At 60.7% G+C, this 68,611-nt stretch overlaps 1 protein-coding gene across 1 annotated transcript; it reads left to right on the top strand.

Moving 5' to 3' along the window:
* Nucleotides 1–22,310: 22,310 nt before the first annotated feature.
* SDK2 (sidekick cell adhesion molecule 2) lies at nucleotides 22,311–67,201 on the top strand. The gene is made up of 45 exons (XM_079323278.1): nucleotides 22,311–22,967; nucleotides 39,816–39,975; nucleotides 47,806–47,912; nucleotides 48,789–48,936; nucleotides 49,623–49,756; nucleotides 50,614–50,725; nucleotides 50,918–51,108; nucleotides 51,378–51,461; nucleotides 51,530–51,724; nucleotides 51,813–51,929; nucleotides 52,016–52,183; nucleotides 52,342–52,444; nucleotides 52,642–52,818; nucleotides 52,892–53,028; nucleotides 53,187–53,334; nucleotides 53,402–53,542; nucleotides 53,626–53,807; nucleotides 54,565–54,680; nucleotides 55,667–55,862; nucleotides 55,943–56,041; nucleotides 56,548–56,739; nucleotides 56,821–56,942; nucleotides 57,021–57,130; nucleotides 57,301–57,451; nucleotides 57,533–57,770; nucleotides 57,846–57,961; nucleotides 58,077–58,266; nucleotides 58,419–58,517; nucleotides 59,070–59,264; nucleotides 59,342–59,543; nucleotides 59,681–59,784; nucleotides 59,872–59,942; nucleotides 60,072–60,201; nucleotides 60,778–60,834; nucleotides 61,116–61,217; nucleotides 61,319–61,434; nucleotides 62,078–62,264; nucleotides 62,696–62,833; nucleotides 62,900–63,061; nucleotides 63,786–63,911; nucleotides 64,078–64,242; nucleotides 64,485–64,625; nucleotides 65,148–65,286; nucleotides 65,539–65,665; nucleotides 66,817–67,201. Exons 1-45 carry the CDS (start codon nucleotides 22,889–22,891, stop codon nucleotides 67,171–67,173), a joined length of 6,531 nt encoding a protein of 2,176 aa, XP_079179404.1. The 5' UTR covers nucleotides 22,311–22,888; the 3' UTR covers nucleotides 67,174–67,201.
* Nucleotides 67,202–68,611: the final 1,410 nt, after the last annotated feature.

Here is a 68,611-nt window from a genome sequence, read left to right as displayed (position 1 = left end):
TTTGGCACCTTCAGGGAACAGCGGGGCCAGAGCCAGAGCGGGCAGCGTGGAAAATGGAGAGGGAAAGTCAACAAGGCTTAAAGATGGGAATAATTCCCTCAGCGCCACTCTGTGCAGCTCTGGTGGAGCGCAGGGGTTGGTGGCAGGGGTGGCACATCCCCCCCAGGCCGTCCTGGTGCCTCGCGGGGCAGGAAGATGGGAAGGGGAGGGAAATTTCTTTTTATTTTTATTTAAATTTTTCCAGCACTGCCCAGATCCCAGCTCGGAGCAGGAGCACTGAGGAGGGGCTGGGATGGGGACAGGAGCACGAGTGGCACAAGGGTGGCGAGGGGGTGGCAGTGGCAGGGTGTGATTGTGCCCTGGCCACATCCGGATGAGCTCCAGGGAACTTCTACGGAGGAAAACGTGAATTTCGGGAATGCGGGGGTTTTCCTTCCTGCAGCAGGAGCAGTGATGGAGCACAGCCGCTGCCGGGGGGTTTATTCCATTATTCCTCAGAGTGTTCAGAGTGTCACACCAGGCCTGTGTCCCCCCAGGCTTGTCGGGGACCCTCGGCATTCAGGGATCCGCAGCTGCTGCCAGGGGTGGCTGAACCCGCTCTGTCCCCGCGGCTCCTGCACTAAAAATGGATCAGATGTGCGAAATTAAACAAACCTTTGCACAGCTGAGCGGGGCTCTGCGGAGCTCTGCAATGGATGTGAACCCTCAGACTTTGGGGGCTGTGGGAGGACGCGCACCCCACTTTGGGGCTGAACATCCCCAGTTTGGGGCTCAGCATCCCGTCCTGGTTTGGAGAGGGACTCAGAGCCCTGTAGCAGCCCCAGCAGAGCCCCCAAAGGATTCCTCCAGATCCAGAGGCAGATTCCTGGAGCAGGGGATCTGAGATTTGCGTGCCCGTGGGGAGCGAAGTGACTCGCTGCAGGTTTTGGGGTGCTGGGGTGCCCGGCAGAGCCTCGAACGCTCCCCATCAATAATCCCCAGCTCCGGAGCACTGTCGGGGGCTGCAGTTACAGCGAGCCCCGGGGCTGGAGGCACCGCCTCGCTCGGCTGGGCCCGCCGAGCCCCGGTGTCACCCGGTGTCGCCCGGAGCGGGGACAGGAGCGCACGCACCCGGCCTCTGCGGGGACCTCGGCTTAATTAATCTTCTGTCGAGCAGAGAAGTGGGAATGGTCCCGGAGGAAGCCGGGGAGATGATTGTGCTGGAGTGAGACAAAAGAGAACAGTTAGACTGTGACAGCTGATATTAAAATGACTACAACTCACTTCACCCCCCCAGTCAATGCATTATATTCCTTATAAATAATGGGATACTCCAGGTTAACTGTCTGTTGCCGCATTCCAATTGTTGATATTTAATTAGCTCTAAAATTAAAGTGTTCTTTTATTGCCCTGTCGTTAAGGCTGCCTTATTTCTAATTGATTGAGATTAAAGTGCCTCCTCTCTTTCCCTCGGGGGCGCGGCGCTGGGGGCAGGTGCGGTGACAGCGTGTGACACCGGGAGGTGACAGCAGCAGAGCCCAGGGACACGTCCCCAGGGAGGGAGGGGGACACTCTTGTCCCCAGCCCCTTCCGTGGGGACTTGGGGACATTCCCAGGGCTGGATTCTGCCCCTGCAGATCCCAATTCTCACTGGGATAATCCCAAATTAACCAGCATCCCTTTAGCCCTGGCTCCTGGTGTAAATCCATCCTGAGAGTGGACCAGGGATCTTCCACACCTCACCCTCATTTCTTTAATTGAAAATCACCCCAAAAACTAATCCTGGAGCAATCCAAGGAGGAATGAGGCACCAGAGCCGCAGCCTGCTCTGCCGGGCAGTGCCCAGGTGCCCAGGCAGGAATTCCCATCTGATCACCCTGGGATGAAATTTCAGAGCCCGAACTGGGCACCAGGCGCTGCTACCAAACCTCACCAGCTCCCTCTGAGCCCAAACTTCCCTTTAAAACCCTGATGCATAATTTAACTGGAGTTATTTCAAGCAGGAATGGAGGAAACCCTCGCTCCCACGGGCTGGGAGGACGTTTCCTGCTCCCCAGAACCCCAAATTCCCCTCCGGAGCGGGGACCGCTTGTTGCTGGATCACGGCTAAGGGAGGTGAGGGATTTTTGGCAGGGCCGTGCTCCAAACTCAAGGAAAAAGCAGAGCAATGCTGCCTGCCGGTGCTCCTGGTCCCTCTCCCGCCTCATCCCGGTGCGGGGACCGCGGGATGAGGAATTTCTCGGTGCCTCTTTCATGTCAGAGCAGCGCCGGAGCGCTTGGGAGAGTTAATAATAGAATAGCAGCGGATTAAACAATGAATAATGGAGGAGGGTAATAGAGAGAATAAATAATATATTTACAGACTTGCAGTCCTGCTCCCCGGCGCGGGGCTGGCAGCGATGTCCCCGTGGCACAGCAGGTGCCACGTCGGGGCTCGGCGCAGTTTGGCAAAGCCAAACTTTGCCGGAGGGTGCCAGTCCCCACGCTGGGTGACACGGGCACGTAAGAGGGCAGCGGCTCCCAAAGTGATGCTCCCGACCGGCGCTTGCAGGCAGAAATCCTCTCGCTGAGCCGTCTTTTCATGCTCCCTGGCTCCTGACGAGCTCGATCTTGCTTGGCTGTAATCCCCAAACGCTTTCACGGGGGTTTGTTTTCCAAGCAAAGCACGCAGCGACAAGGACGGCTGCTCCTCGTCCTGAGCGGCTGGCAGGGGCACAGCGGGGTGGCACGGGGGTCCCTGGGCTGGCAGAGGGCTGGGGCAGGTGTGGGGTGCCAGGGGATGGCGATTGCCGGGATCTGCTCCTGGCTCCGCTCCCCAGCTGCTCCTGTGTGCCGGCCACCAGCTGCCGCTGCTTGTGGCCCTCGCTGTGGCCCAGGGCTGCTGTGGGGGGCTCTAATGAGCAGCCGGGGCTGTGCCGGGGGCTGGGGTCCCCCGGAGCAGCCCCGGTGAGGGTCGCGGTCCCCGCGCGGGGCGCAGGTGGCAGGCGGCGGCGGGACGGGGATGATGGATGGGGCTCGGCCGGTGGCAGCGCCGGTGACACCGAGGGCTCCGGCTGATTTATGGCTCGCCGCGGTGGGCCTGGAGCTCGGGAGGCTGAAAGGGAGACAGAGGGAACGAGAGATTTTCTCGGGAGAGGGGGCGACTGCAGGGAGCCACACGCGCTGCGCTGGGCACCCCAAAATATCGGCGGGACCCCTTGTGCCCAGGGCTGAAATCACTCTGAGTCCGGGGTCTGGCTTTGCCCACCAAATACCCCCGGGCTGGGCTCTGCCTGCCCTCAGCCCATCCTGTGTGTCCCCGCGTGTCCCTCCCCGGCTCCGTGTCATTAATTCACCTGTCACAGGCTAACGTGGAGTCGAGATAATATTGATGTGGCCATTAGAGCGCGGGGACAACAAGGCACCCGAGTGGGATCGTCCCCACCCCTCCTCCGGGTGCCACAGGCGTGTCCTCCCCTCGTCACCTCCCGGGACAGGTGTCCCCATCTCCCACCCACCTCTGCCGCCGGTCTCGGTACCTGCGAGAGGAGGAAAAAACACTGGGAGCCCTTAAAATAACACCCAACTGTTTAAGGATGTGAGATCCGTACTAAATCTCAGGGAAAAGGAGCAATTATCCTGTCAGAGAAGGTGATATAATTTTGGAGAGCTGGTTCCGCAGCTGTAATTTTTTTTCCCCAACCGTTTCTCCCCCAGAGGGATTTAGTGGCCAATTATCCATCAGGGAGCGGGAGGGTGCTGGTGCCAGCTCCGGGTGCCATGTGCCATGTCCTGTGTGCCATGTGTGCCATGTGTGCCATGTCCTGTGTGCCATGTGCTGCTCTGGAGACGCTGCTCAGTGCCAGGGAGCAGCGTGCTGGCACTGCTGTGCCTGCTGGCATTGCTTTGGGGACTGGTCCTGCTGTGGGTGCTGGCACTGGTTTGGGCACTCCCACTGGTTCTGTCACTGGTGTGGGTACTGTTTTGGCACTGGCACTGGTTCTGGCACTGCTGTGGGTGCTGGTTTGGCACTGGTGGGCACTGGTTCTGGCTGTGGGTGCAGGTTTGGCACTGTCCCTGGCTCTGGCAGTGCTGTGGGTGCTGGTTTGGCACTGGTTCGGCGCTGTCCCGGTTCTGGCACTGCTGTGGTTGCTGGTTTGGCACTGGTTTGGCACTGGTTCGGCACTGTCCCGGTTCTGGCACTGCTGTAGTTACTGGTTTGGCACTGGTTCGGCACTGTTTCGGGGCTGTCCCGGTTCTGGCACTGCTGTAGTTGCTGGTTTGGCACTGGTTCGGCACTGGTTTGGCACTGGTTCGGCACTGTCCCGGTTCTGGCACTGCTGTAGTTACTGGTTTGGCACTGGTTCGGCACTGGTTTGGCACTGGTTCGGCACTGGTTCGGCACTGGTTCGGCGCTGTCCCGGTTCTGGCACTGCTCTGGTGCCGGCTCTGGCACGGGCAGGGTCAGGAGGGCGAGCGCTCCCGCCCGTTGCGCTGCTGGGGAAGGTAATTAAGTGCGAAGTTGTCATTATTTTAATGAAGTGCCAGCGCTGGAGTTTATAATTGCTAATGAGCCCGAATAATAATTAGCAGGGTTTTAATGAGGGCGATGATCACTGGGAGGGAGAGAGCGGCCGCGCTTTGGCCTCGTTCCCTGCCGCGCCCCTGAGCCGTGTCCAGCCGCCGGGTCACCCCTCCCCAGCGCTGGCCGCGGCTCTGTCACCTCGGGGCCACCCCTCAGGGCACGGCCACCAGGTCACGGTGCCACGCTGGGGGTCACAGCCCCAGGAAGTGCTGAGGGAATCCGTGGATGTCTCTGCACGGTCTGGTGTCACTCGGGAGGACGGGGACACCTCCAGGATGAGTCTGTGTGTCCCCACAGGCCTGGCACATGTCCCCACGCCATGAGCAGATGTGGCACGTGTGGCTCTCCAGGACTCCTGTCCTTCTGCAGGGACACTGGGGTGAGGTCTGTGAGATTTGAGTGCAAAGGGGACGTGGAGGTTTGGCCACACAACCCAGGGGACACCTGGGTGCTGTGTGACCCCAAAGTGTGGCTGCAGGTGCTCCAAACTCATCCAGTCCTGAGTATGGGATCAGGGGGCAAAAATTAGCCAACTAATTAGGCAATTGCAGATGATTATCGTTAATTAGAGAGAGAGTTGTGTGAGGACGGGGATGAGGAGGTTGCCGGGGAGATGCTGAGCTGGTTATCCCAAATGTGGAGTCTGGGATTGCCGAGCCTCCGACCACCAGGGCTCCCGCCGAGCACCTGATCCTCGCTTTGGAAAATCTCTAATTGCAGCAGAAACCTTGAGAGCCGCCGATGATTTGCATCCACAAGCTCATAAAGCAGCAAGCAAATTTGGGAGACGGCTGTGATGTTGCTTCAAAGAAAATTAAAAAGAAAAAAAAATAGAGGAAAAAAGAGCAGGGATGGAAACGCATAAAGGTGCAGCTCCACGGGCAGCTCCATGCTCCGTGTTTTTTATGGAGATAAATAATTGAGGTGTGCTAGGGGACCTCCAGCACCCCCAGCACGGTGCCAGTGGTGCTGTTTGCTCTGGATGCTGCTGGATTCCCAGGAAAAGTGCCCGGGATGGGCCCTGGGTAGGGTTTGGTGGTGGAGGATGTCCCCATGTTCCTCAGCCCCACAGCTGCCATCGCCCCCGGCAAACGGTGTCACTACGTCGTGGATGTCACCCCTGCTCCACCTCGCAGAGTGGGAGGAACCCGCCCCAGCTCCAGACAGCCCCATTAACCCAGCGCACGCTGTTATTTCTCAAAGGTGTAATTAATTTTAATTGTCAATTACTCCGTGACAATGTGGGATCGGCACAACCCCGCCCATCCCCTGCAGGAGGGAGCGGATCCAGCGCCGGGACCCGCCCGTGCCCCCAGTCCCTGATCCCCCAAGAAGCAGGAGCTGCGGCTCTTCACGCTGCTCTGCCTTTTGCTTCCTCACAAGAGCTGAAATCTGACCTTTTCTAATATACAGGCTGCGATTCCGGAGCCGGGAGCTGCTCTGGGAGGGAAAGGTGGGAGAGTGAGATGGAAATGGGGGAAGCATCGGAATCTCCAGGCAGATGGGTGGTGTTGAGGTGCCCACCAAGGTCTGGGATGTTCAGGGAGCATCGGGGGAATTCAGGAGCTTGTCCTGGTGCCCGTGGGATGAAGGACAAGAGGCAGAGATGGAAAAGTGCCCGTTTGAAAATCAATGGAAGTGTCACGCGCTGGGAGCGGGGCTGTGCCTGGAAATTGCAGCCGTGCGCGGCGCCGTCGCCGAGGCCCCGATAATTGTGCTTTTCTTCTCTTCCTTTCTTTCCCTTTCTCCCGCTGCGCTGCAATAATTGGGAGCTGTCGCCCGGCTCATCCGCTCGGCTCCGGGCGGCAGCGCTGCAATTATCCAGCGGCTCTGGAACGACGCCTTCAATAGCCAGACACACGGCACACGCTGCCCCAGAGCCACCCCTGTCCCCTCTGTCCCTATGCCCATCCCCAGGGCAACCATCCTCATCCTCACTGCCATCCCATCCCAAACCCATTCTCATCCCCACAATCTCTTCACCCCACCTCCATTTCCTTTCCCTGTTCCCTTCCCCATCACCATCTCATCTTGGTGCCAATCCCATCACCACCTCATCCTAACCTTATCCCAATCCATCCCCACCCCGTCCCATTCCCATCTCCATCTCCATCCCATTCCCATTCCAGTTCCCATTCCCATCCCAGGACATGCTGGGGTGAATCCCAGCTCCTGGCTGCACTCCTGAGGCCACAGGTCCCATCCTGACCTACTTTTCCCGAACAAATCCCTCTCTGTCAGCGTTCCAGAGCCAGCTCCTGCCTGGGAGCCCCGTGTGGGGCCGTGACTCCCGGGGAGCTTCCTGACAAACGCTCACAATCACTTAATTATGGGAGAAATCAGAAAGGTGTCAGTCCCGCAGGCAGGAATTCCCCGGGAGCAGGAGCTGCGCTGCCGTGGCCGCGGGCACTCCCCGTGCATGGAATTAACTGGGAAAAGCCCTCCCCACAACGAGTTTGTGCATTATTGATGAGCCTCTCAGGGCAGCCGCGACTTGTGAGCTCTCCAGCCTCGCTTTTCCACTGGATTCCTCCCTTGGATTGGAGGGATCCATGGTGGGATGGAGGAGAGATGCCTTTCCGTGGTGGAATGCAGAGAGCAGCCGGATCTCCGGCCTGCAGGGCGGGTCCCCAAGCTGTGGGCATGGGGACAGGGGTGGCCTCCCAATGACACCCCCGTCCCCAAAGCCCTTGGCTCGGCTGTGCTCCCACACAGCCCCAGAGCCGAGGGATCTGCGTTCCCCGAAGGATTTCCTTAATTAGGAGACTTGAAAACGCCGCACCCACTTCAAAGCTCTGCCCACCCCCTGTCAGGGCGCTGTGGGGACACCGTGGTGGCACCAGCACCGCGCTGAGTGGGGCACAGGGACCCTGTCCCCACCCCCAGGGTGGGGCTGAGCTGTGAGAAGGGGCTGGAGCTGGATTCATTTCCCTCTTGAGGTTGGTGCTGAGCAGATTAGAACTTCGGTGTGGGTTTGGGATCCTCCTCAGAGGGGAACGTGCTGTCACCTTCCACCTCATGCCTCATGTCAGCGTCCTCCCAGGCACCTCTGGAAGGGTTTAATTTGATCCTGGGGCTCTCCATGGGGTCGGGGCTGGATGTAATGGCCATATCTGTGCCAGGTCTGTGCCAAATCTGTGCCATGGCCACCCTACCTGTGCCATAGCCACCCTACCTGTGCCAGAGCCACCCTACCTGTGCCAGAGCCATCCTACCTGTGCCAGAGTCACCCTACCTGTGCCATAGCCACCCTGCCTGTGCCAGAGCCACCCTACCTGTGCCAGAGCCATCCTACCTGTGCCATAGCCACCCTACCTGTGCCAGAGCCACCCTGCCTGTGCCATAGCCCCCCTACCTGTGCCAGAACCACCCTACCTGTGCCAGAACCACCCTACCTGTGCCATAGCCACCCTGCCTGTGCCATAGCCACCCTACCTGTGCCATAGCCACTCTACCTGTGCCATAGCCACTCTACCTGTGCCATATCCACCCTGCCTGTGCCATAGCCACTCTACCTGTGCCAGAGTCACCCTACCTGTGCCATAGCCCCCTTACCTGTGCCAGAACCACCCTACCTGTGCCCAGGTGCCGTCCCCACCCCCCTGAGGCAGCAGCACGTAGGCACAGGCGCATTCCCACGGCGAGGAATTGATCCCCGCTGTTCCGTTTATGAGGTGTCGTAATCCCACGGAATCGTCTCCGTAATATCCCAAACGAAATCATTCATTCTTGCCAAAAATCCAATAAAGAGCTCAGGCCTCTTCCTTAGGCAGATAAAGCCCAGATTAACGGGGCTGCAGAGATCAAAAAAAAAAAAAAAAAAAAAAAAAGGAAAAAAGAAAGAAACAAGAAGGAAACTCTGGGAAAATCAGTGCGGGATGGAGAGGAGACTCCTGCCACCTTCTCCTTTCCCAAGGCTGCTGCAGCTCAGGGTTTTATTACAAAAAGCCACCTAAGTATTACAGACTAATCCCTAAATCCCAGCCTAGTAAAATATGGAATGGATTTTGTAAATTGTGCCCTTTACAAAGCTGATTGAACTTTTTTTTTCTCTTTTCTTCTCATTCCCCCTCCTCTCCCAGGGGAATATTTTTTACTTCTTGGGGACCATGATGGCTTTTGGTGTCCATGTCCTGGCTCTGCTCCTTCTTCATCCTGATCCACTTGGTCCCAGTTTGGAGCTGCTGGGTGGTGGCAGCAATGTGATAGTGAACCTGGATTATGGTGGGGATGATCCATTGGGATGGGATGGAGATGAGGATGGGATGGAATAGGATGGGAAAAGAGGTGTGAAAAGACATGGGGAAGAGAAAAGGGAAAGGGAAGGGGATGGGGAACAGCACGAGAGAATGGGGATGGCAATGGAGATAAGGATGGGAAAAGGAGAAGGGATTTGGAATCCTGGGTCTGGATCTATTCATGACCTGTGTTGAGAGTTTCTCTGTTCCCATCCCATCCCCTCTGCTCGGCTGCACCGAGGCAGGAATGCAGCTGGGAGCACCAAGCCCTGAGGAAAGGCCCTCCTCCCCTCCTTGGTTTGATTTTAGGGCTTTCTGCCTTCCCTGGAGCTCCCCGAGAGGAGAGGTGGGGGACACAGTGGGGGTTTGGTGTCCCCTGGGGGCTGCCGGCTGCTGGACTGGACAAGGACAGCGGGGCTGGAGCGGGGACCGGGGGAGGTGCTGGGGTCGCACGGGGACCGGGGGAGGTGCTGGGGTCACACGGGGACCGGAGGAGGTGCTGGGGTCTCACGGGGACCGGGGGAGGTGCTGGGGTCTCACGGGGACCGGGGGAGGTGCTGGGGTCGCACGGGGACCGGGGGAGGTGCGGGGGTCGCACGGGGACCGGGGGAGGTGCTGGGGTCGCACGGGGACCGCGCTGTCCTTGGCTCCTCCTCCGCGGAGCCTTGGCTGCCTGTCCAGGCCGTAAATCCGCCTGTGAACCGCGGTGGGCCAGTCTGTCACCTCTGCACGGCTGTGACCGCAGTGTCCCCAGCCACACAGCGCCTGGCCGGGCGCCCTCGGGCTCCTCAGGGTGCTGGGATGCCCTTGGGACTGTGGAACCTGGAACTGGGATGCCCTTGGGGTGAGCCCAGCATCACAGACCCTGTTTGTGCACGGGATGGGGATAAATTTGGGAACTGCTTTCCTTCCTCCAACATGATTTCCTGCTTCATTTTTTTTTCCTTTAATATTAAAGCAAGATGTTGCTGGAAAACTCCCCTTCTCCCTTCCCTGTTTTTCCATCGAATTATTTTGCAGAGGAACATCTGGCCGCAGCTCACAAATGGGCTCCTCCCGCCCGTGGTGGCGGCGGTGCCGGGGCAGCTGGCAAATGCCACCTGCCACCACAGTGCCCGCGGGGTGACACAGGGGGCAGCAGGGCTGGGGACCCGTCAGCCCCGTGTTCCACGTAGCAATCGGGGAGCAGGGGAGAGGAGAAACATCTGCCACGTCTTTCATTTGACTCCGTTCCACCCCGAGCTGCTGTTTGCTTTGGTGTGGGGGTAACGCGGATGCTGACGGAGACCTGGGATCACATCCCAGCTCTGAGCTGCAGCTGGAGCCAGGCCGGGATCCCAGCGTGGGCTCAGAGATTTGGGAACCTTTGGGGGCTGATTGTGCATCGAACTTTCTCCCCCCCCAGGCTGAGCTGAGCTCTCAGTGCTTCTCGCCGAGGGGCAGCCGCAGTTTTCCCCAAAACCAAACGGCACAACCGGGAGCCATCCATCCCTGCCTTCCCTGCCACAGCCCATCCCGGCGATGCAGCACCGGAATTACCGCTCGGAGCCCGTGCTGGAGGATGTTAGGTGGTAACCATGGCAACGGCCAGGTTTCTCTTTCCTTGCCCTTGCCAATCACCTTGAGATGCCACCGCGTCCTGCCACCAGCCGGGCACCTCATGTCGCCGCACGCAGCGCTCCCCGAGCTGTCCTGGTGTGCGTGGCAGCAGGACACGGTGCTGGGGATCCCCACCGTGCTCCAAGGGCTGGATCCCGGCACCCACAGCACCCCTGGCTGTGGAGGTGGGAGGAGGAGGGACCCGCGCCCGTCCCGCCGCCGTGTCCCCGCGCTGGCAGCGTCCCTTCCCCTCGGAAGGAGCCCGGCCAGGCGCTCCGAGCAACATCTGCAAGTGCTTATCCCCACAGCCGGCCTGGCCCTTCCCGAAATAGCTCTCCGGGATGCCTGCCCATGCCAGCACTGATGTAATTTGCTTTTATTTCCCTCCCGTCTGCTCCTTCCCCGCCGAGCCGCGGTTCCTGTCAGGCACGCTCCGCGCCGGGGGCTCTGCTGCCGCAAGCCCGGCACAGCCGGGACACGCCTGGAAGATGCTCCCGGTGCCATGGAGGGGCTGGAGGGGGGGTCCCGGTGCTCCAGTGGATGTGATGCCATCGGAGGCTCCTCATTTTTCTCACCAGAGCTGGGAAGAGCCTTATTTCTCTAGTGCGTGGGTGAAATTAGGGAAATCCGGGCTGTCAGTGTGGGTTGGTGTCAATAGGGAGGGGTTTGGGGACAGCAGGCCCCGACGAGATATTCCCCTGATGTTCCCACACCTCCAGCTGTGCCTCCGCTGCTCCAGGAACCCTGCAGAAGAATCATTCCCTGCTTTACATCTCTGGGACTGGGATGGGCACCCCGGCCGTGGGCAGCATCCCAGGGCTGGAGATGCCTTTGCTCCGTGGCTCCCGGCCCCTCTCCATGAGCGGGGGTTTAACTTGGCCACTTCCCTGCAAGCAGAGACAGCCGGGCGCTGCTCCAGAGTGCAGCCGGCCAGCTGGCCGCCTCCCCTCGCCTGGCTCGGCACTGCTGGCTCCGGCTCCGGCACAGACCTCGGGAGCGACGTGTCCGTGCAGCTCCCTCCATCCCATCCCATCCCATCCCATCCCATCCCATCCCATCCCATCCCATCCCATCCCATCCCATCCCATCCCATCCCATCCCATCCCATCCCATCCCATCCCATCCCATCCCATCCCATCCCATCCCACCCTGGGGTCCAGCCTCTCCCTTTCACCAGACTCATGGAGGAACAGGAATCCCAGGCAAAAATCCACGGAGGAAATGAGAAAATTCTGTGTCCCCAGGTCCCCTCGGGGGATGTGTCCTTGTCCCCTCGGCTCCCCCTCCTGTCCCCGCTGCCACCGCGCCGCTCTGAGGCTGCGTCCCCCATCCTCCCCCCCTGCAGGAACACATGGAACTGCGTCCTCAAATAATTGCTTCATTACGGGCTAATTACTGCAATTAGCTGAGCTCCTGCGAGGCTTGGCTTGTCCCTCCAGCCCCCGGCCCGTGGAGGTGGCACCAGGCATGGCACGGAGGGACCTGTGGGTGCTCCACCTGCATCAGGGGGTTCCAGCCTGGCACCCTCGGGGGGTGTCAGTGCCCTGGCGACTCTGTGGCTCTGCTGAGCAGGAGCAATTCCAGGCTCACCTTTAATCCCTCCCCTGAACCTTCTGGACACACCAGAGATGGGGACAGAGGCAGCTCCAGCTCTGGGCACTGCTGGGGTGGTTCTTGCACCACTCAGCTCTGCCACCACACAAAGCCACAGCAGGAGATGGGGAGCAGCGGGCACAGAGCTGATTGTCCCCCAAAACGGGGAAGGTGTGACAAGCAGGATGCACAGAGCCCTCATCCTCCGCTGTGACCCTGGTGTTGTCACCGCTCTGGTGGCACTGGGAGCCCTGGGAGTGCCAGCACAGCCGTGCCCCGTGCCAGCAGTTGTGCTCAGCTCTGCTGCCATTGTCACGGCTGCGCTTATGAATAAATGAAGTGCGAGCAAAGCGTCTGCCTAATGGCACGCTGACAAATGTGCACCAAAACCGGAGGGAAAAGGGAACGATTTGAGGAATTCAATTATTTAGCAGAAGCTTGTTACTGCCATTGCACCGGGGACCCTCCTCCAGCACGGCCCCAGCTCTGGCAGGGGGTGGCAGGGAGTGTCCTGGGGTTTTCTGGGGGTTTTGGGGGCCACACAGGATGGAGCTGGTGGCAGTGGGAGGGATTCATTGGCACCTCGGGAGGTGCAGATGGAGTCAAAGCCTCTTGTGTCAGCCTGATTCCTGAGGCTGGGCATGGCACAGGGTCACATCCTGCTCGGTCAGAGCCTCGTGGATCCAGCCCTGGTGATGCCACAATCTAATGTCACATGAGAGAGGGACTCACAGAGAGGGACTGGCACTTAAAATGGATTTAAATCACTCCCACTGTCCCCAGTGCCCGGGGATGTGTGTCCCCACAGCCTGGCCATGGTCACGTCAGCGTGGCTCAGGGGACAAGGGGCACCAGCTGCCTGTCCCTGCTGCCTCGAGCTGGGGGTTTGGAAGGTCCGTTCCTCCCTTTTGAGGTCAGGGGCACCTCGAGCTGCGTCCTGCACGGCAGCCAGCGCTCCCTCCCCGCGGCTGTGGGGCTGTGCCATGTCCTTGTCCGCGGGTGCCAGGAGCTGAGGCCAGCACGGATCAGCGCCCGTGTCCCTCCCCAGGCAGGCGGCAGTGACGGATCCTGGCAGAGGATGTGGGTGTGGATGTGGGCAGGCTGGGGGGCAGCTCCCCGTGCACGCCCCGCCGCTGCCTGGGGACAGCTGGCTCCGAGCTCCATATGCTGGAGGAGAGGAGCTTTATCCAAAATGGATGAAGTACCCCCATACCTCAGAAATGGGGTCACAACCAGGGACCCTCCTCCATCCCCTCTCTCCCAAGCCACCCCCATCCCCGTGCCCTGCCTCTCACCTCCCCGAGCCCGACAAATGATTTACAGGCAGATGATGTACGACTTGCTTGCTCATCTAAGTTTTCCTTTAAATGAGGTTTTTTTTTTGGAACAGCCTCACAAATCGATCTCCTGTCACCCATCCTCTGCTCCTGCCGTGGGTAACGGCAGGGAAATGGATCCCTGGGTCCTTGGGGGGGCTGGGGGCTCTTCCATGGTGTGTCCAGAGCCTCTCCCTGCACGTGTGCCGGGGCTTGTGGCACACGTGGCTGCACATCAGGATTTCGGAGTGTGCACCCTGGCTCGGGCTGTATATCTGGGTGTGCAGAGCTTTATGACAACCAAAATGGAAAAGACAATTGGATGTCAAAACCTATCCCAGGAACCCATTTATACCCACTGACTTTTATGGGATTCCCACTGATTGATTCGAGCACCATAAAACTCCCCACAGCAGCTTCCAGCCTGGGTTCTGAGGGGATGGGATCGACTCCTCTGCCTCTATCCAGCATTCCTGGGGGTGCAGCTGCTTCCCAGCTCCTCCTGGGGGAAATTCCAGGCCAGGGATGCAGCCACCTTGCCATCCATCCCTCTGCTGGAGCATCAGGCAGGATGGGGCTGGAGGCCATGGCTGAATCCTGCACATTTTCCTCAAGAAAACCCCTCTTAAGCCTCAGTTTTACATTCCCAGTGGCTTTTTCTCCCTGCAGAGGTGAACTTCACACTCCATTGACAGTCTCCAAGTGACAGCCCTCAGTGCCACCAAGGCAGGAGCTGGGATTGTCCCCAGTGGGACCATCCATCACCCTGCTCGGGTGCCACGTGGCACTGGCACTGCCCTCGTGTGCCATGGGCAGTTGGTGGCTCCAGGAAGACACAATTCATCACCCCCAAAGCCCAGAGAGGCTCTGGAATCCTCCAGAGAATGGGATGGGGGCTCTGCTTATATAAATCCTTAATAGAATATCCCAAACTCCTTTTTTTTCCCGTTATTCCCCCAAATCCTGAGCAGACTGCAGAAATGAAGCACTTCTGGATAGAAAGGAGTGGAATATTTCCAGTTGGAAGGGGCTTACACAGATCACCTCCCCAAAGTCCCCCAAACTGGCCTAAGCAGAGGATGTCCAGGGAACCTGTGCCAAGCAAGGCCTTCCCTGAGCTCCCAAAAATAAAACATTTCCATGTCAGAAAACTTTAAAAAAGGAAATGGGAACCATAATGGAAAAGATGAGGAATAAGGAGAATAAATTCGACTGTTAATAGAGGAAAAGCAGTGAGAGGATGGTTCTGGTGGGGGAAGGATGGGGAGATGTCCCCAGGGAGGGCGCAGCAGGGGGCTGGAGCAGGTCACCAGTGTCACCAGTGCCACCAGCAGCGGGCACAGAGCTCAGCACAGCCCCAGGGTGTCCTGGAGGAGGAGATGGGGAGCCCTTCCCCAGCCCCCAGAGCTCCTGGCACGGGTGGGAGCGGCTCAGCCGCCCTGCAGCGCTCTCCTTCCCATGGCTGAGCACGCTGACCTTTCCTGGCTGTGCTGGGAGCTGGGGGGAGGCAGCAGCCCCAGCCCCTTCCCCCTCCCCAGCCCCCCTCCCCAGCACCTCCTCACTTGGGCACAATCAGGACACGGAGTCACAGCGTCCCCAGCGTGTGCCTGGGACAGCACCCAGTGATGCTGGCAGCTGGGGGTGACAGGAAGGGTCTGGCCCCCCAAATCCCTGCAGGGGATGGGGGCACTGCCAGGACTTCCAGAATTTGGGTTGGGAAGGTACAGTACAGGTTGCTGGCACAAATCCAGGGAGGGGGTGAGGGGGTGCTCGGTGTGGGGCGCAGCTCTGGCAGTGCCATTGTGACACTGCTGCCTTTTGTGTCACCTCAATACAGGATGTGACCAAAATTATGGATTCTATCACCAGCTGTTAAACCAGGCAGGGCAGTGATTCCTGATCTCTGTATTCTCTGCTAATGGGCCATCTTTAAACCAGCTGGGCAATCATCTTTATCTCTCCCATGACCCACCCTTCATCCAGGAGGTATCACCTGTTAATGGGCCATTGTTTTAAACTGGGTGTGGCAGCGATTCTTATCCCTGTGGGAGATATCTCCTGTTAATGGGCCATTGTTTTAAACTGGGTGTGGCAGTGACCCTGATCTCCTGGCACACATTCTCTGCTAATGGGCCATCTTTAAACCAGCTGGGCAATCATCTTTATCTTTCCACAGCCCATCCTCCCTCCAGGAGATATCTCCTGTTCATGGCCAGTGAGTCCCAAGGCATGACTGATAAAATTTCATCATCCCACTGGGAGATGCTCCAACCAGGGGAGGAGCCAAGCCTTTCCTACCCAGATAAAAACTGAGATTTTGGACACCAAGGTACCTTCTTTCCACTGGATTCCAGAGGAAACCAGACCCTTCCACATCATCCCTGGACCTTCAGAGGAAACTGCACCTTCTCCAGGAGCACTGCTCCAGCTGAACCACATCTGCCACTGCAGGAGGATGCAGCACCATGGAATGGGACAGTGCCACCACCCTGACTGACTGACGGGTGTCAGCTTGGATTCTGACTCTGGCAGGGTTTGGGATTGTTCTTTGCACTACTTTATTTCTATTTAAATTTTCCTAGTAAAGAACTGTTATTCCTAATTCCCATATCTTTGCCTGAGAGCCCCTTAATTTCAAATTTATAATTTGGAGGGAGGGGGTTTACATTCTCCATTTCAAAGAGAAACTCCTGCCTTTACTGGCAGACACCTGTCTTTTCAAACCTAGACACCATTGTGTCACCATTGTGTCACTTGCACTGCCATGACACTGTGGTTGTGCCACCATTGCATTGCCATTGTGTCACCATTGTATCACCATTGCCTTGCTGTATCATCCCTCGAGCACCATCAGCACACGATCCTCCCTCTCCCCCCTCTCTCACTCTTCCACCCTTCCCACATCCCCCTCTACCCAGACCACCCCAGTTTGTCCCAGTGTCCCCCACCCCGAGGTCACCTCCTGCTGCCTTTTCCCTGCTCAGAAATCCCTGTGGGGTCCCTGTGGGGCTGCCCCACCCTGATCCCAAGCTCAGGAACCGAGGGCAGCCCTGAGCAGGGCTGAGCTCCCAGCACAGCGTGTCCTGGGAAGGACAGGACACTGCTCCCTGCTCCCCACCCCTCAGATAACAGCTCTGCTCCTGGAATCAAGGATTTCGGAACCTGCTGTGCCTGTGTGGATAGAAACTCATTTGTTTAATAGGCAGCAGTTTGGCTTTGTCATGTTCATTTAGTTTTTAATGACGCACAGTTGTGCCAATATTGATTTTAGCTTATAGGGACTCAAAAAATTTACTATCTGGAATTATCTGAAATGTAGCTGTTTTATCCAGTAGGCAGCAGGATGGATCTTTCCCAGCCTGTCTCCCAGCACCAACCAGTTGGGAAGGGCTCTGTGTCACCCCTGTCCTCACCTCACCCGTGGTACAGCCAGGCTGGACCTCATCCAGGGAAACTGAGGCACCAGCGTGGTTCCCCCTGGTCTTTCCTGCCAGGTTGTGCTGAGGATCTGCTCCAGCTGTGGGTTTTTTCCCCCTGTATCCCACAGGGATGTTTGTTGAATGAAGGAATGTGCTGGGACAGCAGTGCCAGGGCTCTGCCCCTTCACCCCCCACCCAAAACCCTCATCCTTTGCTGATGGTTAATGAGTTGACAGCTCTCAGGGTGACAAGAGGCAGCAAATCCCATCCGTGGCCCCTTGGAAGCAGAATTCCTCAGTGGGAGCCAGCCAAAATCCATTTCCTGAGCGTCTCCACACTCCCTGGGGTAACAGGGGTCGATGTTCAGGGTGTGGTGACCCCAGGAACACCCGGAGCCCCCGGGGGGAGCTGGAACAGCAAATCTAGCAGGATGGGTGGGCTCTGCACGGGGAGGGGGCTGGGCAGGGACCCTCCCCTCCTGCCCCCGGTGCCCCCACAGCCCGATCCCAACCCAATTATGGGATAATTCACTTTGAGGTTTGGCTGCTGCTGACGGGATTGATTGAGGAGCTGGTAATTACATCTCCCTAAAAGGCCCCTGGGGATTTGTGGGAACACAAGTGGGGAAGGGAAAGGCTGATTTTTACGGGGGGATAGATTTGGGGAGCCTGCCAGAGCCACGTGTCCCCCTCAGCATGTCCTCACTTGTGCCTCTCCCCTGCCAGGCAGGGATCTCTCACCGCAGCCTGAGCTCGCTGCCATCCATTATGCAGCTCTGTAAATATATTATTTACAATTTCCCCGATTTTCACTCATTATTTATCACTGCAGGCAGGGCTGGAGCCCCCAGCCAGGATCCTGTCCCACTGTCAAGGACAGGGCTCCCCCCTTCCCTCAGCAGCAGAGCAGGGAGTTGGGAATCCATGAGCTGGGGGCTCCAGGTACCCCCTGAGCACACCTGGAGGGGTTGCAGCTGCAGGTGAGTTAAACCTCCTGCCCCAATGCAGAGCAGAGCTGGGATGGGGGCTCTGAGCAGCTGCTTTGGGATGCCCACCCTGTGCCAGGCAGGGAAATGCTGAGTTGGCCCTTTCCAGGGGGGATGAGCCATGAGTGGCGCCCACTGAGGACTGGCAAGGTGGGTTTTGGGCTCTGGTGCTTTTGTAGGGTTCTTCTGGCAGAAACCCCAAATTATGGGGTGTGAGGAGTGCCCAGGGCTGCTGTGGGCACCCACAGATCTGATGGCAAGGTCAGGGGTGCTGGGAGAGTGAGAGCACAGTTGACACATCCTAAAAAGTGACCTGGTGTCCCCCCCAAGTAGTTTGGTGTCTGGATTGCCAACAAAACCCCACTTCTCTGAGCTTTGGATGTGGGAATCAGGGATGGGGTTACTCCAGATGCTCTGCCTGGGGGGAGTGGGTTTGGGGGGGCTCAGGCACCCCCAGCCTGGTCCTGGCTGCTGTGGGGGGGGGTCAGCAGTGAGTGCCTGGAGAAGCTCAGCTTCTGGAAACGTGATTGAGTGAGAGTCTTGGATGCAGCCCCCAGCAAACCTGGCTGGTCCCCAGCTGCTCTTCCCGAGGAACGCTCCGAAGGTGGCCTTTAAATGTTAAGAAATCATGTTAAAATGAGCCAGAGCCTTAGTTTAAATTTTTAATCTCCTGATTTAAAAACTCAGCCCCGAGGTCTGGGCTGTTGGTGGGGGCTGGTGCTGCTGAGTGATGTCTCTGTGCTGGTGGTCCTGGGGTGTGGGGTCAGCTCTGAAACTGGGGGCTGCACCTTTGCCCTCCTGCTACTGAGTGGAGCCAGCTTTTCCCATGGCTCATCCTCTCTCGACTCTTTCCAGCCTGTAGGGAAAGGAAAACTTGGCTTTGCAGGGCAGTGGAGGAGCAGTTTGTGTGGCTGGGGCTGGTCCTGGCTCCATGGCTGCACTATTAGAAATGCTTCTTCCCCCAATACCTGCAGCCCCAAAGATGCTCTGGAGGAGGATTCACCAACGTGAGCCCCTGGTGAAGGTCTGGAGCAGCAGGAATGGTGTTTGCCCCACCCTCAGCCCCTCTCACACAGGGTCCAGGTGGAGCCCCCACATCCTGCCTGGAATGGGGGGGAGAGGGGAAGGTGAGGGGCTGTCCTGGGATGCTCAATTGGAGGGGCTACAGAACAGGAGAAAGAATTGAATGCCTGGGGTGGTTTTCGAGGCCATGGTGGTGCTGTGTGTGCCAAACCCTCGTGTTTGAAGGAGAACCAGGTGTGGTTTGGCTCAGTGGGGGTCCCATGGTCCCACACCCACCCTGGAGGGCTGGGACCCTGTTGCAGTGCTTTGTGGATGACTTGGGCCCATCTGATGGGTGCAGAGGTGCAGCAGAGCAGTGGCAGCCATGGAAAGGTCTCCCTGCAGAGTCTCTGGCCCTTTGTGGCTCTCTGAGGAGAGATCCAGATCCTGCTGAGAGTGCTGCCCCCAGTGCTGCTGCTGCTGCTCTGCTCTCTGCCAGCTCACAGCCCCCCCAGCACCCAGCACGGGCTTGCTGGGGGCTTGAACCAAGATCTTAATTGGGCTGAGATGCCCCAAACAGCTGATGCTGGGAGGCAGCCCCGGGCTGGGAAGAGGAGCAGCCCCGGCAGCAAGGAGAGGGAGAGCTCCTGCTGCTGCTCCTGCCCTCGGTGTTTTTGTAACTCGTGAAAGATTTAAGATGTTTCTGCTCTGTGCCAGTTCGGAGGCTCCTTGCACAGCACCCCAGGGCAGCTTGGAGCCCTGTTTGATGCCCTTCAAGGAGAGGCAGCTGCAGCCCTGCCAAAAATGGGGCGTTTGCCTGTGTGTGGCCTTCCAGGGCCAGGGAGGGCTCTCGGGGCTCAGGGGATGAGGTGGCTGTGACTCATCCCAAGCTCTGGGGAGAAAGGACCTGTCCTAAGCCCAGGTTTGAAGAGAGCAGTTAAAATGATTGCAGAGGCTGCTCTGGCCTGCAGCGCTCCCTTGGATTGACTCTTCCAGCAGAGCTGGAGAAAAAAAGCCTCTTTCAATCTTAATTACAAAAGGAAAAAAGGTGTTAGGGAGAATTGCTGCAGCCAGAGTTATCCTCCCTGTTAGAAACGTGCAAGTCTGGATCGTTCTGGCTGCTCCTGCTGCCTGTGGGAGCTTGTTACCCTGCTGGCCGTGAGGCTGCCGAGCCTCCCGGATCCAATTTCTCTTCCCTGTGCCGGTGCTGACAGCCCGAGCTCACATCCATCTCCTCTGCCCTTTGATAGCCGAGAAGGACTGAGCTCCCGGAGCCTCTCACTCACAGGCAGCGCTTCCGACCTCTCCTCGCGCTTCCCAGAGCAGGGATGCTGCTCCCTGCTCCAGGAACGGCGATGCTGCTGGGAGTCAGCGCCTCCTCTGAGAAAGACGAGCGATGCTGAGGACAGCTGAAGCTCTTGCCTGTTGTCCTGCAGCCTCTGGATAATGCTGATGGTCCCCAAAGCTCCCGACAACCCAGCAAAGACTTTTACATTTCAAACAAAGCCTTGATCTTTTTTTGGAACTTGCCTTGGTTTCAGACATGAGTTTTTAATTCAAGCCCAGCGCCGTATTTTGGGTTTGACTTTGATGCGCCCTCTTCAAGCAGGAGGCAAAATAACAGCGTTCACATCCGCAAATAGCCCCGGGGCGGGTTCCTGCTGCCCGCGGCCCCGGCCGCAGCTCGGGGATGCGCAGCTCCCGTGCAGGGCTCAGCGATTGAGAGAGGAGCTCAAAACCCCTTTTAGAGGAGTCTTGGAGAGGCAGGAGCAGGGTGATGGGGCTCACGGTGGTCTGTAGGGATGCGCTGTCGCGATTCCTGGTGTAATTAGAAGCGCTGCTGCCCCAAATTGTTGGCTAAGTTGGGATTCTCAGTGATGTTGGCAGAGGAGGGGGCCAAAACCCATTGGGGGAGAGGGAGAAATGCTCTGTGTGGGGCAGGGTGAGGCAGCAGCGGGGGGGGGACACAGCCTCCCCGCCGGGCACCCCCTGGAATGTCCTCAGGGCAGGAGTGAGTGGCAATACCCTCTCTGCTCCCGGGGATGCGTTCCTGGAGCCAGGTGTGGTGTTACCTGCTGGAACTTGCTCCTGCTTGCAGGGATTTGGGCAGAGGAGAGCTGGCACAGGGACTGTGAGGAGGGGGGATGTGCTCTGGGGTGAACTCTGCCGTGAGATCCAGACTCAATCAGTCTGGGTGACCGTGGGGAAGCAGGTACCTGTGCAAGTGGGTAATAAACTACTCACAGCTCGGCAAGATTAATGGCAATAACCGTAAATCAGTGCCGGCACCAGGGTCAGACCTGGATTTATGGCCCTGGAGACAGGAATTCCTGTTCTTCATGGAACAAAGCCCTGGTCCTGCAGGGGCCTGGGAGCGTGCTGAGTGTTTTTGTGGCTGCAGCACGTGTGTAGGTGCCTGGGGAACGGGACTGAACCCCCGACGGGGGCTGAGCTCAGCCCTGGCAGGGCAGCTTCTCCTTGCTTGTTGCAGCCAGCAGCGGGAAACACCTCCCTGAGGGGTGAGCCAGGATTGCTGCCTCCCACAGCACATTGATCCCGTCATCTCGGTTGAGAATGCCAGCCACGGAGCTGATTAATGCCGGGGTGGGCAAGAGCTGGGTTATTGTTCAGCCTCTCCTCAAGAGGTCGATGGGAAATTTGGCAGTAGCTCTCCAAATACACAACGTGCACACAGGCGTTGTCCCCCCAAGGACTGTGCAGGATTTACACGTGAGTGTTACATTGCAGTGGAAATGCACACCGGGCCCGGGCGTTGTCACACGATTGTCACACGCGGTGGTGTCAATGCCTGTGGGAGAGTGTTCCCCCCGTCCTGCCCTGGTGTGACCCGGCAGTGCTGGGGCTGCCTCCAGGCTAATCTGCTCCTGCTTTCGTTTCACCCTGATCCTCGCAGGTCCCTTGGCTCAGAGGTGGCGTGTGTGTGCTCAGAAGGCTGATCCAGAATTCCGGATGGATATTTCCTCCTGTGCAGATGGTGCAGGTCCTTGGGTGTTAATGCTCGGTAGCAGCCGTGACTGAGCTGCTTTCCCCCACCTAATGCAAGGCACTGTGCTAGCAGAAAGCACAGACATCTTTGAAGGATGTGTGATCCTGTTGGGAGCTCTGGGCTTGAGGAATTGCTTGATCAGGCCTGATGAAGTGATGTGCTGACAGAGAGGTGCTGCTAGGTCATCTGTGGGGTTAAAGGTTCTGCTAGGTTTTTTGGGTGTTTTTCTTGTTTTTTTTTTTGAGAACCCTAAAACGTTTGCTTTGGTAATCCTGTGTCATTGAGTTCTGCCGTGGAGCTGCCTGGGGGATGCGCTGTGTCCCCTTCGCAGGGGTCGAGTGCTGATGCTCCGAGCGCTATCGGAGGGACTGGGGCAGCGAGGGGTGGCAGCTGCAGACAGAATCCGCTGTCTCCACAGCGGGGACACCAGGAGCCGGGGGGGGGGACCCGCCCGTTCCGCACGAACCGGGGGCGGCCGGTGGGGACGCGCCCGCTCCCTCCGCGGCCGCTGGGTAGCGCTCGGGGCCGCGCCGTCTCCCCGCCTCCCCGGCTCGGGCTGCCCCCGGCTCCGCCGCCGCTCACTCCGCCGCCGCACAGCGCAGGAGGAGCAGCAGCAGCGCCCGGAGCTCCGAGAGGGGTCGGCGCGGCGCCGCCAGCCCGCCCGCCGCGCAGCGCCGGCGGCTCCGAGCGGGACCCCGCGCCGCCGCCCGCCGCCGCCGCACTTTCCCCCGTTCCCCGCTGGGGACGAGCCCTCTCGCTGTCTCCCGGAGCCGCCTAGGAGGGGATGTCCCTAGGCAAGAGCTGAGCCCTGGGGAGGGGCCGCCCCCCGCCCCCAAACTTTTCGCTCGGCCCCCATGGAGCCCGGGCGGGCAGGAGGGGCCGGGGGCGCGGCGCCCTGCGCTTCCCGTCCCCTTCCCTGACGCGGGGCGCAGCGCTCGGGGAGGGGCTCGGCTGCCGGCTCCGCTCCGGATTTGGTGGTCCCGGCTCCGCACGTCCCTGGGGAAGCTGCCGATGGTGGGGAGCTGCCTGCGGACCGCCCCCAGCCCCACGAGGAGCCCTTCACCCCGGCGCCTTCGCCTCCCCCCGAGCGGCGCTGCTGCGGGGATCCCTGCGCCGGAGCCGCCCGGATTATAAAGTCGGGGAAGTTGTCCCCCCGCAACCCCCCCCAGCTTGTCTCGGCAGAGCCATGGCCCGGCTCCGGAGCTGGGGGCTGCTTTGCTTCGCCGTGCTCGCCCTGCCCGGCCCCCCGGGAGCCGGCGCCCAAGGTAAGGGGATGCTGGGGGCGGTGGGAAATGGACCAGGAGAGATGGGGGGGTTCCCGCGCTGCACCCCTCAACCGAGCCTATTGCTACCCCGGGCTGGGAGATCGGTGTGCCAGCCGCGGGGTGGGAGCGAGGCGGCTCCGGAGCTTCTACCGAGGGAAAAGCAGCATCCGTGATATTCGCAAAACCTCCCCGGAGCCAGGACTCAGGGCCCGCCGGTGCTGGGCGCAGCGCGGTATCCGTGGTGGTTCAGGGGGATGAGCAGCACGGCTCTGCTCTGCCTCCCCCTTCCCCAAAACTGCCCTCAGGCTGGCGATGGGGGAAACGTGTTGCTCTGAGCATGAGGTAGAGTCTGTGCTGAGCCACCTTCGGGAGGGTGAGCAACCCCCACGGATAAGCGTCACCCGTTCCCCCCACCCTCCACGGGTACCCCCGTTGTACCACAAAACCCGGGGTGCGAGTTTGGGGGAGCAGCTCATACCCTGATGTTGGTCCCAGCCGCTGGTACGAACTGCCAGGGGCTGGTGGGGGGGACCTGCATCCCCGAGCCCCTCTGGTGCCTGGGGCTCCCACTGCACCCCAATAACCCTTGGGGGCTGCAGGGCTGCTGGGCAGCGTGAGCCCCTCTCTGCTCCTCGTCCTTTGGGCTCTGGCACAGCACAGGCTGCTTTTAACTGCTCCGTTATCCCACAGGGATATAAAAACACTTTGTGGCCCTTTGGGGTGCAGCTGGGGTTCAGAGGGGCCCTGTGGTTCCCTTCCTGGCCTTGAGGGTCCCTGCGGGCCCAGAGAGGAGGCTCCCGGCTGGCAGGGCTGCAGCGTGGCTGCCTCTGTCCCTGCGCTTGGACTGAGCAGATCCAGACTGGAAATGGGGGGGCACAGCTGAGCGCAGAGCCGGGGGTCCTCACCCACGACATTTCTTGCCCTTGTTTGTGGCAGCAAGCGGAGCCAGAAGTCCCTGTGCGCTCCCGTGCTCCCGCTCCCCCTGAGCCTCCCCCAGCACCGCTATAATTTCTCAGTAATTAAGTTCAGAACATAACATCTAAAGCGGCAGTATATTATCCGGGCAGGCCCTGTGTGGGGAGCTCTGAAGGTCTCTTTGATTGATTCACTCCCTTGCCGAGTTTCTCTTCTCCTGGCTGGCGTCTCCGGCTGGCGGGTCCCCTGTGATCCGTTTGTTCCCTGCCTGCGGGACGCGCTCCCAATCTCCTTCCATTGATCCGTGGGGCTCCCGCTGTGGGGTGGGCGATGTGGGGCTGCCTGTGCCCCAGCGCTCTGGAGGGGTGGGGAAGGGGCTTCTCTCCGCTCTCCCGGCGCAGGAGCCGAGCTTTGCAGCTCTCTGCGGCGAGTGTCACATCCTGGCGGGCGCTGTGTGACATTGCTCGGTGCCCGGCCCCGGCGTGGCAGCGGCCACGGGCGAGCCGGACGTGCTGGAGGGATCATTCCCAAAGCCCGGCACGTGCCGCGGGTGGCGCTGGGGACGCGCCAGCAGGGTCACCTCCCGGCTGCCGTGCCCGTGGGGTGCCGGGGCTCTGCGCTGCATCCCGCCGGCGCGGACAGGGAGCGGGATGGTGGAGCTGGGAGCAGCCCCGCACGGGGGTCCGGGCTCGGTGTGTCCCCACTGCGGCGGGGCAGGCAGAGCTGGCAGTGCAGGGGCAGCAGCGCTTTGTGCCAGGGCTATTGATTCTGGCAGCCGAAGGAAAACGGGATCAATCGGGGAGGAAAGGGAAGGAGGAGGCGACGGCCGAGACCTCCCCGTCCGGGGCGCAGGGGCTGCCCGGCCACGGGGTGAGGCCCTTTCATACCTGTGGTTGGTAAGAAAAACGGCCCCTTGCTGCCCTGGAGAGAGAGGATGGAAGTTTAATTACAGCCCGTCTGTGCTGTGTAATTATTAATTACCCGTGGCAAAAAATAACTTATTGATTAGGGGCCTGGCGCTAATTACCGGGAGCCCAATGCGGAGCCGGGGGAAGGCTCAGCCGGCAGCGCTGCCCGGGTGGGAGATGTCGCAGTGCGACCTGGGGGCTGTGCCAGGGCTGGGGGCACCCCACCACCAAAGGCCCCAAGGCAATAAAGGGCTCCCCAAGAGGTGGGGGGAGTCTGGGGGTCCCCTCCTGCTCACTCTGTGGATTTTCTGACACCCAGCGACTCAGTTTCCCCACATCCAGTGCTGGGGGCACAGCCCGGGACCCCCCGTGTTGGCACAGCACCTCTAATGGGATTGAAGAGGCCACGGCCATTCCCAGGAGGGATTTGGGCAGCTTAAGGTTCCAGACGGGATTTGGGGCAGGGGCCTGCCGTGGGCAGCTTCCACCAAAGAGGCTTATTAGAGATGGCAGCAGGGGAGTTCAGAGTCTCCTGTCCCCATGCGTGGGGCCTGGGCACGTCTGCACACACTGGGCTGGGTGGGAGGGGGGCAAGGACAAGCCCCTGCTCTTCCTGGGGATGTGATGGTGCCAGGCTCACGCCAGGGCTTTGGTGATGGAGCTGCTGGTTCCTCTGTTCCATCAGAGCAGGAGGGGGTGGCCCCGGCTCTGCTGTCCCTGCCAGCGCTGCCACATTCGCTGGTGGCCTCGTGCAAGGCTCGGGCTCAGGAAGGAGAGTGGCTTTTAGGGGAGAGGAAGGGAAGATTAAAATTTGATGCTGCTTGGGAAGCCATTAGTGCCTGGGCACAGCGATGATGAAATTTTGATGACCTGATAACCATAAGGGAGGGGGTTATGGTCCGGTCCCAGGCAGGCTGTGACACTGTGCTGTCACTGTGCTGGTCCCCAAAGGTTTGGGGTGCCAGCTGAGGAGGAGAACGGGCAGGAGGCCAGGAATGGGAGCTCGGACCCATCTCCAGCTGCTGGCACTGCTGGGCAGGGAGAGTGGCAGTGGCTGAGCAGCTCCTGCCCCGCTGCCATCCGGGGACCAGGGTGAGTGACAACGTCAAGTGCTGCTCGTCCCTCAGTGACGGGGCCGGGGCTGCGGTGGCATTTCCGCCCAGCAGGAGCTCCAGGAGAGCGGGAAGGAGGGAGCAGGCGGATGCTTGGCTGCTTGAGAACCTGGGAAAACGCTGATAATTAAACGGGGAGGAGGGAAGAGGCTGGCGGGTACTGTGACAAGGGGTGACCCTGCCTCTGCCACTCCACGAGCCGTGTCCTTGTCCCCAGCCCGTGCCTGTGGCTGCTTCCTGCCTGGGGATGAGCTCCAGCCACACACACATTACTGTAGGCCCTGCACAAACTGGTTTGGGGTGTGCTGGGTGCAGCAGCAGCACGAGCAGTGCCTGGGGTGAAATGGCCCCGTGGGGCAGAACCCGCTGGGTGCTGGCTGGGTGGGTGGGTGCCCTCCCCTCTGAGCCCTCATTATCTGCCCCAAGCTCATTAACGAGTGGCTGGCGTGTGGCTGGGTGAGAAAGGGCCGGGGAGAAATCTGCTGCTGTCAGTGGTGATGTGATTGTGCTAACGAGGGGCGAGCTGAGCCCCCGCCGTGCCCCTGGACCTGCCAGGGCTGGTGGCTCTGGCGCTCCACCGGTGCCCCCTGGCACTGGGCCTTGGACTGGGATCCTGCAGCCCTGGGGAGCTGGGGGGGCTCAGGGTGCTGGGCGCTGGGGTGTCCTGGGAGCTCTCTGCTGGTGCAGTGGAGCGTGGCATGGAGCTGCTGGGAGGGACACGGGGCCAGGATCACTCAGATGTGGTGGTGATGCCAAGAACCACCCTCATCCTCATGAGTTGGGGTTCCCCCATCCACGGAGGTGGATCCAGCCTCAGGATGTGCTCCTATCACTCTGCCTGGCCAGCAGGCAGGAATGTGCTGGCAGCAGCTCCCTGTGCTGGCCATGCTTGGCATCCCTCACACTCCCTTGGCATCCCTCACATCCCCTTTACATCCCTCACACCCCCTTGGCATCCCTCACACCCCACTTATTCTGGAGCTGCCACCGGCATGGGCAGTGCCCTCAGCACCCTCTGTGGGTTTGGGGATCGGCTCTTGGGGGTTCATTTCCCACCCCTGCTCCCAGATTTACACCCTGCACCCCTGTCCCAGTGCTGCCTCACCTTCCAGCCCCTCTCCCCAGCCTGACTCCCAGCACCTGCCTGTGCCCCGGTCAGGCAGTGGCCCCCTTGGTGGCCCCCGCCCACCCTCCTCTCGCCCCCAGCCCCGGGGGTGCAGGAATGCTTGCCTGGAAAAGCCATGCCGGGCTCGGGTTGCCTGGGAACTGGGAAACCTGATCCCTGGGAACGGGGGCCGAGGGCAGGGGACATTCACGGGCTGCAGCTGGTCCCCGGCCCCCTTTGTCTCTCTGCTCTGATGGGGCCCCCAGGAATGGCGATTTGGGGCGTGGGGGCTCCCGGCTCGAGCAGGGGAGCCCTGGGGACACCGACTGGATGCTCTGGGGTGTCACCTTCCCAGGTGGGTCAGTGTCACCACCAAGGGCAGGTTGGACAGGGCTTGGAGGAGCCTGGTCTGTGGAAAATATCCCTGCCCATGGCAGGGGTGGGACAAGCTGAGCCTTAAGCCCCTTCCAACCCAAACCATCCCATGACTCTCCGAGGGCCCCGGGATCAGCTGCTGCTGCGTGCCAGCAGCTGGGCATCCCGGCTGGCCACAGGGATGGCACGGTGGCCATTCCAGGAATGCTGAACTCCCCTGTGCTGCCTCTCTCCCTCCCTGCCAGCCGTCACTATCCCCACCACCCACCCTCACACGTGTCAGCTCCTGAGCACGCCGGGAGCTTCCCTGCAGCCTGGGTAGTGTGGGGAAACTGAGGCACGGGCAGGGAGAGACGGTGGGAAGGGGACAGTGGTGGTGTCCTGCTGCCTGGTGGCCCTGGGGACAGCAGGAAGGGGACAGTGGTGGTGTCCTGCTGCCTGGTGGCCCTGGGGACAGCGGGAAGGGGACCCAGGCACACCTGAGCAGCCTCTTTGGCTCCCATCCCTCTCTCCCTGCCCGTGCAGAAGCCCCGGGTGTGGGGAAGCCTGGATGGGTTTGACCATTAGCAGAAGAAGCCTCTGAGCTAATTTTAGCCCTGTTAGCTAATTGCTTTCTGCACTGCTGGGTGAGCCCACAACGTGCGAGTCCTCAGCTGTAACCTTGAGCCCTCCCGGCTCCCGGCACGGCGGCACCGAGAGCAGGGCAGGGAGAGGGGTGGGGATTCGTCTGTGGGATCGTTGGGCCCTGGAGGGGTTTCTCTGGAACATTGGGGTGTACAAAGCTGGGAGGGGCTGGGGTGTCCTGCTGCCCGTGGGTGTCCCTTGTGCCTTGTGCGAGGCTGGGGACACACAGCCTGTTCCTGGCTGCAGGGATGGAGTTCTTCCCGGGATGGCCGGGTCCTGTCCCTCTGCCCCCTACCCCCAGCCATCCCAGCTCATTGACTGCAATCTGTGGCACTGGCTGGGCAGTGCCGGGGCTTTATGGGGATATTTCTGTTCCTTCCAGGAGCCCGTGTCCCCCTGTAGGGAGCAATGGAGCGCTGGGTGCTGCCCCCATGGGTCTCTGCAGCGTGGGATGCTCGGTGCTTCCCCTCCTCCTCCTCCTTGCCTGGGTTTATCAGGGGTCAGGCTCGGAGCTCGGAGCTCGGTGACAGAGCATCCCCAGTCCATGACGGACTGGTTGGGGATGGAGCAGGATGCGGCCAGCGTGGGGCCGGGATGGATGGATGGATGGATGGATGGATGGATGGATGGATGGATGGATGGATGGATGGATGGAGGGGGCTGGGACCGGCGGACACAATAGCTCTGGTTTCAGCACCCCGCCTCCTGCATGCCTGAAAAACAGCTGATGGCCGTGACGGGGGATGAAATGGGATTAGCTGCTGCTTCCAAAGGGAGCGCGTCCTGCCGACCGGACAATGCGCCCGCTGTGCCACAGCCCTGCCCACAGGGGCTCGGCGCTGTCCCCTGTCCCCGAGGGGACCTGCCACCCTCCCACTGGGTGCTGCACAGACTCCCGGGGGTGCTGGAGGCCCCGGGATGGCTCGGGAGCCGCTTCCAGCACCGAGCACCTCCCGGGTGAGCTGTTGGGGTGAGAGATGCTCGGAGCTGTCCCACCCCACCGAGTGCCCGCAGGGAAAGGGAGAAGCGATCCTCGTGGCACGAAGGGGCTTGGCAGGGTGGGCACCTCTGCTCTGCCCCCCCGGCCGGTGCCGGGGCGCGGGGGGGACCCGCGGGGTGTCCCGGAGCGGGAGCGGCCCCAGCTGCGGCGCTGCCGGGGCGTGCGGTGCCGTGCTCGCTGGAGTGAGCTGATGTTTATTTTGATAATGAGTTCTCAATGCATTCGTAAACTAATAAAATCAACTCATTAGGGTGGGATGTTTCATTCCGAGCTCTGCCGCCCTTGGGAGAGCCCCTCCCCGCCGGCTGAGCACCTGGAAGCGCTCGGCACCCGGCCCCGGCGGGGAGGAAGAGGATGGGTGCCTTCATCGCCTCCTTGCCCGCGTTCTCCTCGCTGCCAGGGCGGGCACAGGGGCTGTGCAGGGCACGGAGCTGCCGCAGCCTTTCCCCCGGGGCGCCGGGGGAGTCTCGCTCGCTTGGCTTCTCCCCATAAGCTTCACGTCAGGCTGGAATCGCTGGCGCGGCGTTGGCTGAAAAAGCCCCTCTGGCTGGGAGAGCCACAAGTGTGTGAATAAATGCGATGACCAGAGTTTGCTGCGCTGCCCTGGAAATTCAGGGCTGTCTAGGGGGGGAATGCCAGGCTGCCTGTTCCTCCCCCACCCGCGAACGGGGGGGAAAAGCTTTGGAAAAAAAAAAGCTTTTCCAAGGAAAACTCATGCTCGCTGTCATGCTACAGCTATTTCTGTTTCAAGTGAGCAATGCAATGACTAATTAATACTTGGGAAAAAGGATGTCTGGGCAACACCCCAGTCGATGGGCGAGTGCCCGGTGCCCGCTGGCTCGGGGCCGTGCCGCGGGGAGGGAGACTTCGGCCACCAGCGCCTTCATCCCGCCTGGCACGGGCAGGGTGGGAGCTGGAAGAGCATTTTCCATCCCGCGGGGCTGGCGACTCGATTGCGTCAGTGCCCTGGGAAGGGCTGAGCGGGGTTTTTCATGTGGTTTCTCTCTTCTTGTTTTTCTTCCCCCGCCGTTTTCTCGGTTGGGAAACGCCGCCCGGTTTGGGATTCTCGGGGCGAGCCTGGGAAGCGGCTGGTGGGGGTTTGTCCGTCTGCTGAGCATCCTGTGGGGCCGGGGGAGGTGGGACACGGGTGCCCCGGGCAGCTGGGACATCTCGGGGACATCTCAGGTGCTGTCGTGGCTCCCGAAGGGCGGGCCCGTGGTGGCTTTGCTTTCCCACCCCTTTATGGCCGCTGTGACCCCAGGAGTTTCCACAGTGGTGTCCTTCCAGGAATTCCTCGAGGATACACTCAGCGCGTTCCGTGGGGCCAAACCCAGCCCTGAGTGCTCTGCTCCAGGCTAGAGTGTCACTCAAGGTGGGTGACAGGGGACAGAGTCCGGGTTCTTGGGACCTCCACCTCGCTTGGAAGCTGTGTGTGGAGCCTGTTCCTGCCAAATCCACGTGGGGAAACTCCGGGCTCGGCTGGGAAAGGCTGAAGTTCGGGGCAGGGGATGCACTTTGACCCCTCTCCTTCCCGGGGAGTGTCCGGCTGCTGGGGGGTCTGGAGGTGATGCCCATCGATCATTCCCTTCCTCAGTGTTTTGGAGCCTGTCCCAGGAAGATCAGCAGCAGGATCCGGCCCCTCTAATAGCGTTGAGTCACTCTCCGGGTGTCCGTGACTCACAGCAGTGACCCAGATACGGCGGAGCTGCGTAATCGCGGCTTCGGAGGATTTCTGCCGTCGGAAGGAGTTTGCTGGGGAAGGAGTTTTGTCCAAAGCCTGGAGCTCGTTAAACATCCCCAGGGCTGTGTCCTGCGGGGGGACAGGCTGAGCAGGACGATATCTGTGCGTGCCACCCTGCAGGGCAGCCCTGGGGGTGTCCTCTGAGAGTGTCCCCTGGGCTGGGGGGCTCCTGTCCCTTGTCCCCCCAGGATCATCCCTTTGCTCCAGGTCCCTTCCAGCTCCTGGCAGTTCGGGTTTGGAGCTCCGTGTCCTGGGGCCGGGGTTGGGATGGGGCTCTGGGCTCTGGCCGTGGGGCTGCTCGGAGCACAAAGCTCTTCTTGTCGCCCCCCGGGCTCGGGGCTGGGCACGCACAACGCTCCCGTGTGTGTGTGACTGTTTGGGGTTTCCCGGCAGGGAAATGTTGGTTTTTCCAGCGGCAGGGATGGGCAGGCACACAGCCCCGCTCTGTTCCCAGCCCTGGGGCTGAATAAATCCCTGTTTCCCGGCCAGGGCTGGTGTTTGGCCGCTGGCTCTGGGTGCATTTCAAGCCTTACCTTACCCACGTTGTCAGCGGGGTGTGTCCCCAGAGCCACAGAGATGGGGACCGAGGCCTATCCTGGGCTGTGGACCACGAGGGGACAATACTGGCACAGCCCTGGCTCTGCTGCAGCGGGCACTGGAGGGTCTGTCACAGGTTTGGGACCCCCAATGGCTGGGGACATGGGCTGGGAGCTGCTGAGGAGGAGGCTGCAGGGGAAGGTGGCTTCATCCCCAGCACTTCTGCTGACAGAATGGAGATGCTGAGCCTTTTTCCAGCACCCCTCACCCTGGGGGAGCCAGGCTTCCCCCTCCCCACGTCCCCCATCCCTGGAGGGCTCACCCGGGTGTGGTGAGGCTGCCCATGGCCCGCTGAGCCCGCCAAGAGCCCCGGCTGTGGAAGAGGAGCTTGTTACAGAGCCATCCTGCTTTTAATTAACAAATTAAAATCCTAGTTAACAATCCAGCCCCAGGGCTGTTGGAGGCTGGGAGAAGCTGGAGCGTTTGTTATGGAAACAGCAGTTAATTAACAAATAAATAAATAAGTATGGGCCTGGAGACAGATGTGGGAGGAGGAAGGGGAGATGGCAGCGTGGTCCCACCGGCCTGGCCTGGCGGGATGCAGGGAGGGAGGAGGACATCCATCCATCCATCCATCCATCCATCCATCCATCCATCCATCCATCCATCCATCCATCCATCCATCCATCCATCCCTCTGTTTGTCCTGGGGGCTGCCCTGGTCTGGGTGGGCATTTCCAGCTCCATTCAGAGCCACTGAGTGCAGGGGGCAGGTGCTGGCAGTGCCAGCCAGGACAGATCTGGCCACATTCCATGCCAGGGCCACCTTGGCTGGGCTTGGGGCTCCTGGTTTCTGCCTGGGCTTTTCAGCAATCACCACCCCCCACCCAGGGCTTCTACCCCCACCCTGGGACCAGGAAGCACCAGGACAGATCTCCAGCAGAGATGGATGAGGTGTGACACCAGCAAAAGTGCTGTGCAGCCTGCAGGTGACACCAGTGTCGTGCTGGGGACAGCAGGAGGAGGGGGCAGCACTCAGGGGGCAGCACTTGGGGGCTGCTCCTGCATCCCTGTGCAGGAACTGCCCTGGTCCCCACTGGTGTCACCTTTGCTGTGGGACAGGGCTGTGTGGGGGATCTGGGGGGTGCTGGGTGCTGCCAGGGAGGGGGTGCTGAGGCTGTGGCCGTGCCCTGCAGTGGTCAGCTTGGATTAGCCACAGGGATGTCACTGAGAGCCCCGAGCGTGGCTGCTGCCAGCAGGGATTATCACCAGGGGCTGCTGAGGGAGCCCTGCAGGGTTTGGGGTCACTGTGCTGCTCCCTGAGGCGCTGTGGGGTCACCTGGGGGTCTCAGTGCCACAGGCAGGGCTGGCTGTGGGGTGTGACAGTGTCACAGGGCTGGCTGTGGGGTGTGACAGTGTCACAGGGGTGGCTCTGGGGTGTCACCCAGTGCCTGTGTGAGGATGGGGGTGGCTGAGGGGGTCACTGTGGGGACATGACCCCTCTGCCAGCCCACATCAGGGCCTTGCAGGATTTCTGTGGGGTGAGGAGGGGGCAGAGCCCACGCCCCTCCTGCAGCTTCACCTTTCCAGAGGCTTAAGGGAAGGGAATCAGTTTAAGCTGCAGCTCTGCAAATCCTGCGGCGCCGCACGGGCAGGAGCCGAGCTCTGCTGAGCAGCTCCAGGTTGGCATCTCCCTCAGCCTCCCCCTTAATCCAGTTACCACACCTCTGCAATCGGCTTACAGCATGTAGGGAACCCCGAATCCCCCCCAGGGAGGCACAGGGAGCAGGGCAGCAGTGCCAGAGCCCTGGTCTGTGCCACGGGCACACGTCCTTCCACCCTTTATGGGAGGTGTCCCCACTCCCCAGAGCGCCCCATCACCCAAAAAGCTTTTTCTCCATGTCAGGGAGTTGCTAAAGCAGCTGCACAGGTATCAGGGGTTGGATGGAGATGAGCTGCCCATCTCCAGCTGGGCAGGAGCTGTGACCTGAGCCCAGGGGACAGCGTGCCCATGGCCAGCAGCCCCCTCGTGCCACCTGTGCCCCTTCCCCAGGGCAGAGCAGCAGTTCCCAGAGCTGTGAGCAGCCCAGCCAGGCTGGATGTGCTGGTGGCACTCGGCTGGAGGGCACTGGGTGCCAGCCCCTGGAGCCTCCCAGCTCTTCCCTCGCCAGGGCACAGCCCCTGGCACGGCTCTGGGCTCTGCTGCTGGAGGGATGTGGCTGCTGTGAGATGCTCCTGCAGCCCTGAGCACCCCCGGGCAGCGATTCCCTGCTCCACAGGGTGGTTTTATCCCTGCGATCCCGGTGGGATTGGAGCTGTGCAGGCTGCTCTGCCTCGGCTGAAAACCCCCTTAGCTCCTTTTTGGGGGCTCCCACTGCAGCCCCCGGTGTCTCCTGGGCCGTGGTGCTGTGGGAGGGTCCCCCGTGCCTGTCTCAGCCCACCAGGAGGGCAGGGCCAAGAAGGAAAACCATGTCCATCCCTGTTTTCTGCACGGCAAAGGAGAGGGCTGGAATGAGCAGCCCCAGAAGCTGCAGGACACCGTGTCCATGTCCCCCTCTGTCCCCACTGGGGGAATTCTGTGGGGTCGGGAGAAGGAAAACCAGGTGGGATGAGGATGGGGACTGGAGGGATGGTGATTTCTGATATTCTGCACAAACTGGAGCACTGCGAGCTCACCCCTGCAAGGACTGAACCCCCAAAATCTGCCCCGTGACCCCTCTGCCTTCCCACACCCCCATCTCCATCAGGAGCGCTTCCCACCGCTGCTCTCAGTGCCTCGGAGCACCGAACCCTCCCTAAATAATTCAGGCAGGCGAGTGCGGCCCGCGGGGGCTGCGGATAAACGCGGTAAATGGCTGCGAAATGCAGCGCGTCCTTTGGGAGCCACCTGCGCTCCGGGTGGCCGCGCCCCTCCCTCCCTCCTGGCCCAGGTGGCGACTCGGGGCTCGCACGGGCACCGGGAAGGAGGGGATGGAGCCGAGCTGCCGAGGCCACTGGAGCATTGGGAATTGCATTTCACGGCCGGCCGGGCTGGGATATCAACCCGGCCCCGTGCGCCGGGCGCTTGGAGAGGAGATAAGATTTGATTAAGAAGGCTGCTATTAATTTATGGCAAGTACACTCACGGCAGTGGAGAGGTTGCTTTTAATTAATAGCCAGAAGGAGAGTTTTAAAGCTCTTGGTCTCAGTGGGGGGAGAAGGGAGGGAGGGGAAAGCAGGGAAGGAAGGGAACAAAGTAAGTTGGGAGGATTAATGGTCACATCTGCAATTATAAGTCTTTTTCTTAGTAAAAAGGACAAAAAAAACCACATCAAAAGGCACGGCGAGGTTGGGGGTGTGCGGGGCAGCCGGGCTGGTCCCTGGCCATGAGGTGGGTGGGCTGTGTCACTGCTCCTTGTGGTGAGTGGGGGTGGCCCGTGGCACCAGCCCAGCCTGGGGGGACAGCGGGGGACAGCAGGGGACAGCCGAGTGTCCCCGTGGCTGCTGCAGGGCCAGCTCTGCTGGGATCACGTCTGAGGGCCGATGCTGGGATGGATCTCATGGGAGAAATGATTTATTGTGAGGGTGGGCAGCCCTGGCACAGGTGTCCAGAGCAGCTGTGGCTGCCCCTGGATCCCTGGGAGTGTCCCAAGGCCAGGCTGAACCAGGCTGGGACATTGGAAGTGTCCCTGCCCACGGCAGGGGTGGCACTGGATGGATACTGAGGACCTCAACAACCCAACCCACTTTGGAATTCGGTGATTTTGGCCGTGGTGATGACGGCATGAGGAGGATGGAGCCGTCCTGCCCCGCTGCCACCCCATGGGATCCCCTCAGAGCTGCGGGGTGTGGCTCAGGCTGCTCTGCACCTGCCCAGGTGTTGGGAGAAGGGCGAGCAGGGCACAGCCAAGGTTCCCAAACCACACTGGCTCATTCTTGGCTTCATCCTTGGCACTCCCAGCCGGAGCCTCGTCCCCCTGGTCCCCCCCTGGCAGCACCGTAGCTCTCTGCAGCTCCCCAGGTGCCGGCAGCGCTCGGCATTTCAATTCCGTGTTTGCTTTTTATTAAGGGGATGGAGCCGTGGCTCAGGAATACTAATGGCTCTGTCAGCAACAGAAAGAGCCGCTAATCCCCCTGCACCTGCCCCCGCCCCCGGCGACCCCGGGAGGGGACACGGGAGGGGACACGGGAGCACCGGGGGCGCGGCAGTGGCTCCGTGCCCTTGGGGACATCGAAGCCACCTGGTGGCTTTAGCAACATCCTCTGATAAATTGATGCTTCCCCACCTCACCTGGCATCCAGCAAGCCGGGAACGGCGCTTAGCCAAGGGGTGGCTGCTCGCTTGTCCCCAGGGCCACCATGGTGATGAATCCCCTGAGGCCACCTCTGCTTACCCCCAGCTGTGACTCAGGGCGCTTGGGGACATTCTGGTCCCCCACGGGTGCTGTTTTTGGGGGCTGTGGGTGACGTTCCCCCCTCCCCAGCTCCCCCAGATGCGGCGGCGCCGGGGAAGCGCGAGGCGAATATGTTCCACAAATGAATAATAAAAACAAAGGAAAATTACCCTCTTATTGAAACTCGTTTTATGAATAAAACAATTATTCTGGTAATTGAAAAAATGTGTCGTTAAATTAAATGCAGTGGTTCCTATTAAAATTTTAGTGGATTTCTTCTTCTCCTCTGTTTCTTTTCCCCCCTTTTTCCTTGCCTCCCTCCCTCCTGCCTCCGCTGGCGGCTAAAGGCTGGTAATTATAGCAGAGGGTTTCGCTTTCTCTTTATTGTTTTTTAATCTCTTCGTGCTGCGGTGCCAGCGAGAGTCTGATGCCGAGGAGATTTAGCTCCATCTCCCCGTGCTGGGGAGGGGGGTCGGGGTGGGAGCTGCCAGGTGGCCGTGCCACCACTCCTGGAGGGTTGGCATCCTCCTTCCCGGGCTGCCATCCTCCTTTTTGGGTGGTGATGTGGCAGAAAGGATGGGGGGAGCCCTGGGAGGCTGTGGGGGGATCAAGGACGTGGCTCTGTCCCCTCTCTGTGGTCCAGGTGGGGTGTGGGCAGTGCAACGGGCACTTCCCAGCACTGGCCACATCCTGGTGGGATCTAAGAAGGGTTGTTGAGAAGGAGGAAGAGGATGGAGTTGTTTTCCCTGAGGCAGGTGCAGGTCCCTGTTGGGAACCTGGAGCCTGCAGGTGAAGCTGGGCTGGGCTCAGGACATCCCCCAGGTTCCATTGGGTGTTGGATCCATGGGGATTCCTGATGCATCCTGCTGAATCCTGGCAGGAATGGGCTGTCACCTTCCAGCGGGTGAGCTGGGCAGGGGATGGATGTCACTGCTGCCCACAAGGGGCACTGGGGGTGGCACTGTTGAACACAAACATGGATGGGGAATGCGTTGTTTCCCTGGCAGGAGGGGACCCGGGGGTCCCACGAGCCCCTGGAGCTCCGGGGGTGGCACCTGTGGACTTGGCTCTACTGCCCAGTCTTGCCTCAGAGGGGGAAGGGAAAAGGAGGGAGCTGCATCCCCCATCCCCAGCACCCCCCTGCCCGCAGCTGCCAGGCAGACCCGAGCCCTTGGCAGCCATGCCAGGATTCCTCCAGACTTAAAACTCCCCGTCCCTTCCCATCAAGAGGGATTTGAGGCTGGGAGAGGGGAGCTTAGTTCCCATTAGGGCCGGGAATTAGGATCCATTAGGGCTCTTTGGGGAGCCCTGCCCTACATCCGCGCCCGCTCGGGCTCTAATGCCCCTGATGTAACTAAAGTGCAGGGGCCAAGATTGTCATCCCATTAGGCAGGATTAGTGCTGTGCCAGGGCCTGGCATTAGATTGTCATCGGCAGGGGAGGGGGAGGGCCGGGACTGTCCCTGTCCCTGTCCCCAGCCCTTGGAATCCCATCCATCCCCCTCTACAGCTCAGCACTGAGGGGGACACAGGGGCTTGGTGGCACCTTTCAGTGTGGAGGGGACACTGCTGGCACGGGATGGGGTGGCAGGGGGTGGCACAGGAGCTCCTCAGTGTCCCGTGCCACCGGCAGATGTGCAGATGTTCCCGGAGCCGCCCCTCGCTGCCGCCTGTGTTCGGAAAGTGATGAATTTCTGCACCAACTAATTAGCCTCTAATTAGCAAGTGGAGTGTAAACAGTCACAACAGATGGGGGAGAGGCAGAATGAGCAGTAATGACCCTTTGTTTGAGGGGGGGGAACGTGGCTGTCACCCACTGGGAACCCCCCCTGGGCCCAGGGCTGGGGCAATGGCAGCTCCCATCGGTGCTGGCTCTGTGGTGACATGGTGACAGCTCCATGGACCCTGTGGTGCCAGGGCCTGTCAGGGGTGCTGGGAGAGTGCAGCTGTCCCCAGGGAGCAGAGGAGAGGGAAACTGAGGCTGGGGGGCTGCAGGAGTGGCTGGGGGTGAGGGGGACAGCGCTGCTCAGCATTGGGGGTCCCCACTCTCCTCCCCTCCAAGAGCTGGTGTGGGCACCCCCTGGGAACACCAGAACACCAGGTCTTGTCCCTGGAGGCCTCTCTGGACATCTCAGAGCCACATTCCCCTCCCTGATCCCTCCTCTCCTCCAGCCACCCCTGCCCTGGGTTGGGCTCCTCGGAGGGGCTCCCAGGAGGATGAGGAGGATTCCACTCGAGCTCAGTGCCACCTTCACCCCTCACAGGGGACCCCAGCACCCCCTCCCCGCTGTGCCCTGCCGTGTCTGGGGTGGGTTTGCCTTTCTGGGGGCGGCTGCCGTGACCTTGGCGGGTGGATCCCCTCGGAACGATCCGCGATCCGCGCGGAATTCGGAGCCGCCTCTCCTCCCTGCGCCGTTTTTCACCCCTTAATGCAGAACAGATGGCTCGGGCGCTTCAAAGCGTGATGAGCCTTAGCTGCTTAAAATCAAATTAGGATGGATGCAAACGGCGGGCGGGCCCAGGGGAGGGTGTGCCCGCAGCACCCTGCTTCCCAAACGCTTCCAAAACTCTTCCCCAACTCCTCCCAAGCGCCTCCAGGACACCTCCCAGGTGCTGGGCATGCCAGGTCTCAGTCCCACTGTGCCATTGCACCCCATCAGCTCAGCGTGGTGGTGCTGAGGGGTCAGCATTCCCTGGGGGTCAGCATTCCCTGGATATCAGCATTCCCGGGGGGTCAGCATTCCCTGGGGATCAGCATTCCCGGGGGTCAGCATTCCCTGGATATCAGCATTCCCGGGGGGTCAGCATTCCCTGGATATCAGCATTCCCTGGGGGTCAGCCCCAGGGTTGTGCCGTGTTTGGATCCCCTGCAGCTCCTTCGTACCCACTGGACCCCGCTCTGGTGCATGGCTCGTTTGGTGTGTGGATGCAGAGCTGCCATCTGCCTGTGCCACGTCCCCATCTGGGCCCTGCCCTAATCCCAAAGTCCCCAGGGTGGCGTGGGCGAAGCCCCGGCCTTGCAGTTCAAGCTCTGCCGTGGTGGGGACACGTGTGGCCACTGCCATGCACAGGTGACACAGATCCTGCACTGGGGTGTTCCTGTGAGCCCTGTGGCTCCTTGTCCCCTCTCCTGGGGCACCCTGAGGGCTGCAGGGCTGCTCCCCAGGCCATGGGTTGGGCTGTGCCAAACCCCACAAGCTGCCAGTGGGCACCACCCTGCCCCTGTGCCACCCGGGACATGCTGGGCTGCCATGCCCTGATGCCCCGATGCCCAGATCCATCCTGGATCTGAGGCAGGATGAGGGAGAGCTGCCCCTTCCAGCCACCGCTGAAGGTCAGAGAGGAAAATTAAATTAACGAGCCACAAGCTGCTGCCTCCCTTCCTAATGACTCGCCTGGCACCCAGCAGCACCGTGCCCTCCCCTTTGCCTCGTATAAATCCACTGGGCATTTCCATGTGGGCGTGCAGGAGCCAGGACCAAGCAGAGGGACCCCCAGTGCAGCTCTGGGGGTGTCTCAGAGTTCCCACAAGCCCCTGTCCCTCCCCCAGGGTGGTGGGCACTTCCTCAGTGCTGCTCACAGCACAGGGATCCACGGCAGGAATTCAGCTCGAGCAGACAAGAAAGCAAAGCCCTACCCCAAAGAAAAAACCCAGAGCTGTGATTGAACGTGCACTTGAAAGCTGCTGGGGAATATGAATGTGCCTTTGAAGTAAAAGGGCTTCCATTTGTTAAGCAGAAAATGGAGCTGTGTGGTTCGATTTATAGTTTTACTTAGCAAATAAGACAGGAGAGGAGTAAGTGGTTCTGCCTCGCTCCGCTCGCAGCCCCTCCGCCCCTTCACCCCCCGAGTTAAAAGCTCGGAGATGCTACAAAGGGAGTCGGGAATAAAGCAAAGAAGCAGCTTAGATAAACCTGCAGTGGGCTGATCCCTTGTGGATGGGCTGCTGGAACGGCTCAGGGAGGGACAGGGGACAGGGGAGGGGGCTGGGTGGCCTGGCTGGGGCAGAGGAGGGGGCTGCGATGCCAATGGGATACTTTGGGTTAGAAGGGACATTAGAGATAATTTTTTTCCATGCTGCCTTTCCAGGAGCAGTGCTGAGTGTCCCGTGGGGCTGGCAGGATGTGGGGCCCTGATCCCTCTCCTCCCTCTCTCCACAGATGATGTCTCCCCGTACTTCAAGACAGAGCCAGTGCGGAGCCAGGTGCACCTGGAGGGGAACAGGCTGGTGCTGACCTGCATGGCCGAGGGCAGCTGGCCCCTCGAGTTCAAGTGGCTGCACAACAGCCAGGAGCTCACCAAGTTCTCCCTGGAGTACAGGTGAGTGTGGAAAAGGCAGTCAGCCATCATCAGGGACTGCCCAGGGAGGTTTGGAGACCCCATCTGTCCTGGTGTGAAGGACAGGTGTCTGCCAATAAAGAGAAATGGAGAATGTAAACCCACTCCCTCCAAATTACTATAATTTTGAAATTAAGGGGCTCTCAGGCAAAGATATGGGAATTAGGAATAACAGTTCTTCACTAGGAAAATTAAAATAGAAATGCAGTATTACAAAGAACAATCCCAAACCCTGCCAGAGTCAGAATCCAAGCTGACACAGTCAGTCAGTCAGGGTGGTGGCACTGTCCCATTCCATGGTGGCTGCATCCTCCTGCAGTGGCAGATGTGGTTCAGCTGGAGCAGTGCTCCTGGAGAAGGTGCAGTTTCCTCTGAAGGTCCAGGGATGATGTGGAAAGGTCTGGTTTGCCTCTGGAATCCAGTGGAAAGAAGGTTCCTTGTTGTTCAAATCTCAGTTTTTATCTGGGTAGGAAAGGCTTGGCTCCTCCCCTGGCTGGAGCATCTCCCAGTGGGATGTTGGAATTTTATCAGTCATGCACTGGGACTCACTGGCCATGAACAGGAGATATCTCCTGGAGGGAGGATGGGCTGTGGGAAGATAAAGATGATTGCCCAGCTGGTTTAAAGATGGCCCATTAGCAGAGAATGTGTGCCAGGAGATCAGGGTCACTGCCACACCCAGTTTAAAACAATGTCTCATTAACAGGAGATATCTCCCACAGGGATAAGAATCGCTGCCACACCCAGTTTTAAACAATGGCCCATTAACAGGTGATACCTCCTGGATGAAGGGTGTGTCATGGGACAGATAAAGATGATTGCCCAGCTGGTTTAAAGATGGCCCATTAGCAGATAGTATGTGCCAGGAGATCAGGGTCACTGCCCCACCCGGTTTTAACAGATTGTGACAGAATTCACATTTCTGGTCACATCACCCCAACACACCATCCCCGAGGTGCTCAAGGGGACAAGACAGGGATTTGCCTCAATGACCTTGGAGGTGTTTCCAACCTCAGTGACTCGTGGATTCTGAGTTTTCCAAGGCAAATCCTGCCTGTCATGCCGGTCCCTGGCAGGTGCCAGTGCCGGGGCTGCCATCCTGGGAGGCAGCAGCTCTTGGCAGCCCGGGAGCTGCCGGCTCTGTTTGCAGAGCAAACGGGGAGTTTAAGCAGGTCAACATTGGGGAGGAGGTGTTTGCACAAGCGGATTAACACCTCAACTCTGGGCTGTGCATCACAGATCCCCGTGGCTCCCTGGGAGCAGCCAGGGCTGTGTGAGTGCCCAGCCCCGTGTGCCAGCTGCTCCTGGCCCCTTGGAGACGGCCTTTAAATCAAGGCGGGCACCTCTTCTGTCTCCTCTGAGTGTGTGTGTGTCATCCTCTCTGTTTTAATCAATAATTCAGGTCGAGACAAGCCGTTCCCCCTTCCCAGGCATCGAATCCAAAGGCTTGGTGTTGCTGTAGCAACGCGGGGCTGCTCCGGGATGCCGGGAGTGCGGGGAGAGTGGCTGGGTGACGTGGTGTGCCTGCTGGGATCCTCGGGGATCCTGGCCACTGTCCCCTCCTCAGCCGTGGTGGCTGCAGCTCTGCAATGCCCTAAGTGCCATCTGGGGGCCCGCAGGGACACCCTTGTCCCTTGTTGTGTGGAATTCACAGACCTGTTGAGCCCCACAATTCCCACAGCTCACTCCTGCCAGGAGTGCAGTTCTTTGCCAGGCAGGAGAAAGGAGTCAGGACCCTCATCCCGTGCCCTGCTCTGCCCTGGGAGTGGGTTGGGGTGCCTGGGGGTCACCTCCAAACCCAGAATGGGGATTCTGGCTCTTTTTCCTGAGTTTCTTCTGGGTTTGAAACGTGCCTCAGTTGACCCTTCAGTAGGAAAGGGTCCAGCAGTGATGTCTGTGCTCTGGGATGCTCCACATCCCTGCATCCCTGCATCCCTGCTCCACACTGACTCCCCTCCCCCAGAGCCCTCAGCCCCCAGCTCCAGCATCCAGGCAGAAAGGATTAAAGGAAAGAAGCGAGAAACCAAACAAACAAACACGTGGGGACAAACCCAAACAAACCCAGCGCAGCCAATGGAGCAGAGAAGCCACGGTGCAAGTCCCTGCTGGGCTCCCCCCGACGCTGCCAGCATCCCTTGGCTCTGCCCCGTGGGGATTTCGAGTGTGGAGATGAGGGTTTAGCTGTCTTGCCTGGCACTGGAGGCTGCTGGTGAGAAGGCGAAGGACCAAAATTAGTTATGATGGGCAGAAATTGAATTTTAATAGAGCTGTCGGTGGCGCGGAGCCAGCCCGCTCAGGCAGTGGGAAGGTTGTAATTAAAAGTTAACGAGTTTAGAAACAGAGTAATCCTTGGAGAGGGGAGGACTGGCGCTGGTGGCCACGGAGGCTCGGGGGTGTTGTTGGCCATGTGGGGCTGGTGAAGGGTTTGGGGTGCACCAGCCCCTCCCAGCTCGGTCTGGGGACAGGAGGACATTCCCAGAGCCTGGCAGTGCCCACCAGGGAGGATTTGGAGGGGACCGTGTGCTGTGGGGGGCTGTGCCCAGGGACTGGCTGGCCTTGGTGCCATCCCCTCATCATTCCCAGCCAGGCTTGGTGGCATCACGGTTCCCAGCCAGGTTTGGTGGCTTCACCTCGTGGTTTCCAGCCAGGGCTGTGTCTCTCAGCATCCCACCCTCATCATCCTCGCATCCTCTCCCAAGCAGGGCATCCCCCCTCCCAGCGCTGCAGTGGCCCCAGTGCATCCCCCCGTTCTGGGGGCCGTGGGCAGGGGCTCGCTGTCCCCCGGCCCCGCTCGGAGGAGCTCCCGCCGTGTTTCCAGGGAAGGAGCCGCGCTCCCAGTTTGGCAGCGTTTCCATGGCGACCGCCCTTCTCCTTCCCGCAGCGGATCCGCCGCCACCGGAGCCGCTCTGGGCGCTCGGTGGCCACCGGGCTGGGTCTGGCCCCGGCCCCGGTGCCTCGGGAGCATCCCTGGGGAGCACGGCGGGATCCCTTGGCTCTGTGAGCATTTGGAGCCATCCTCCCTGAGGAGCATCCCAGGGGATTGGGTGTGATGAGGGGCTCCAGAGGAACTGGGGACCAGCCTGGGGCTGTGTGATTGTGGAGTCATCCCCTCCCCGAGCCATCCCTGGGGGCTGTGGGGATTGGGGACTGATCATGGATCCATCCCCGGGAGCATCCCTGGGGATGGGAGCATCCCAGCTTGGTTCTACAGAACTGTCTTTGCTCAGGAGGGTCCCAGGGGATCGAGCAGGATGAGGGAACCCCGAGGGACTGAGCAGCAGCCTGGCTCTGTGTGTGTGTGTGGAGACATCCTCCCTTGGGAGCATCCCTGGGGAGTTCAGGGATCAGCCTGGCTCTGTGTGTGCCCACGGACCTGGGAGCCCAGGAACATCCCTGTGGATGGGATGGGATCAGGGGTGGGATGGGATCAGGGACCACCTGCCTTCCCCTCCCCTCACTCCCCCCATTCCCTGCTGCTGCCATGGGCTGCAGGATGCTGTTTTCCCATGGGATCCCTGCTGTGACACCCCTCTGATGCCCACTGAGGTGCCAGCAGCCCTCTCAGGTGCCCTGGCCCTGCTGTCCAGCTCTGTTTTTCCCCCAGGATGTCTCCAGTGCTGGGCTCTCCATGAGCTCTCTGGAGCTGCTCGTGTGAGGAATCATAACATGCAAATCAGGCAGCTTGATGTCTTTAATGAAATCCTCGGAAGGAAAGCGCTTCTCTGGTGAATTGGGGATATTTATTTCTCATACAAGAAATTTAACATGCAGATTAGTTGGGTCTGGTAATTTATCACATGAGATTGTCCTATTAAGGGCTGCATCGAGTCCTGCTGCCTTTGGAAATTACCTTACACATAGATTACCTCTGGACAGACTCCCATCCGTAGGGATGCATCTTCCAGCTCCTAAATCAGCCCTCGTGCCTCTCCTCATGGCCTGCACAGCTGCTGCAGGAGCACAGCAGCTACTGGAGGATTCCCTGCCTCCTCTCAAGAGCCCAGATCTCCTTTGCTGGAGCTTGGAAAAGTTTAATTCCATCTCCAACTCCAGCTGGCTTTGCCCCAGCTCCTGCCAGCCAAGCAGGGCTGGCACAGCTGAGCCTCCCCGTGCCACCCCATGCCAGCCCTGGGGGGGGTTTCCAGCACGTGGTGCCTCTGATCCATCTCCATCTCCTTCCCACTGAGATTTGGGGCTGTTTTAACCCCCCACTCCTCACTGGGCTATTTTGGGGACACAACTGGCTGCACACACACAACCCTGACGTGCCCTTGTGGCCTGGTGAGGATCCCAAATGTTTGATACCCAGAGTTTGTCACCAAATCATCTAAAATACGGAGCCAGGAGCCTCTGGAAATCCCAGACCTGGGGCAAACAGGATGGATCACCCCTGGATTCCTGCTGGAATCTCAGGATATGCTCTCACTGGGCTCAGGTGGGCCCAGCTCTTTGCCAGCCCAGATGTGAAGCCCCGCCCTCTGCCTTGGGGAGCTAATTACTATGCAATGAGGTAATTAATGGGAACTGAAGAACATTGGAAGCGTTGGTTGGGAGCCCAGCAGGGCTTTCCTGGCTCTTGTGGCACTAGCCTGGCCTGTGTCACCTCTGGCATCACACAGGTGGCAAAGCCCCAGGAGTGCTGGTGAGGAGCAGGGGCAGCATGGGCTGGCTTTTCCTGGGAATTCTTGTGCTGGGGACACTCCTGCCTGTCTCTGTGCCTTGCTTGGAATTCTGGGGACACTTGAATGTTGGCATGAGGAGCTGTGGGCACTGGGCAGTGGTGCCAGAGAAGCAGAGCAGTGTCAGGGATGGCAGGGAGGGAATTTCCATGCTGGGATCTTATTGGGGCTCAGGAGAGGGGTGGAGAGGACAGGGAGCTGTCGGAGCAGGAGATGCCACCGGAGCTGGGAGGTGGCCAAGCTCGTGGTTAGCAATGCACCAAAACCCTCCGGATGCCACAACACGGATGGAGGCTCCCTCCATCCCTGCTCGGCAGGAAGGAGGCTGATTAATACACGGGCATTAATTATTAAATGGCTCATTGTTCTGGCAGGGCCAATTGAGGCAGCGATTTACGGGGCTGCCGGCGCCCGCCCAATTCCCACGGCCGAGGGAAAACACTCCGGGCAGGAGGAGAGGCAGCAGCCACGTGGATGCAACCAGAGCCCGTTCCAATCGCTAATTGGGATCCAATAGCTCTGTTAAGGGGAGTTGATGGAGCTCCAGGGGGGTGCTCAGCTCCTCATCGAGCGCTGGCCCGGCACAGGGGCCGGGACACGGCTCGGATGCTTCGAGTCGTTAAACCTCTGCTAAGTGTGTTTTAATGCTCACTTGACATTTCATTATCCCACAGTAACTATTCAAACACACGTCCCCTCCAGAATTAATTAGTCGTTATACAGGGTATTAATCAAAGGGGACTGTGCCAGTGTGCTTCCATCCCAAATCCGATCCAGCTGTTGCTGTTACTGGGCGGCATTGGAAGAACCTCAGAGATTTCTGCGTTCTCCTGGCTTTCAATTTGATGGATCAAATCCTTTGGCTGCTGCTTTTCCCGGCCCTTCTCCACCCCCTCAATCTAAGAATAATTCGGCAGCGTCAGCCCCACGCTCCTCAGCAACCCTACAATAACAGCAGCAGCCGGGGCTGGGGCACGGAGAACACGGTTGTGTCGGGTTGATGTGGCCAGAAACGTGCCAGGGTGGCACGGGGAGGATCTGGGCACGCTGTGGGATCAGGGATGGACGGACGGACGGACGGGTTGGCATTCCCAGCATGCAGCCATCCATCTGTCAGACCGATCCGGTGCCACAGCTGCTGCTGCAAACCCGCCGGTGCCCCGGCGCGGGGCTCCTGCCCGCCGAGCCCCCTCCTGACCCCGGGGCTGAGCGGGACGCAGCCGCTTCCTGCCGGAGCACTGGGGTCAGTGCTCGCTCTGGAAGGGCTTTTCCCCACGGACGATGCCCTGTCAGCCTCCATCTTCACAGAGAAGCCAAACAAACCCCTGGAACAGCGGAGTCAGCAGCGAGGGCTGCGCCGGGAGCCGGGCCAGCTTCGCCCCGGTCCCGGCTGGAGCGGGGGCGGATGGACAGAGCCACCGGGAGCTGCTCCCTGCATGGAACAACAGCCCTGGAACTCTTGGCCATGAAGCTGTGGCACAAACTGGGGGTGGGAGAAATGTGGGGTGACATCCACCCCTCCTGCCTGCAGCACATCCCCTGTGAGGGGGTGACAGGAGGGTGACATTGGGGGTGAAATCAATTCCCGTCCCCTCCTAGCCAGGCGTGATGGGGGAAGGAAATTGAATCCGAGCGGTCTTGGATAAAAGCCTCGGTGAAGGCGCGCGGGAGAGAACAAAGTCTGTGCTGGTTTGGTTGATGACTGCGGGCTGGGCTGCGCCGGGAATTGATTTCCTTTCTCCGGGCTATTTTCAGCCGCTGAGGTGTGTGTGGAAGTGCTGCTGCTTCAATAATTCCTCCAGCTCCCGTGTGTGGGGACCAGGTCCCCCTAATTGGATCTGTGGGGCTGGGGGACAAGGCTCCCTGTGCCCGTGGAGGTGTCCTGCCTGTGGGGACACGCTGAAGGTGCTCCTGTGACCCGGCTTGTGTCCCTTGGGCTGTGCCAGAGCTGGTGGCTTTGCATTGTCCCCGTGCTGGAATGAGGGTGGAGGGGACACGGATCTCTTTGGGGACACGGATCTGTTGGGGACACACGTGTCCCTCTGCTGCTGTCCATCCACCCATCCGTCCATGGGCGTGCGTGTGTTCGGGAGTCACGGTGTGATTTATTAACGAGGACACCGCAAGGAGAGCGGGCCCATTATTCCTGGCGTCTGCAGCCGCTCCTGACAGCTCCGTGGAATTGAAATATCTTATTTAAGGCCTCTGGGGAGCTTTTTTAAATATCAGCCGTGACACTCAAGGACTCGTTCCCAAAGGGCACCCTCGCTCCTCCCGCGGGGACGGGTGACCCCCGCACGCCGCGTGGGTGGGCGGCTGGCGGGGTGGCACCGTGGCTTTGGTGCCAGTCCCGCCGTGCTCTGCCCATCCCCGCGGTGCCAGCAGGGCACCTCTATGTCCCCTGTCACCCTTTGCCATGCGGGGAGGGGCCCCGCTGCGCTCCCGACGCAGGGAACGCGCTCCTCAGGTCTTATGAAAGTTTAATTTACACTCAGTTCTAAGAAGAACAAACAAAGCTCTGCCGAAAGAGCCCGCGGCGGGTTTTAACGCAAGATTAGATTTTTGGGCAAGGAGGGCTGAGCTTGCTTTATTTATTCCCTCTCTGCTTTATCTCGCAGCGCCTGCCCGGCCCCCCGAACCTCCTTCGTCTGTTTTGGGGGGATGAAACAGGAGCTCCAGGGCTGGGGAATGCCCGGGGGGGTCTGGTGGCAGCAGAGTCCGGCTTGGGGTCCTCGGCCATGCTCGGGGGGTGCTCGAGGGGAGATGTGGTGATTTCCTTTATCTCCCCAGCGGCTGCTGGCACTGATAAGAGCAGGCGTGGGGGTGATAAGGGGGTTCAGCCGGGATTGATCGGACTTGGGCACTCTCAGGTCCAGGCTGAGCGACACCAGCAGACCTCAGTGTCACTGCTGGGGCTGGGACAGGGCTCAGGGCTGCGGGTCCCAGGTCCCAGCTCGTTGGCCATGAGTCACACCCAGCTCCTGCACCGGGAGGTGACAGTCATAGGAAACACCTCCAGGGTGGGTGGCCTCGACTCCCTGTGTGACACTGAGCGTGTGCAGGACCTGCAGCCTCTCGGAGGGGCTGTGACAGTGGCACGGATGTCCCCTCACTGCCGATGCCCCTCCCGCAGGTACATGATCACCTCGCTGGACCGCACCCACGCCGGCTTCTACCGCTGCATCGTCCGCAACCGCATGGGAGCCCTGCTGCAGCGCCAGACCGAGGTGCAGGTGGCCTGTAAGTGACCGTCCTGCTCCCTGGGGACAGCACGGGGACACGCAGCTCCTGGCGTGGTGTGGCAGCTCTGGTGTTGGTGCCACTTGTGGCCAGGACGTGCGGGCCTGGGGTGTCCCTGGGTAAGGCTGGCAGGGACATTGGAGCATCTCTGGGGTGACACTGGCAGGGATGTGCTGAGATCTAAGGAGGAGATGACAGTGCTGAGGCCTGGGATGGTGGCTCTGTCCCCTGAAGGGATCTGCCCCTCTCTGTCCCCCCCTTGCCTCTGGGATACTCCCAATCCCATCCCCTTAAACACCTCCTGAGGAGTGGTGACAAATCAGGAGGATAATGAGAAATTAATAAGGCAGCTGTGCTAACAACTAATGATAATGGCAAAGTCGTTAAAAAAGGATTCTTTACATGTTTTTAATTACAGCAATTAAGGAAGTCAATAAAAATCCTCTGTCCCACCCCCCCTCCTGTATGCCCCCCCAGCTTCCCTCAGTCTCCCACAGCTGCTGTGTTCTTCCAGCCTGGGAATGGCAGGGTGGGATGGGGACAGCTGTGCCACCCTTGGAGTCAGGGTCATGCTGGGAATGTCCTGGCACCGGGACATGGGACAGAGAACAGAGAGAAGCTGGGAAGCCCCTGGGCCCTTCCTGCTGTGGTGGGGACACTCAGACAGGGGTCCCTGACCCAGCACAAGGCTGAGGGGGCTCCAACTGGAATGATGGATCAGCAGCAGCAGCCGGTGGCATCTGAGCCACCCACACGCTGAGCCAGGCGAGGAGGGGATCAGGAGCAGCCCCTCTGCATCACCCACCCCCCAAACCCCATCGCGGGTCCCTGGGCGCACCCCCAGCCCCTGGCACGGCTCTGTGCCCTGCTCTGCAGACATGGGCAGCTTCGAGGACGGCGAGGCGCAGCAGAGCGTGTCGCACGGGGAGGCGGCCGTGATCCCCGCGCCGCGCATCGCCAGCTTCCCGCGGCCGCAGGTCACCTGGTTCCGCGACGGACGGAAAATCTCCCCCAGCAGCCGCATGTGAGCCCCCCCCCGATCCCTCTGAATCCCCCTGGAACCCCCTGGAGCCACCCAGCATCCCCCATTTCCCGCTGTCCCCACACTAAGGATGTTTAACCAACATCTCGAGCGCATCGTGCTCAAACCCGGGGATGCACTGGGTGACTAATGGTTCTGTTTGTCACCAGAGAAAGGGATTTCCTGACCAAAAAATGAAAACAAGGCGGGGCAGAGGGTGGGATAGAGCCAAGCACGGCACACACCCATGTGCCAGGTGTCCCCACGGAGCTGTGGCAGATCCCGGTGCTGCCGGAGCCCTGGCAGCCACAGCCGGCAGGAATTGAATTTGTAACCCCCATTATGCAGGAATTGAACTGGTCTCCTTTCGATTTGCAAAGCGGGATTGAGGAGATAAAACTTCTTTATCTCATATTTAATGGTAAAAAAAAAACATATTCCCCACAGCATTTTATGTTTCCAGCAGATTAGATTGTTCCATTAAATAAAAAAAAATGAAAAAAAAAAATAGGAGAAATCCTAGAAATCTGCACCATGGGCTCTGCTTGGACTGAGGGGTGCAGGGCTTGGTGCCCCCATCCTGGGATGAGGTTGGGGGTCCCATGTGGGTGCCCCCAGGCGGGTGAGGGTGCTGGGTGGGGAGTGAGGGTCCCAGCTCGGTGGGTTGACGCCTCCCTCTGCTCCCCCAGAGCCATCACGCTGGAGAACACCCTGGTCATCCTGTCCACGGTGGCGCCGGACGCGGGGCGTTACTACGTGCAGGCGGTGAATGACAAGAACGGGGACAACAAGACGAGCCAGCCCATCACCCTGACCGTGGCCAGTGAGTGTGGGGGTGCACTGGCCCCCTCCCCCCATCCCCTGCCTCGCCCCCAAGTTTAATTTGCAGTAAATCTCTTCCAAGGCTCTGGCTTCTGCTGACTTAACAGTTCAGCTGCCTCAGAATTTATTTAGGTGCTCGTGGCTGTGCTGCAGGCGCTGTCACAGGCAGAGCTGCTGCTCCTGCATCCGGGATGGGCTGTGGGATGAGTGTCCCCATGGACACCCTCCTCTGTCCCTGTCCCCCTGCCAGTTCCTGGTGCTCTGGAGCAGCCCCTGCTTGGGGGCCACCTCTGTGTCTTCATCCCTCCAGAACCTTTGAGGGAGAGCTCAAAGGACTTCCAAGGGTCCCCCAGCCCATCAGGGTGGTGACAGCCCATCCCATGGGACATGCCCTGAAGTGCCAGCAGTCCTGTCACACTCTCCCCCATCCCCCCTCCTGCTGCTCTGCGGGGTTAAGGCAGGTTATCCCTGGCTGTGTCTGCCTGTCTCCCGTCCCCATTAATCTGTTTTCCCGTCCCTCGGCGTCCTGGAGCGCCATAAACATCCCGGAGCTCCTGGTTATGGATTCAGCTCTATCAGCAGCTTTCGAGCCCATCGCGTTTTTACAGCGCCTACATGAGGGTTTTTTATTGTTGCCATCATTTTGCTTTATGGACTCCCTGCTCCCTCCTCCCTGCTGCCACCAGGCGTGCCAGGGCTCCCATGGGAGCACACAGCTTAGGGAAGGCACCCTGATGCCACCAGGATGGCATCAGGTCCCTGTCACCTTTGTCTCCTCCACGCCATCAGGGATTTGGGTGCCCTCTCTGGGTGGGCAGGGGGTGCTCATGGTTGTCCCTCTGGCCTCCTTCTCCCCAGACGTGGGTGGCCCAGCTGATCCCATCGCACCCACCATCATTGTCCCACCCAGGAACACCAGCGTGGTGGCCGGCACCTCGGAGGTGACCATGGAGTGTGTGGCCAACGCCAGGTGAGCACGAGGTGGGGACTGGGATGGGGAATCTGCCTGTTGGCATTGCCCAGGGCCGGGTGCCCCTAATCTGTTCCCAGCACACTCCTGGAGCCTGTGGGATGGAGGGAGATCCTTCCCACCTGAGCCCTGCAGGATGGAAGGAGGTGGGATCCTCCAGGGAAGCTCTTGACATGCTTCTGGCCCCCCCAGGCCACTAATCAAGCTGCACATCATCTGGAAGAAGGACGGGACACCCGTATCCAGCGGGATCAGCGACTACAGCCGCCGGCTGACCATCCTGCACCCCACTCTGAGCGACAGCGGCTTCTACGAGTGCGAGGCTGTGCTGCGCAGCAGCAGCGTCCCCGCCGTGACTGCCGGCGCCTACCTGTCTGTGCTGGGTGAGCCCCTGCCCTCGGGCACTCCCTGCCCGTGCTGGGTGAGCCCCTGTCCGTGCTGGGTGAGCCCCTGTCCATGCTGGGTGAGCTCCTGCCCTGGGGCACTCCCTGCCCGTGCTGGGTTGAGCTCCTGCTCACAAGCAGCCCAGACCACGCGTGCCATGATCTCAGCCCCAGTGCTGGGATGGGAGGGGACAGGAGGGACACTGGCCGCCCCAAGGACCCTGGGGAAAGGCTCCGTCCCCGTTCCTATTTCCCGGTTCCCTCGGCAGAGCCCCCGCAGTTCGTCAGGGAGCCGGAGAGACACATCACGGCCGAGATGGAGAAGGTGGTGGCCATTCCCTGCCAAGCCAAGGGTGAGCTGCTCCCCAGCACCCTCCCCGTGCTGCCAGCACCCCGTGCCTGACGTGGCTGTGCCGTGCAGGTGTCCCCCCTCCCGAGATGGCCTGGTACAAGGACGCTGCCCTCCTGCCCCTGGAGAAGCTGTCGCGTTTCCAGCTGCTGGAGGACGGCAGCCTGCAGATCAGCGGGCTGCTCCCTGACGACACCGGCATGTTCCAGTGCTTCGCCCGCAACGCGGCCGGCGAGGTGCAGACCACCACGTACCTGGCCGTGACCAGTAGGTGCCAGCCCCCCTCAGCCCTGGCTGGGTTGGATGGGCACAGGGAGGGAATTCAGGGGGGGCTGTGCACCTCTGTGCCCCACAGGCATCGCCCCCAACATCACGCGGGGTCCCCAGGACAGCACGGTGATCGATGGCATGGCCGTGATCCTCAACTGCGAGACCTCGGGGGCGCCGCGCCCGGCCATCACCTGGCAGAAAGGTACAAGCCTGTCCCCTGAGCTTTGCCGTGTGGCTCGGTGGCCACCACACCGTGGCCGTGGCACTGACGGGGCTCTGCTGTCCCAGGGGAGCGGGTGCTGGCCAGCGGCTCAGTGCAGCTGCCGCGGTTCACCCTGCTGGAGTCGGGCAGTCTCCTGGTGAGCCCCGCGCACCTGCCCGACGCCGGCACCTACACCTGCCTGGCCACCAACTCCCGCGGCGTGGACGAGGCCTCTGCGGACCTGGTGGTCTGGGGTAAGGGACTCTGCGGGGCGTGTCACCCGCAGATGGGAGGGAGGGACCTGGGGTGGAGCTCTCCGGGATGGGTGCTGCGTTTTGTGGGTGCAAACGGGGGCTGTCCCTGCCGGTGCCACCCCCGCAGTGCCCGTGGCTCCTTGTGTGTCCCCTCGCAGCAAGGACACGGATCACGGACCCACCACAGGACCAGAGTGTCATCAAGGGCACCAAGGCTGTGATGAGCTGTGGGGTCACCCATGACCCCAGCGTGGACGTCAGGTCAGTGGCGGGGTTGGGGAGCCCATACACCCCCAGATGGCCGACCTGGCTGCTGTCACCGCTGTCCTGGGGAGGGAGATGAGGGTCCTCCTCCCCAGCCCCGCGCTGGCGGTCCTGCAGTGCCACCTGCTGCCCTGGTCCCCTCTGCTCGCTGGGGAGCTGCGGGGCACCGGCACAGCTGGCTCCCCCTGGCACAGGTACGTCTGGGAGAAGGACGGGGCGCCGCTGGGCCCCGAGAGCGGCCCCCGGGTGCGCCTGGACGAGTTGGGCACCCTGCACATCTCCCAGACCTGGTCGGGTGACATCGGCACCTACACCTGCAAGGTGATCTCGGCCGGGGGCAACGACTCGCGCAGCGCCCACCTCCGTGTCCGGTGAGACCCCCCTCATCCCCCGCTGGGGCTGTGCCCCCTCCTCCTCCCTTCCCTCCCTAACCCCCCTGTCCAGGCAGCTCCCCCACGCCCCCGAGAGCCCCGTGGCCGCCCTGAGCCCGCAGGAGAAACGAGCCATCAACCTGACCTGGGCCAAACCCTTCGATGGCAACAGCCCCCTGCTCCGCTACGTCGTGGAGGTCTCCGAGAACAGTAAGGGGCTGCTCCACCCCCCGGCACCGCTGGGGACCCCTCCCACTGTCACCCTGGTGCAGGGGATGCTGTGGGGAGTTTGGGGGCTCATCAGCTGGGCAGGGGACTCCAGTGTGGTGCAGGTCAGGTCCCCACCCTGCTGCCCCCTCTTCCTCCAGATGCACCCTGGACTGTGCTGCTGGCCAGCGTGGACCCCGAGGTGACATCGGTGACAGTGCGGGGCTTGGTCCCCGCCCGCTCCTACCAGTTCCGCCTGTGTGCCGTGAACGACGTGGGCAGGGGGCAGTTCAGCAAGGACACGGAGAGGTCAGTCCCGGCCGGGGGTCCTGGGGGGGTGCTGAGCCCGGGTGCTCACCCTACCCTGTCCCTGCAGGGTGTCCCTGCCCGAGGAGCCGCCCTCTGCGCCCCCCCAGAACGTCATCGCCAGTGGCCGCACCAACCAGTCCATCATGATCCAGTGGCAGCCGCCCCCCGAGAGCCACCAGAACGGCGTCCTCAAGGGCTACATCATCCGGTGGGTGCCAGCAGGGGTGCCCAAGGCTCCCAAACCTGGTGTTGCTGGGGACAGTGGCAGCTCTGATGGCTCCTGGTCCCCAGGTACTGCCTGGCAGGGCTGCCCGTGGGCTACCAGTTCAAGAACATCACCAACGCCGAGGTGAACAACCTCCTCCTGGAGGATCTCATCATCTGGACCAACTATGAGATCGAGGTGGCTGCCTACAACAGCGCCGGCCTGGGGGTCTACAGCATGAAGGTGACAGAGTGGACCCTGCAGGGAGGTAGGCAGGAGTGGGCAGGGTCAGCCCCAGAGCACCTGGTGGTGCCGTTGGGGTGGTGGGATGGGAGGCAGGAGGGTGGGTGTGGAGGTCCTGGGGGGGATTGGGATGTGCTGGTGTCACTATCCCCCAACCCAAGTGTGAGTTGTGATGGTTCATTCGACCCCTGGGTGCAAAAGACAAAAAGCAAAAGACTCAGGTTTTATTCAGCAGAAAGCAGCAATGCAGTTTATTGTGTGTAAACAATTCAGTTTTGTGATAGAAGAGAGAGAGAAAGGATGGCATGTAGCTACCAACAGATGGGACACATCCTTGTGTCGTTCAGTGATGGACGCATCTTCCATCCATTGGGGAGAAAGAGATCTCAGAGTCTCTTTAGAAAAGTCACTTTTTATAGTCCTTTTCCAAAGTGAGTGGCCTCTGGCCAAAAGGTGGGGAGATTTATGGACTCTTGTGTGTGGAGATCATTGCTCCAAGGAACAGGAGCAGGAACAGGGCACTATAAACAGCACCCTGCTCATGCCATGGCAGCACCAGGCACAGCTACAGACACCCTGGGCCAGCACCCACCTGGGCCAGGCCAGAGCTCAGCTCCAGAGCCAGTGGTGGGTCCAGGGTCTCAGTCTCTGCTGATGGTCGTGAGGCAGAGACACTTGAGACAGACTCTTACAGCTGGGCAGGGGTGGGGTGGGGTTGGCACCCAGCTGGTGGAGGGAGCCTCGTGGAGCTGTGGCTGTGAGCTGTCCCTTCATCCTGGCAGTGCCCACGGTGCCTCCAGGGAATGTGCAGGCTGAGGCCATCAACTCCACCACCATCCGCTTCACCTGGAACCCCCCCAGCCCCCAGTTCATCAACGGCATCAACCAGGGCTACAAGGTGAGCGTGATTCCCAAAAACTGAACAACTTGTGGCAAAAACTTCACAAACTGTCTTGGCTCCTCCTCGCCGAAATCCCGGATTTCAATTGGATCTGTCCCAGCTGTTAAAATAATATTTACTGTTATTTAACACTTGCATGGGCTCGAAGTCTCCCATGCTCTGTAATTAATTCCAAATTGCAATTAATTCAAATTTGCACTAATGAAATTGAATTAAAACATTAAACTTGTGTCTTAATCCAATCGAAAGAAGTTCGGCAATTTAATTGCCGCTGGATGAGATAACCAGCGTGAGCGGGATATTTAACATTCTTATTAAATGCCACTTAGTATTTTTGATTAGTGTTTTTAGGGCCTAATTAGTGTTTAATTAAGTTGCTAGGGGCTATCTTGCACAACACCAATTAAATGCCCAGCCATCCCTCCTGGATGTGGGCAAGGGGGATCCCGTGCTGTTATCGATGGATGGCACAGCGCTGGCATCGGGTGCTCCCTGCACCGTTAATTGATCATTAATCAATGCTGAATTAATAAGAGGAGGCCGGAGATGGATATCTAAACATGTAAACCATCAAATAAAGTAAAGAGAAAGAAAGGGCTCACCCTCAGCTGTTGCTGCCTTTGATGTTCGGAGTCCTGCAATTGTTGTTTCAGCAGAGCCATTCCATGTAATTCTGCAGTCACATCAGATGTCTGCTGGGATTAAACAGGAAAATAATTTTTTGTCTTGCACTCCTCATTAGCTCTTTTGCATTTTTAAATTTATTTCTCTAAGGTTCCCAGAAATTGGAAAAATTACCACCTTGGGAGAAAAAAACCTGTATGAGTTTACAGCTTTGAAATGGAAACAAAAGCACAAGAAAACCCCACTTGCAATAATAAAAAATCTCTACTAAAACTTGGTAGAAAATAGAAATACCTCATTAATATCACGAAAGCTCAGAGAATTTCAGTGAATGACACTGCAGTTCCCTTTTCCCTCAGCTGATCGCGTGGGAGCCGGAGCACGAGGACGAGCCCACGGTGGTGACGGTGCGGCCCAACTTCCAGGACAGCGTGCACGTGGGTTACCTGGCGGGGCTGCGCAAATTCACCGAGTACTTCACCTCGGTGCTGTGCTTCACCACGCCCGGGGACGGCCCCCGCAGCCCCCCGCAGCTGCTGCGCACCCACGAGGACGGTACGGGGAGATTCCGACCCTGCCCGCCCGAGGGCAGCCCCCTCCTCGCTTGGGTGCTGAGTTTGGGTGTTTTTGGGCAGTGCCTGGCCCCGTGGGGCACCTCAGCTTCAGTGACATCCTGGATACGTCCCTGAAGGTCAGCTGGCAGGAGCCGCTGGAGAAGAACGGGATCCTGACGGGTACTGGCTCTGTCGTGGCTCCTTTTCCCACCTTACAGCATTTCCCTCTTTTCCTGTCCCATTCCTGCTCTGCAGCATCTCCCATTGCCACCCCACAGCATCTCTCCTGTGTCCCATTGCCACCCCACAGCATCACTCGTGTCCTCTTACCACCCCGCAGCATCTTTCCCTTTTCCTGTCCCATTGCCACCCCACAGCATCTCCCCTGTGTCCCATTGCCACCCCACAGCATCACTTGTGTCCTTCTCCTTCCAGAGCATTTCCCCTTTGTCATGTCCCATTCCCACCCCACAGCATCTCTCCTGTGTCCCATTGCCACCCCACAGCATCACTTGTGTCCTTCTCCTTCCAGAGCATCTCCCCTTTGTCCTGTCCTCTTTCCACCCTACAGCATCTCCATTTTCCTGTCCCATTCCCACTCTGCAGCATCTCCCACCTGTCCCTGCTCTGCGGGGCGCAGGGGTGGCACAGGGGTGGCACAGGGGTGGCACAGGGCTGCATTCCAGGGTACAGGATCTCCTGGGAGGAGTACAACCGCACCAACACGCGGGTGACACACTACCTGCCCAACGTCACCCTGGAGTACCGCGTCACCGGCCTCACCGCGCTCACCACCTACACCATCGAGGTGGCTGCCATGACCTCCAAGGGACAGGGACAGCTGTCCTCCTCCACCATCTCCTCAGGGGTCCCCCCAGGTGAGCACAGTGCTGTTAAGTGCTGGGGGGCTGTGCTGGGGGCAAGCAGCCGGTGCCACCCACCCTGCCATGTCCCCACAGAGCTCCCCGGTGCCCCCACCAACCTGGGCATCTCCAACATCGGCCCCCGCTCTGTCACCATCCAGTTCCGCCCGGGTTATGATGGCAAAACCTCCATCTCCCGCTGGCAGGTGGAGGCACAGGTACAGGGTGGCTCAGGAATGGGGGGCAGGGGGTGTTTGGGGGCAGCTCACCCCACTCACCCCACTGCCACCCCATAGGTGGGACAGAATGGCGAGGCTGGGCAGTGGGGGCTCGTGCACCAGCTGGCCAACGAGCCCGACACCCGCTCCATGGAGGTGCCCAACCTGAAACCCTACACCTACTACAGGCGAGTGCCAGGGCAGTGCCACCCCTGGGGGAGCAGAGCCCTCTTGTCCCCTTCATTGTCCTCCCCAGGGACTGGAGCCCTCTTGTCCCCCTCTGTGTCCCCTCTCATTGTCCTCCCCAGGGGACTGGAGCCCTCTTGTCCCCCACCGTGACCCCCCTCTCCTCTCTCAGTTTCCGCATGAGGCAGGTGAACATCGTGGGCACCAGCCCCCCCAGCCTGCCCTCCCGGAGGATCCAGACCCTCCAAGCCCCCCCGGACATGGCCCCTGCCAATGTCACCCTGAGGACGGCCAGCGAGACCAGCCTGTGGCTGCGCTGGATGGTGAGGAGGGGCTGTGGGTCTGTGCCTGCGTGGGCTGAGGGGGCTGTGGGACATCAGAGTGACAGTGCCCGTCCCTGGCAGCCGCTCCTGGAGCAGGAGTACAACGGGAGCCCCGACTCGGTGGGGTACAGGCTCCGGTACGCGCGGGCGGACGGGCGGGGGCAGCCGGCGCTGCGCGTGATCCGCGACCGCGTGGAGCGGGAATTCACCATCGAGGACCTGGAGGAGTGGACGGAGTACCGGGTGCAGGTCCAGGCCTTCAACGCCATCGGCTCCGGGCCCTGGAGCCCTGCCGTGCTGGGACGCACCCGGGAGTCAGGTATTGCTGCCCACCCCCCGCTGGGCACCCACCTGGGCCAATCCAGCCGCTGACCCTCTCCGTTGCCCCCCGCAGTCCCCTCCTCTGGCCCCAGCAATGTGTCGGCAGTGGCCAGCTCCTCCAGCAGCCTGGTGGTCCGATGGGGTGACATTCCCGAGGCTGACTGCAACGGGCTCATCCTGGGCTACAAGGTGAGCTCGTTCCCATGCCCTGCCCCTGAGGGGGCTCACCCTGCGGGCTCTGGGGTCCCCGGCTGTGCCAGCACCCCCAGCCTGGCCCGGCTGTGTCACACGGGCTGTGCTGCAGGTGCTGTACAAGGAGAAGGGCTCAGAGGCGCGTGCCCAGTTCTGGCTGGCGGAGGGCAATGCCTCCCGCAGTGCCCAGCTCAGCGGGCTGGCCAAGTACACCCTGTACGAGATCCGGGTGCTGGCCTTCACCAGGATCGGCGATGGAGTCCCCAGCCGGCCGCCTGTGCTCGAGAGGACGCTGGATGACGGTGGGTGACAGCACCTGGGGTCCCTGGGTGCCTAATCCCACCCTATCCCTGTTCCCTGTTCTCCCCGAACAGAACATTTAGGGTTCTCATTCCCAGGGAATGGGGTCTGGCACTTTTCCCCACTTTCCAGTGACTCCAATCTCTCCCTGCAGTGCCTGGGCCGCCCGTGGGGCTCCTCTTTCCTGAAGTGAGAACCACCCTGGTGCGGCTCATCTGGCAGCCCCCAGCAGCCCCCAATGGCATCATCCTGGGTAGGTGGGAGCATCCCGGGCTGGGGTGCTCTGCAGAGGGATGCAGAGCTCCTGTGAGAGCAGGGATTGGCTTGGAGAGGCAGGGAGCAGCTCCCTGGGATCACCTGAGCATCAGGGGTGAATAGATTAAAGTATATTAAGCCACTTACACATAAAATAGAAGTAAGTTTTAGTAAGAGCTGTAGTGTTTTTAGTGAGTAAAAAGTCTAAATTCCACAGTAGTAACTTAATTTCTAGTAAACGTTGAAACACACTGATATCTTCTGCAAGAGGCTCCAAGCCCACCGTTGTAGACAAAACTTAAACATAATAAAGCTGTAGTAAGAACATTGCTTACATTTTTTAGATAAAACAAGATAAGTCTTATATGCAACTTTTACATGACCTAGCATGCTAAAAAATTAGAATTCTAATAGGTTAAAAATTCGTAACCTCACAGTTCCCTGCTTGGTCCCGGGCTGGCTGTGAGCTGCCCCGTGCCCAGCTTGGGATGGAGGGGTGGCACCGGGCTGGTGTCCCCTCCCCAGCCTCACACCCGCTCCCTCCCCGCAGCCTACCAGGTCAGCCACCGCCTCAACACCTCGGCGGTGGCCGCGGCCGCCGTGGAGGTGCTGGAGGCCAGCGCCCGGCAGTTCACGGCCACCGGCCTGCAGCCCGAGGCCACCTACCTGTTCCGTGTCACCGCGCAGACCCGCAAGGGCTGGGGCGAGGCGGCCGAAGCGCTGGTGGTCACCACCGAGAAGAGAGGTAACCACGGGGGGGCGCGGCCGGGGCGAGGGGCTGGCGGCGCCCCCGCAGTGCTGCCAGCCCCTCGCCTCCCCCAGCCCGGCCGCAGCCCCCCGGGAAGCCGCTGGCGCAGCAGGAGGAGGTGCGGGCGCGGAGCGTGCTGCTGTCCTGGGAGCCGGGCAGCGACGGGCTGTCCCCCGTGCGCTACTACACCGTGCAGAGCCGCCAGCTGCCCGACGGGGACTGGGCTCTGCACTCCGCCCCCGTCAGCCACAACGCCACCGCCTTCGTGGTGGACAGGTGAGGGTGATGATGGTGCTAAGGGTGGTTTCGCCGTGCCTCAGTTTCCCGTGACAAGGTTGGGAAGCGGTGGCTCCGTGGGAGGGAGGGTGGCTGGGGCTGACTGCCCTATCCCCATCCTGCTCTGCTCTCTGCAGGCTGAAACCCTTCACTTCCTACAAGTTCCGTGTGAAGGCGACCAACGACATCGGGGACAGCGAGTACAGCGAGGAGTCGGAGTCGCTCACCACCCTGCAGGCGGGTCAGCACCTCCTGGGGCGGGGACAGCGGGAATTCCTGCTTTGCCCTGGGCATCTCCGGAGCCTCACCACGCTTTTCTCCCCCACAGCTCCCGAGGAGGCTCCCACTATCCTCTCCATCACCCCCCACACCACCACATCGGTGCTTATCCGCTGGCAGGTACCGTCCCCTCTATCCTGCCCTGGGAGGTGGCACTGAGGTGTCCCAGGTGGCACCTGAGGGTGCCAGGGAGCCCTGGATCGGAGCAGCCTCTGACTGCCTTCCCTCCTTCCCTCCCTCCCCTTGCAGCCGCCGGCTGAGGACAAGATCAACGGGATCCTGCTGGGGTTTCGGCTGCGCTACCGGGAGCTGGTGTACGACAGCCTGCGGGGCTTTGCCCTGCGCGGCATCGGCCACCCCGGCTGGGCTGAGCTCACCCGTGAGTGCCACCGCCCCACCGACCCTGGGGACAGGGCTGGGGTGACCTGGGGGTGGCAGGTGGGGGTCTGAGCAGTGCAGCATCCCTTGCTCCACAGCATCTCCCGGGTACCAGGGTCAGGCCGTGCTCCCTGGAGCTGTCCCCAGTTCCCTTCTGCCACCAGGGCTGTGGTCCCTGACACTCTTGTGTTGTCACTGGCTCTGTCCCACAGTGTCCCTGTAGCTGAGGTGCTCACAAATCTGGGTATCTGCAGGTAACACGGGCTGTGTGACATCCTGCTGTGTGTCCAGATGTCCCCAGTCCTGCAGGGGTCACATTCATTCTGGGAATAGCAGGGACACAAGTGACAAAGGCAGAGCCCAAGACAAGACCTGACCCTCTTCTCTGTGGAGATCCCAATGCACAAACCTGGCCTGTGCCCCTCAGAGGATGGGGCTGGAGGATGAAAAAGCTTCTTGGTGCTGTGGCAGCCCCATTGGGGGTGCCAGGGCCCTTTCAGGGGAGCCGTGGGGGCTGTGTTGGGGTGGGGGCTCAGAGGCAGGAGCCCTGCACTAACCCTCTCTGCTCTCTGCCCAGCCGTTTATGCTGTGCACAACCTCAGCGAGGTGTCCCTCACCCAGTACGAGCTGGACAGTAAGTGACCACCCTCTGTGTGCCCCACCTCCCTCTGTGTGCCCCACCTCCCTCTGTGTGCCCCACCTCCCTCTGTGTCCCCCACCTCCCTCTGTGTGTCCCCCACTGCCACCCCTGTGTGTCCCTGCACTGCAGGACGAGCTGGAGCCCCTCTGTCTATCCCCTCTAGCTGCTCCTTGGGGTCACCCCTTTCTTCCCCAACACGGGGGGCTCTGCCAGGTGCCCCGGGGGTGGCGGGGCTGCCCCATCACGGGCAGGGCCCCACTCCCCTTTGTCCCCAGACCTGAGCAAACACCGGCGCTACGAGATCCGGATGAGTGTCTACAACGCCGTGGGCGAGGGACCCCCCAGTCCCCCCCAGGAGGTGTTTGTGGGGGAAGCAGGTGAGTCCTGGCACTGGTTGGGGGCAGCAGGAGGGGGGGACTGTCCTGGACCCCCCCATGGCCCAGACAGAGCAGTGACACTGTCCCCTCCCTCGGCGCAGTGCCCACCGCAGCGCCCCAGAATGTGGCTGTGCAGGCGGCCACGGCCACCCAGCTGGATGTCACCTGGGAGCCACCGCCCGTCGAGAGCCAGAACGGGGACATTCAGGGCTACAAGGTACCCGCTGGCACCCGCGGGGACAGGGGGGCTCTGGGGAGGCGCTGAACCCCCCGGTGGCACGGAGTGGGTGGCACTGGGGGTGCTGTGCGTGCTTTCGGGGCTCTGGGAACATGCTGGGGTCCCGAGGAGGCGCCGGGTGTCCCTGTCGGGTGTCCCGGTGCCGAGCGGCGGCGGAGCAGCAGATGGCGCCGTCGGCCCTGGAATGCGGCCGGGATGTGTCGGGATGCACCGGGATAGAGCCGGGATGTACCGGGGTGCTCCGGGATTGCAGCTCGGAGGCACCGGAATAGAGCCGGGATGTGTCGGGGTAGAGCCGGGATGTACCGGGATAGAGCCGGGATGAGCTGGGATGTGTCGGGATGGAACTGGAATGTGTCGGGGTGTGTTGGGATGCACCGGAATGGGGCTGGAATATGTCGGGATGCCCCGGAATGCAGCCGGGAGGAGCCGGGATAGAGCTGGGACATGTCGGGATGTACCAAGAAGCCTCGGGATGCAGCTGGGATGTGTCGGGGTGTGTCGGGATGCCCCGGGAGCCACCAGGCTGGGGCAGGGGGCTCAGGAGCCTGGGCAGGGAGGCTTTGAGCACAGCCAAGGGCTCAGGGAAGCCGAGCCGGGTTGGATCCTGCTCACCCCGCAGATCCATTTCTGGGAGGAGCGGCGGCAGAACGAGAGCGCGCGGGTCAAAACCCTTTTCCTGCCCGAGACCGGGGTGAAGCTGAAGAACCTGACGGGCTACACCTCCTACTGGGTCAGCGTGGCCGCCTTCAACGCCGCCGGGGACGGGCCCCGCAGCGCCCCCGTGAAGGCACGGACACAGCAGGCAGGTGGGGCCCGTGGCACGGCTCCCCCAGCAGCTCCGTGGGGAGGGGTCTCCAGCTCCAGGGGTTCGTCCTCATCCTGCAATCCCGAGCAGAGCATCCCTGGGCTCAGCCCAAAGGGTTTGTGGGGTGGGGGGCACACGGAGGTGGGTGTTTAAGCTGAGCCTGAGGAGGATGAAGGTGTTGGGAGGAGAGACCAGGGATGTTTAATGTTTAGTGTTTAAGCTGAGGTTTGAGGAGGATCAATATGTTGGGAGGAGAGACAAGGAGCAGGAAACTCATTTCCCCCTCATGGAACCTTTGCTGCAGCAGGGATGGGGCCTGGGGGGGGTGTGAGATGATGATCAGCGTTAGAGCAGAGGCAGGGGCAGGTGTGGCTCACGCTGGGGGTGTCCCCTGGAGCGCTGAGCTGGCCCTGCCCCCCTGTGCCCCCGCAGCCCCCAGCGCTCCGGGCTCCATCCGCTTCAGCGAGCTGACCACCACCTCGGTCAACGTGTCCTGGGAGCCGCCGGCGCTGCCCAACGGTGTCCTGGAGGGCTACAGGCTGGTCTACGAGCCCTGCACGCCCGTGGATGGTGAGGGCGGGACCGGGGGCAGCGCGGGGCGCCCGGCGGGACCCGGCTCAGCCTCTGTCCCCGCAGGCGTCAGCAAGATCGTGACGGTGGATGTGAAGGGCAGCAGCCCGCTGTGGATGAAGGTCAAGGACCTGGCTGAGGGTGTCACGTACCGCTTCCGAATCCGGGCCAAAACCTTCGCCTACGGGCCGGACGTTGAGGCCAACATCACCACGGGGCCCGGGGAAGGTGCGGGGGACACGTGGGTGTCACAATCTGCTCAGCCCCTGCGGGGGTCGTGATGGTTTGTTTGACCCCAGGGTGCAAAAGACAAAAAAGCAAGAGATTCAGGTTTTATTCAGCAGAAAGCAGCAATGCAGTTTATTGTGTGGAAGCAATTCAGTTTTGTGATAGAAAAGAGAGAGAGAGAGAGGGAGGATGGGATGTAGGTACCAACAGATGGGACACATCCTTGTGTCGTCCGATGATGGACGCATCTTCAATCCATTGGGGAGAAAGATCTGAGAGTCTCTTTAGAGAAGTCACTTTTTATAGTCCTTTTCCAAAGTGAGTGGCCTCTGGCCAAAAGGTGGGGAGATTTATGGACTCTTGTGTGTGGAGATCATTGCTCCAAGGAACAGGAGCAGGAACAGGGCGCTATAACCAGCACCCTGCTCATGCCATGGCAGCACCAGGCACAGCTACAGACAGTCCTGGGCCAGCACCAGGCACAGCTACAGACACCCTGGGCCAGCACCCACCTGGGCCAGGCCAGAGCTCAGCTCCAGAGCCAGTGGTGGGTCTAGAGTCTCAGTCTCTGCTGATGGTCATGAGACAGAGACACTTCAGACTGACTCTTACAGTGGGGGACACACGGGGTGAGGGAGGAGAGGGGGTGGGGGCTGGCACAGCTCTGTGCTGTTTGTGCCCCCTGTGCCTGGTTTGTGGCCTCCAGCTGTGCTCTGGTCCCCAGGTGCCCCTGGCCCCCCAGGAGAGCCCTTCATCTCCCGCTATGGCTCAGCCATCACCATCCACTGGTCCAGTGGGGACCCCGGGCAAGGGCCCATCACCAGATACGTCATCGAGGCGCGGCCCTCAGGTACCACAGCTGCTCTCCATCCCCACAGCACCTGGGGAAACTGAGGCAGGGGGTGCTGACCTGGGTGGGGCGTTAGGAGCCAGTGTCTGGGACGTTCTGCTTGTGCTGATCCATGAGTGGGGCTGATGGAAAGGGAGGGACATCCCAGCCCTGTTGTCTCTTCCAGATGAGGGGCTCTGGGACATCCTCATCAAAGACATCCCCAAGGAGGTGACCTCCTACACCTTCAGCATGGACATCCTCAAGCAGGGGGTCAGCTACGACTTCCGTGTCATTGCTGTGAACGACTATGGCTACGGGACCCCCAGCACCCCTTCCCCCTCCGTGTCAGGTGTGTTCCTGGGGGATTCTGGACCCCTGTGCCAGAGGGAGGGTCCTGGTGCTGCTCTGTGGCCATCACTGAACCCCACTCCTGCAGAGTCCCAAATCCCATTGCCAGCGTCCTGTTTCTAAACCCTCCCCCAGCCCTCTGCCTTTCCTATGGACTCAGGCCTCACAAAGCTCCCCAAGTGACCTCAGTCTGCTTGTCCCCTGTCTCTGTTTCCCCTTCTGATCCTCCCTGCTGTGCCCCAGCCCAGAAAACCAACCCCTTCTACGAGGAGTGGTGGTTCCTGGTGGTCATTGCCCTGGTGGGGCTCATCTTCATCCTCCTCCTCGTTTTCGTGCTCATCATCCGTGGGCAGAGCAAGAAATACTCCAAGAAATCAGACTCAGGTGATTGGGGGAGTGTGGTGGGTGGTGACAGGACCCTCCTACTCCCGTGGGAGCCTCCTGGGGGGTCTCTCCCTGCTTTTGGGGTCTGGGTGGTGGGGTGGGAGCCTCCCATCCTGCCCGCCTTGGGAACAACTCCTCCAGACCCCAGTGCCACCCCATAACGATGCTGTGGCTTCCTGGAGAGCATTGATGAAATAAAGGGTTTGTCCCACAGGCAGCTGCGGGGGCAGGGCAGCCCCGGGGGCTCGCAGAGGTCACCGGGATTAGCCAAACACGGCTCTGTTTTCTTAGCTCTGTCAAGGGCTCAAATTGTGGGGAAAATCCAGAGCTCCTCGTTAAACAAACAGCCCGGAGTGGGGAGCTGGGGGCACTGGGGCAGGGGGCTGGGCAGGGCTGGCACCTCCCGGCTGTCCCCAGGCTGTGGTGGCTCTGGAACCAGCACAGTCCCCACCCTGGGGACACCCCCAGCCCCCTGTGCTGCCCGGGGAGGGGCTGGGGGAGGCTGAGCATCCCATCCCGCAGGGAACAGCTCCAAGGCGGCCGCCCTGAGCCACGGGGAGATGGTGAGCCTGGATGAGGGCAGCTTCCCCGCCCTGGAGCTCAACAACCGCCGCCTCTCCGTCAAGAATTCCTTCTGCAGGAAGAATGGCATCTACACTCGGTAGGGACCCCCTGATATAGCCCCCTCCCCGGGCAGGGGGAGCTTTTTTGGTCACTGTGTCCATCCCTGCTCTGTCATGGGGTGGGGAGGGCTTGGATCCCACGGGGGTGACCCGGGAAGTCGCTGACAGTGGGGTCAGGGTTCCTGGGATGGGGTTGGCACGGCTGAGGGGTGTTCCCTGGGGCTGTCCCCAAGCGGCCCAGCCCCGAGCAGAGGGGACACACGCTGAGCACCCCCTTGTCTGTCCTCCAGGTCCCCACCTCGGCCCAGCCCCGGCAGCCTGCACTACTCGGACGAGGACGTGACCAAGTACAACGACCTGATCCCCGCCGAGAGCAGCAGCCTGACCGAGAAACCCTCCGAGGTCTCTGACTCCCAGGTGAGCCCCGGGGCTGCACGGGGACCCGGGCTGGGGTTGGGGGGTGCCAGAGCCCTCCCTGAGCATCCATCAGCCCGTTCCTCTGCTCGCCACCAGGCGGGTCCCGGTGCGCTTTGGGATCCGCGCCGCTGCTCCTGCCCCATCCCGCTCCGCAGCATCGCTGTCGTCGGGGTGAAGCTGCCACAGCCCCCGGCCCGTGTGCTGGGGTTGTGACACCAAGGGGGCTCCCAGGGCTGCTGGGGACAGCCCGGGGGCTGGGGGCTGTCCCGCTGCCCGGTCGCCGGTGGCAACATTCACAGCTCTGCCAACCCCACCAAATGCCACCTTTGTCTTGTCCTGTGGCCGGGCAGCAGCGTGGAGCCCCAGAGATCATCACCCCCAGGATGGGTCCTGAGGAGCTGGCACCCAGGGAAAGCTCCTGTGGCTCCCTAGAGCTGTCCCCGAGCAGGAGGGGACCGTGCCCACGATGCCCCCCCGTCGCTGCCCGCACCGGCTGTTCCCTTGGCAGATGCCGGCTCCTCTCGCTGCGGCCCGAGCGGGGCTCGAGTGGCTTTTGAGGAGCTGTGAAGAGCTGCGGGAGCTGGCGCTGGCGCGGGGCAGTTCCCACCGCCCTCAATGGGCCCTTTGTGCGCCGCCGGAGAAGCTGAATCCAATTACCGGCAGAGCCCAAAAACACCCTCCGCGCCAGCCCGGGGGCAGCGCGGCCTCGGCAGCGCTCGGGAACCTTTTGTATGAGGTTTTGTTTTGTTTTAGCAAGAGGCAGAAACCCCCCAGTGATGCTGCAGCCGTCCCAGCCTTTAAATACTTTGGGGATGCGCTCTCCAGCATTCCCAAAAGAGCTCTGGGGAAGCACCGGGAAGGCGCTGGAAATCACAGAATCGTTTAGGCTGGAAAAGAGCACTGAGATCACCGAGTCCCCAGCCCAGAGCTCTGAGTCCAGGACTCCTCCAGGGATGGGCTCTCCAGACCCCCCTCCACTGCCCGGCCTATTTTTCCGTGTGGAAATCCCTCCCGATGTCTCCAACTCCCCTGGTACAGCTCGGGGCCGTTCCCTCTCGGCGCATTTCTGGGAGCAGAGCCCGACCCTGTTGAATTTCGGGGCTGTCGGGTGATGTCCCCACCTCACCACGTCCCCCCCTCCTGTTTTTCAGGGCAGTGACAGCGAGTACGAGGTGGACCCCGGGCACCAGAAGGCGCATTCCTTTGTCAACCACTACATCAGCGACCCCACCTACTACAACTCGTGGCGGCGGCAGCAGAAGGGCATCTCCCGGGCACAGGCGTACAGCTACACCGAGAGCGATTCGGGCGAGCCCGACCACACTCCCCTCTCCAACAGCACCTCCACGCAGCAGGGCAGCCTGTTCCGCCCCAAAGCCAGCAGGACTCCCACCCCCCAGACCCCCGGCAACGCCCCCAGCAGCCAGCCCGGGACCCTGTACCGCCCACCCAGCAGCCTGGCCCCCGGCTCCAGAGCTCCCATCGCTGGCTTTTCCTCTTTCGTTTGATATTTAAACAGAAGGAAAAAAAAGAAAACCCGACAAAACACAACAGGAAAAGGGGGGAAAATAGGAAAAAAAAAAAAGAAAAAAAGAAAAAAAAAGAAAAGCCCCAAGAAATTCAAGAGAAAAGGAAAAAGCAGCAAGGAGGAAGGGGAGCAGCCCCAGGCTCCAGGGGTTTTCTGCTTTCTCAGCAGGACCAGATCTGGATGCTGGGGAGCAAACCCAGGTCCCCTCCTTGGCCAAGGTGTCCCAGACTCCTCAGGCCGGGGGTTTGGGGTGCACCAACATCGCCCTTGGCACCCCTCAGGGCTGCCCTGGAGCTGCTGCTGGACTCCAGAGGGTGCTGGGGGCTGGGCCAGGGGCTCCTGCCGTGCCAAACCCCGGCCCCTCCACTCGTGGCTCCCCCAGGACGTGGGGACAAGGGTGACACAGCGACCCCCCCAGCTGCAGAGGGAGAGAGGAGCTCTGCTGATCTCAAAACCTCTGAACTTGAACCCCACAGCCTTTGGGGAGGATCCCAGGGGACAATTCATTGCTGCCCTCCTTTGTGCCTGGCCCAGCACAGCCCCCCAGGAGAGCCCAGGACTGGAACCCCCCAGGAGAGCCCAGTGGGTGCACGTGGTGCTCAATCCCCCCGATTCTGCACCTCAGGGGCTCTGGTGAGGACTCAGATGGAGCAATTGGAGCCTCCCCTTGGCATTTCTGGTGGTTTGGGGATCTTCACTGGGGTGCTGTGCACAGGCCCGAGGGTGTTTGGGGGTGTTGGTGTCTGGGGGGTCCGTGGCCATTTTGGGGGTGTCTGCACAACACAGCCCCTGCAGTGCCTATGGGTGAGCCAGCAGCAGCCCAGCAGGGCCGTGGCACCCGGCCTGAGCCCAGGGAGATGCCAATAAACAGCCTGAGGACAAGTGTGTCCCCTCTCTGTCACCTTGCTCTGCCAGAACAAGGGCCAGTGCCACGTGTCCGTGTGTCCTGCTGCCCCTCTGGGCTCATGGCAGCACCAGGGAAGGAGCTGGGTGAGGGGTGTGAGCAGAGCTGGATGGAGGCCAGAAGGGTGCAGGGGGCTGTGGTGGTTCTGTCCTGCATGTTCCCATCGCAGTGGGGTCTGGAGCTGCTGGGGAATGGGGTGATGGGACAGGACAGGACAGGACACCCTCCTGGCACTGGGCATGTCTCCTGGGCTGGTTCACAGCTGCCCTTCAGGCCTGGCAGGAAAATCCAGGTGATGTGTTCAGGTTTCATCACCTGTCACCAGCTGGGGCTGGGGAGGGCTCAGCAAAACACCAGGGGCTGCCAGGACTGTGGGGTCTGCAGGGTCCCTGTCACAGCACCCCTGGAAGCCACACCCCAGGCCAGGGGCTGCCAGGGGAGCGTTGTGCAGGTGCTGCATTTGGGGACCACTCACCCAGTGCTGCAGCTCCCCCTTGGACTGGGAGGGTTGGGC

This window comes from Erithacus rubecula (genome assembly GCF_903797595.1).
Source record: "Erithacus rubecula genome assembly, chromosome: 20".
In the NCBI taxonomy this organism is placed as follows: Eukaryota; Metazoa; Chordata; class Aves; order Passeriformes; family Muscicapidae; genus Erithacus; species Erithacus rubecula.
Note: the sequence above shows the minus strand (reverse complement) of the source record. Positions and strands in the feature narration are given on the sequence as shown.

Coding starts and splice junctions, on each gene's coding strand:
- SDK2 (XM_079323278.1), top strand. CDS start 22,889: ATGGCCCGGCTCCGGAGCTGGGGGCTGCTTTGCTTCGCCGTGCTCGCC. Junction 51,725..51,812: donor CACGTACCTGGCCGTGACCA/GTAGGTGCCAGC, acceptor TGTGCCCCACAG/GCATCGCCCCCAACATCACG. Junction 57,962..58,076: donor GGCTCATCCTGGGCTACAAG/GTGAGCTCGTTC, acceptor GCTGTGCTGCAG/GTGCTGTACAAGGAGAAGGG.